The following is a 72089-nucleotide window of genomic DNA, read 5'->3' as shown; positions in this document are numbered from 1 at the left end:
ACTCGGGTGCGAGTAGGTCCTTTGTATCTTTAGCTTTTAGTCAGCATATCAGCATTAGTCGTGAGTCGTTGAGTCGGCCTCTGAGAGTTTCTATAGCTGACGAGAGAGTGATTTGTGCCACGGAGGTTCTCCGGGGATGCGTGCTAGAGATTTTCGGGGTTGAGTTTCCGATTGACCTGATTCCTATTGCGATGGGTGATGTCTGTGTCATTGTGGGCATGGACTGGTTGAGCCGATTCGGCGCCGTCATCGACTGTGAGCGTCAGTTGGTGACTATACGAGACCCTAGTGGGGGAGTTCTTTCGGTGTACGGCGAGGGTACCCGTTCGGGATCAGCTTTTTGTTCGGCTGCTAGGGCGAGGCAGTGTCTACAGCAGGGCTGTAAGGGTTTTGTGGCGTATGTGATGGATACGCAGGAGGTTTCCGAGAGACCGAGATCAGTTGAGGAGGTCCCAGTGGTGCGTGAGTTTCCAGATGTTTTCCCCGAGGAACTACCGGGAGTACCTCCTGTGAGGCAAGTAGAGTTTGGTATCGATCTGGTTCTGGGGGCCGCGCCCATTGCTAAGGTGCCTTATCGTCTTGCACCTCCCGAGATGCAAGAGTTGTCCTCGCAGCTTCAGGAGTTGTTGGGGAAGGGATTCATTCGGCCGAGCAGCTCGCCGTGGGGAGCGCCTATTCTGTTCGTCAAGAAGAAGGATGGTTCACACCGGATGTGCATTGATTACCGGGAGTTGAACAAGTTGACGGTCAAGAACCGTTACCCGTTACCGAGGATCGATGATTTATTCGATCAGTTGCAGGGAGCATCTTGGTTTTCCAAGATCGATCTGAGGTCAGGGTACCATCAAGTGAGAGTGCGGGATGAGGACGTCCAGAAGACAGCGTTTAGGACACGATATGGGCATTATGAGTTTGTGGTGATGCCTTTCGGGCTCACCAATGCCCCGGCTGTGTTCATGGATCTCATGAACAGGGTATGCAGGCCGATGTTGGATCGGTCAGTGATTGTATTTATCGACGACATTCTAGTGTATTCGAGATCTAGAGAGCAGCATGAGGAGCATTTGAGGGAGGTCCTTGAGGTATTGAGATCGGAGAAGCTTTATGCAAAGTTCTCCAAATGTGACTTCTGGTTGCGGGAGGTCCAATTCCTAGGACATGTTGTTAATCAGGAAGGGATATTGGTCGATCCGGCCAAGGTTGAGGCGGTGATGAGTTGGGAGGTGCCGAAGTCACCCTCTGAGATCAGAAGCTTCCTTGGGTTGGCAGGGTATTATCGGAGATTCATTAAGGACTTCTCCAAAGTTGCAGTGCCACTCACTACATTGACCCGAAAGGGGGTTGCATTCTCATGGGGACCCGAGCACCAGACCTCCTTTGAGACACTTCGCCAAAGGTTGTGCGAAGCCCCGGTATTAGCTCTCCCGGAAGGGATGGAGGATTTTGTAGTATATTGCGATGCATCGATTTCGGGGCTGGGTGCAGTGCTGATGCAGAGGGGTCATGTGATAGCGTATGTGTCGAGGCAGCTGAAGCCTCATGAGGCGAGATATCCCACGCATGATTTAGAGTTGGGGGCAGTAGTGTTTGCTCTCAAGATTTGGCGTCACTACTTGTATGGGGTTCGATGTACGATATACACGGACCATAAGAGCTTGAAGTATTTGATGGATCAGCCCAACCTAAATATGCATCAGAGGAGGTGGTTGGATGTGGTCAAGGATTATGATTGTGAGATCATGTACCACCCAGGCAAGGCTAATGTGGTAGCCGATGCATTGAGCCGCAGGGCGGAGAGCACTCCACTGCGAGATGTATGTTTGAGATTGACTGTGATAGCTCTAGTATTGGATGCTATTCGTGGGGCACAGGCCGAGGCTGTGCGACCAGAGATGCAGAAGAGAGAGCGGGTCGTTGGTTTGGTTTCAGAGTTCGTTGCGGATGGACGAGGGCTTATGACGTTTCAGGGTCGGATTTGGGTACCGTTCGTGGGTGGTACGCGTATTACTTTGATGGAAGAGGCTCATCGATCGAAATTCTCGATCCATCCCGGGGCTACGAAGATGTATTTGGATTTGAGGAAAGAGTATTGGTGGCCCTGTATGAAGAGGGACGTCGCATGGTTCGTTGAGAGGTGCCTGACCTGCCGTAGGGTTAAGGCCGAGCACCAGAGACCGCATGGCAAGTTGCAGCCATTGGAGGTTCCCGAGTGGAAGTGGGAACAGATCACTATGGATTTCATCACCAAATTGCCGAGGACTACCAGAGGAGTCGATGCCATTTGGGTGATTGTGGATAGGTTGACGAAGAGTGCACACTTCCTTGCCATCAGTGAGAGTTCTTCAGCGGAGAAGTTGGCGGAGATATATGTGAGAGAAGTGGTATCTCGGCATGGGGTGCCGATCTCGATTGTTTCAGACCGTGATGTGCGCTTCACTTCCAGATTCTGGAAGAAATTCCATGAGGAGCTGGGTACTAAATTGCATTTTAGTACCGCATACCGTCCCCAGACAGACGGCCAGAGCGAGCGAACGATTCAGACGCTGGAGGACATGCTTCGAGCATGTGTGTTAGATTTTGGGGGTAGCTGGGATGCGTATTTACCCTTGGCAGAGTTTTCCTACAACAACAGCCATCATTCGAGCATTGGTATGCCACCCTTTGAGCTGTTGTATGGTAGGAGGTGTCGAACCCCCATTTGCTGGGGAGAGGTGGGACAGAGAGTGATGGGCAGTACAGAGATCGTGCTTCAGACGACAGAGAAGATTCAGCAGGTTAGACAGAGGTTATTGACCGCCCAGAGCCGACAGAAGAGTTATGCAGACAGACGCCGATCCGAGCTTGAGTTTCAAGTCGGCGACTTCGTTCTCCTGAAGGTCTCTCCTTGGAAAGGAGTGATTCGATTCAGGAAGAGGGGCAAGTTAGGACCCCGGTATATTGGGCCATTTCGTGTGATTGCAAGAATAGGCCGGGTAGCCTATCGTTTGGAGTTGCCAGCAGAGTTAGGGCGGATCCACGACACTTTTCATGTGTCGCAATTGAGGAAGTGTATAGCCGATGAGTCGGCAGTGGTTCCATTAGAGGATATTCAGGTGGATGCGAGCCTGAATTATGTCGAGAGACCAGTGGCCATCAGGGATCGGAAAATCAAGGTTCTGAGGAACAAGGAGGTACCTCTGGTGTTGGTTCAGTGGCAACACCGGAAGGGATCGAAAATGACTTGGGAGCCGGAGCGTGAGATGCGGGAGCAGCATCCGGAGCTATTTTCAGAGTGAGACTTCGAGGGCGAAGTCTAGTCCTAGTGGGGGAGAGTTGTAACAGCCCGGAATTCCAGGTATTGTTATATTTATGATTTTGGGTGTTTAAGAGGGGACTCGGCGAGTTGGAGCCTAGACTCGCCGAGTAGGATCGCGGACCTGGTCGCGGGTTCGCGACTGGACTCGACGAGTCCGGATATGGACTCGGCGAGTCTGCGCTGTTTAGCGAAAACCCTAACCGTTTAGGTTTGGGACGTATATGAGGGACCTTATGGCCGTCATTGTTCACCCTAGCCTTCTGAGAGAAACCCTAATTCGATTGTGAGCATTTGGAGCAAGGTAGAAGACCATTGTTGATTTTGGAAGTATTGTTTTGCAAGGAAGAGGAGGCTTGGTTAAGGGAACAACAAGAGAAGCCACGTTCTGAAGATTGGGGACACAGAGAGCACGTTATTCAGGTAATATTTCGAGTGCATTCTCTTATGTTGATGTGTATATGGATTTAGGGTTTATTGAACCCTTTTGTGGCTAGATTGAATGTTACCTTAGTCCCCTAATCGATTGGAACCCTGTATTGGGATCTTTGGAAGTCCAGAATGTCCCATGCCTGAGCATTTCGGGAATCAATGGAGGTTTTGGATTGGAATCCTTATGCCTTAGGTCAAAATGTAAATTATGAGTCATGGGGTGTATTATGAGCACCGAAATGAGGACCTTACGTGATGGATCAGTCTAGGAAGGCCAGACCTATGAATGGTCGGAGCAGTTCTGACCTTAGAAAGCAGTTTGAGCGGTTGCATGGCATGGACTCGCCGAGTCCGATGAACAGACTCGGCGAGTAGCTTGAAGATTAACTGGGACTCGTCGAGTTGTTCTTCAGACTCGGCGAGTTGAGTCGGGGTGGCCCCGCGATTCTTCCAGGAGGAACTCGTCGAGTCAAGGAGGATACTCGACGAGTAGAAAGGGAATCTTAGAGAATTGGTGAGGACGTCTAGACTCGCCGAGTCGCCCTAGCACTCGCCGAGTCCGGTCAAGTTGACCGTTGACCAGAGTTGACCTATGTCTGACTTCTTAGGGATAGTCAAACTTAGAAGATAAAAGTGTTAATAAGAGATATATGATGTTATAGGGAGATTGTAGCTCGGCGGATCGAGCACGAGTGATTTCGGGATTTGCTAGCTTTCGATATTCATGAGGTGAATCTTCTCACTATACTGTACCCGGAAGGGTTTGACTGTGTGACCGAAAGGTCAGATATGATATGTGATATATGTGTGTTATATGTGGTAAGTTATTTGTTATACGTGCTATGTATGTTATGTGGGCCGGAAGGCATTATGTTATGGGCCGGAAGGCGATTATGTTATGGGCCGGAAGGCGATTATGTTATGGGCCGGAAGGCGTTGTGTTGTGGACCGGAAGGTCGGCGTGGGTAGGACCGGAAGGTTTACCCAGCAGGGACGGAAGTCCCCTGAGACACATGGACCGGAAGGTCAGGGCCTGGAAAGGCGTATGTGCGTAAGTTGTATATTGGGGAACTCACTAAGCATTTATGCTTACAGTTGTTATGTATGTGTTTCAGGTACTAGCGAGGACCGTGGGAAGGCGCCGGCGTGATCTGTACACACTGAAGGATGTTTTGTGATCTTGGGATTTAGATGATTTGTATTTTGACATGACACTTGAAATGTTTTTGCCTTGTTTTGAATGAAAATACTATATTTTGAAATGAAAATTTTGTTTGAAAATTTACGGTGTTACAGTGTTTAAGGAAATTGCCTATAAAATGGCGATTGAATGGGTATCCACTCTTACCCACCGCACTCTTGACTAGTGGAGGGTCGTTAGCCGAACGGGTAGGATAGGATGAAACCTTCCATTATAAGTATAATGAAGTATAAAAGTAACTAAATGTTTTCATAAAATTCCTAATCTTAGTTACTTAGGCAAAAGTGAATTGATGCAATTGCATGAAATTACACTTTGTGCCCTTGCAAAGACGTTAGTGGAGCGTGTGTGGTTTACCGGCACACTAATTGGTTCTAAGCAAAGGTAGCAAAGGGTGACTCAATGCTTGTCATAGTTCGGTGGAGCGTGTGTGGTTTACCGGCACATCGAATAGGTGACTGTAACATGTGAGGGCACCATGTAAGTTTGCATGGTTATTCACACCCGCTTTGTGATCCTCGGCATCCCAGTCACAAACAAGAGGGGCATATTGAGATTTAAACATGCCATTGAAATTTCAATGAATCTCAAAGGATCTAGGAGTTTTCATAGATTTAAAACTTAAATTTCTTTTTCGTTTTTCGTGGTGGAAATTAGTGAATCGTCATTCACTTACCTTCAAATGTTCTGCAATTAGGGTTACGGCATCCCTCTCCCGAGTTGTAGAATATTGTGTTGGGTCCTAGCCTTAGTATTTCATTTGGGTGATTTACTAAGGACTCAATCTATCAACTAACTTGAATTTGTTTTTTCTCCCGTTTTGTAGATGTCAAAGTTTGACAACTATGGTCTTCTCAAATCCCGTGGAACAAGCATTCCACGTGAAGATGGTATTCCATGATTCGATCGAGGAACAAGAAATCATGCTTCACTTCCTCCACCTCCTCCAATTGTTCTCCCTAACCCACAAGATCGAAGAATTGAAAGGTTCAACATCACTAAAGCCCTTTTGGAAATGAAACTTGAAGATGGTAAACCCGTGTGTGCACACGTTCTAGGAATGAAATCACACATTGATAGGTTGATAATGATGGGTGTGTCATTCCCGAATGAGTTGGCTGTGAATTGGATTTTGCAGTCACTTCCAGAATCATATAATGAGTTCAAAAGAAAGTATTATATGATGGATCATGACGACAACCTCATTGACCTAACTTACATGCTCATTGCTGCTGAATCAGAAATGATTTGGCGAAGCAATGGAGCGTATTTGTTGGGAGAGTCAACCGACCATACTTCCAAGGACGTTCTAGGAGAACCGACCTGCGTTTGCTGCCAAAAGAAAGGGCGTTGGATACAAGTCTGCCAAAAGAGCCTGAAGAGTCCAAAAGATGGAGAGTCAAAGAGTATGGCTGCGCTTCAGGTAAAATCCACTATCTAACTCAATTAAGTTCCTATTCATTGATTCTTAATACATAATGTGATAAGATTGCATTTGAATGTTTTGCAGGATCGGTGAAAAGAAAGGAAGCTTGGTGAAAAGAGCAAGACGAATCTAATCACAAGGAATGGATCTTGATCGCATGGACTTGAAGATTAGATTTTGAGCTTAGATAGTTATGATAGAGTTGTTAGAAATTTTCCTTTTGAAATACATAGTTTTCAATGGATTTTGCAAGGACAAATGTTTTCCGCTGCTTTATAAATAAAATAAATTTTTGTTTGACTTATTTATTTGTTTGTTTATTTCCTTGCAATGAAATCGTTATGAAAATTGGTGTTTGCATTTTTCTACAACAAATGGATTTGATTCTTATTATGTTATTCATGGAAAGTCAAGAATTTACCAAATAGGGAGAGTTTCTCATCGCCCAAGTTTCAATTGGACAGAAACTTGGAATCATGCAACGTGGATGCACGATGAATGAGAAATTTCGTATTTGGAAATTAGACTAATTCATTGACAAAGTGTCAAGTGAAGGACTAGGAGATCGAGTACACAAAGTTGTGTGTTGATCAGAGTCCACCATAAGAGTAACGAGATATTCGTTGTGATTTACTAAAGGTTTAGTAAATATGATTATACTTATAAGATTAAGTGTAATTCTGAATTGATTGAAAAAGTTTAAATCAATAGTAGAACGAATAACAAGAATCAAGTAGACAGAGAGATAAAAGTTTCTCCATTCTAAAAAGAAGGGAGAGTACCTTTTATGCTTTATGATAGGTCTTAATGATTAAGAACCATATCTCAATTGATCCTCTAAGTGAGTCTTGCTACAATTGTATGTCCAAGAAGAGGAATCAAAGATTGAAGAAATGGTCAAACCAAGAAGTCAAACATACTTCATTCCAAAACAAGTATTAGAGTTAAGATTGTGACAATGAGTGAAAAGTATTAAGAAGGTTTAAAACATTCATTAAATGTGGTAAGTTGTGATGCCTTAGATAAGACAAAGACCAACTAGGACCAATTTATGAAGAGTTTTGATAAAAGCTACACTAACTCTTCAATATTTGTCAAGAAATGTTTTGACAAGAGAATCTTATATGTCAAGGAGTCAGTGGGAATCTTAATGGTCTTGAAAGGTTTCAAGAACAAATCAAATAAACCTTATCGATCATCACTAGCACACGAGTTAAGGTTTACAACCTATCATGATGACATTATTTTGATTCTGTGCCAATCCAATCGAGTTAATTATGCATGAGAGTTCTATGAGTTCTCATTTTGAACGCATAAATGGCAAAGCACCTTAATCGTTGAAAGGTACATTGATAGGAAAGGGTGAGCTGCTTAACTACTTGGAAGACATGGTGGGCAGTCGTGCTACCATAAGGCAATAAATCAAGATTAAGAAAGTTCGGTTCATATGAGTTTGAATTTGTCGTAAACCTTGGTTTTAACAAATTCACATGGATAGGAACACATACACCGTTTAAAATCTAAGTGTCATAAGATTTCCTCCTTCATGAAAATGATTGTGAGGAAATGCTTTCAATAAGAAAGATTTTAAGAAGATAGTGATTGAAAAATTGCATTCTCAAATTCAATTATGGTTACGGTATCCCTTTCCATAATTTGAATTGTGAGGTTTGGAAATTAGTCTTAAGTGTTTAGACACACATATGAACTATCGAAGGCAAAGGTGTATAAGTTCAAGAAGCATTGATAAAGGATTATCAAAGCACTAAGTATTAGAAACATGAACTTAAGAAAATCAATAAGTATTGTTTTCTGGAAGTTAAGATGTTTATGAATACATGTCGAATCTAGTGGGAGCATAAGTGTTATGTTTTATAATAATCATCATGATAGTGGGAGCACAAATGTTATGATTGTATGATTATTAAGGCACGTATTGCAAGTTGGCAACATTAATTATAGAAAACAAGAGTTATACCTTGCAAAGTAGTAAGGGTTGTAAAGTTGTTTTGCTATAATTAAGGGAGAGAATATTATGCTTCATTTCAAATCTAAAGGCTTAGGTTGTGGAATGTTAATATATTTAGTCAAAGGTACATAGTGTGTTCTTAAAATTTCGATTATGATTATGGCATTCCTCTTCGCAATTCGAATTTTGAGAACATAGCAAATAAAACATTATGTGTCGTGTCCCATACGCTTCGGGTATAGGATCGATTGCAAATGCTTTAATGTTTGACCATTCTAAAATTTTCCAAATGTCTAGCGCATTTAGAGGGAAAAGGGACTAGAATCGGTTTTGACTAAAATGATTAAACAACTATCAAAGGACAATCCAAAGTTCGACGAGGATTGGTCGCTTGTGAGTAGTTGGAAGTATACTATTGGAAAATATGGAAATGTTTCCATATTGGATGGACCATATCGACATCATTACGAATAGATAAGATTCTAATAAGAATGAGTTGTCATATGGAAAATATGGAAGCGTGTCCATATTGGGAATTGAATATTGAAAAATCTATGACTAGATTAGAAACTTTTATGCAAAAGGATGTTCAAAGGAATGTACTTTGAGTGAGAGACATCATATCTAAGGAATTGTCTTGTAACAATCTCCAATAGAGGACTTTGTAATATCATTGGCAATAGTCTTTGTGACTTTGGTGAAGTGACATTACGAAAGGATAGTTGCATAGAATGTTAGAATCTAGCATATTCTATAAGTAACAAGAATTTGATATTCTTTAACTTATGAAAAACGGATTTGGAGTTATGAAATGAGAAGGATTGGAAATGTGTTCAATGTGATCTATTTCACAAAGTAAGAACCATAGGTAAATATTGTGTGGATGCTAGGAGCATGGGACAAGTGTTGGAATTCAAGTAAGAAGTTGATTACCCGAAACAACAAATAATGAGTAATCGATATGGTGATAAATAAAAGGTGTTTTATTTATACTCAAAGGTTTGAGGTCATATGGGATTAGTATTATTCTTGTGTTTCACCTTTGCATGTTTTGACTTCCAGAATAATTGAGTTTATTAAGAATAATCGAATTATTCGAACGGGCCACAGTCGTTCATATGTTGGAAGTAGATATGAATGAAGACTGTCGTGAATTGGTGTGTGGATTGTCTAAAGAGCATTAGACATAAGCAAATGTTTGCTGCAACATTCATGAGTGCTTATGAATATGATTTGAGCATTGGATTAAACCCACGCTCACTTGGATCACTCCATGAATTGTATCACGAGTGATTGGTGAGACGATAACATCTTATATTCTTGAAACCGAGATGTGTGAGTTGTATCTTGCGAATCGGTCGCACATTGATAATATGTAAACGCACTAGTAACTTGGTGTTATAAAACATATTATTGTGTGTGATTCGGTGCGTGAGTGCAAGCGAGAATTGTATCAAAGTTTATCCATTCCTTTTATTCAAAGTAGGATAAAGGCAATATCTTTGGGCCCCTCGATGGTTTAGTGATGACAAACGTAAATGCTCGGCCGGGCTAGGGCTAATTTGATTTGTTCAATTAGTCTATCATCATAAATCAGAAATCGAGAAGTAGTACAAAGAGAATGATTTGAAATCATATCTCATACGATATCTAGAATGGAGGAATATATGATCCCTTATCTAAGGACACGCATATCTGATAGGATCAGAGTTGACAGCGGCTTTGGAAAGCTACGATTGCAGATCAGGATCTGAAGTCATACGCAGAATAGTTGTTAGACTTATCCAAGTGGGAGACTGTTGGATTAGTGTCTAAGTCCATAACTATTTTGGTATGTACTTGACCCGATGGTGCATGGTCCTTTTGGGTTGCCTTCACCAAAGCAACTTGATTGGAGAAATAAATAAAGAGAGAGAGATTATTATGATTTATTAATATGTTATAAGAATAATATATTAAAGGAGAAATCATATTTGTTTAATTAATATTGGTCAATAATTAATTAAGAATTAATTTTGTGATCAAGTGTAATTAATTAAACTAGAGGGGCTGAATTGTAGTTATGTGATAGTTACAAAATAAGGTAAGGATTATCTTATATATATATGGTGGACGAATTTGAAGTGATAATCACTTAGAATTCGTCTATGATAAGGATTCAAGGATTATCTTATGGGTTGCTTGGTGGATAAGCAACTAGATAAGGATAATGATTGAAACTCTATCTTTACACCTATATAAACCCTCTAGGGCTTAGGAATTCGTCTAACCCTTCCCAAGAGGTCCTAAGGACGAATTCCTACCTCCCTCCTCTCTCCTTATACCTTCTCCACTTGCTTATGGTGTTTGTAAGCCATTAGAGGAGTGACACTTGTGACTCTCAGCTTTCCAAGGTCAATTCAAGGAGGAATTGGATTGTTATTGCTATATAACAATCAAGGTATGTTCTTAAACCTATTTACATGTGAATTCTGATTTCCATATGCTACAATTAGGGTTTATAGTCTTGGATTCAAAGTATGTACAATAGAGAAACCTAGATCCAAGCTTTAGGGTTTGTATGAGCACATAGGATGTCTTATGACCAAAACTCATCAGTACTGTCCAATACACTCTTGCTAATCATTATGTATTTCTTTATATCTTAAATTCATATTATAATACTATTAAGGTATATATATATATATATATATATATATATATATATATATATATATAGAGAGAGAGAGAGAGAGAGTTAGGGGTCTGCAGAGAAAGTGTAACAGAGACAATGAAATGGATTTCACGTGGACCAAACAAAAACATTATTAAATATGATGTATATGCTATCAATGGTTATACTTTTCATACAAAAGCTCGTGAAGGAAAATTTTACCAAGACAGTGGGGTTAGTGTCGTTGCAACTAACACACACATTAGTAAAGAAGTTGTAACGTATGTCAAAAACACTTATTATGGTGTTTTACAAGAGATATCGGATACTAGATTATCATTTTAAACAAATTCCAATTTTCATGTTTGATTGGGTTGACAATAAACATGGGGTCAAGATGATCCCTTCATATTGGCCTAACATGCACGGCAAGTATTTTATGTGGTAGACCCACTCGATCAAAAAATGTCTATTGTCATCTACACACCTCCTAAAAATTATAGAGATGCATATGAGGATGTCGATGAAAAATTTAGTAATGTAGTTTCTCCTTATAATGATAATATACTACCACGTGTTGACCCACTTGACTTGCAGAAGGAAAATGATGACTTTCGGACTGCCTGCTAGAGTACTGTTATACATACGCTATGTGTTTCTTAATATCCTAATATTTACATATATTTCCTATCAACCTTGATTATACCATGCTTTAAATTTGTAGCAATAATATTATTCCATCTTTTAACATATTATAATCTTTACTTTTGTTTGTAGAAGGTAAAGGCCAAACCTTGATCCTGGTGTTTTGCCGTGAAAGAATTCTAAGTAGTATCTTATTTGAAGGTAATTTCAACCCACAAACATATAACCTCCTTCACCATTATGGTCATTTTAAAGTATTATGTTTTACTCATTTAGTATGTTTAAGGTAAAGATAAAACATTTCGATTTAGGTCTTGACAGATGCATGCAATACTTTGTGTTTGGCTCTCGAGTGTTCAAAAAAGGATATTTACTTCCATAAAAGATAAGAAAATGTTGCTTGAAAGTTTGTTTAAGTATGCATGCTAGTAACTACTGCGTATGGTGTTTTGGCCCCAAATTGACAATATTACCCTCATTATTTTTTGTAGTTTAAAAAATTGGTGCTTAGATATAATTATAAGATTTTAGTATATGTTTCTATCATTTTAATTGTAATGTTTCCAACATGTTGCTGCAAATTCATATTTAATACCATTTATCTACTTAGTCATTCAATTTTCATTGTTTTTTTTTTAATTGTGTGATCAGAAGTCGAAAACTGGCATTTTAAAGTTGAATGTTATTGTTGGTATTTTCTATGAGAAACTGTTTTGGTTTGGATTTTCAGCTCTAAAATGGAATATGATAAGAAAATTGGGAAATTTTACTGCAAAAGGGCAATATGGTCTTTTATTTTTTATGGGGTTCTAGATGCAGAAATTGGTACAAATTGTAGTAACAATTTATGTCCCATTCTAGAGGGTATTTTGGTCGAGTTAAAGGAGCCCTTTAAATGCAACTTTAACCATTTGTTTTGTACATGTTGACATCACTCTAAATGTTATATGACCAAAATAGGTCCCAGAAGTCAAACTGATTTATAACCAAAAATCAGTTTGATGTAGGTAATTCCAACAGTCTTCAAATGAAAATCATTACATTTTTTATTTATTATTTTCTTTTGCAAAAGCTATCCTAAACTCTAATAATAAGTTATGCGGTTTGGGTTTGAGTCAATGGCTCTATATAAGTCAACTGATTGACTATTCAACAAATGGTATTTTGGTGAAGATTATTCTTTAAATTTATACACAAACTAGTACAAAAAGAATGATCATTACATAATTATAGTCACACATTCAATGACTATACCATAATTATACTGATCAGACATTATATTTCTTCTAACTAGATTTACTTATAGACACACATAATAATTGTAAAAATAACTAAATGCAACTTACACTCATAATATTTGTTTTTTTCAAAACCAATTCATCATATTTTGACACACATAATAAAAGGCACATAACCATAAACCACTAAAATTAACTTGTTTCTTGCTTTTACTTAGTCACTGTTAAACGTCACCCTATGGACACACAAATATTTAATGTGGCCATATGTATCTACTCTTAGCTACATTGGATTTTAAATAGCACTATGATACATGAACATATACAATTGTCTTATGTCACCATATATATATGTATTGTCTCTTATATAAAAGTATTATAATTTTAATCTATAAATGTGGTTGATAGTGAAAAATGGCCACAATCTTCGAGTGTGGCTAACAATTATTACATTTGGTATAATTAAACGTGGTTAAAGTTTTAAGTATCTATACATTGGACACATAAACTAATTTAAATGTATCCAAAAACAGTCTCTAATCTTTTTAATAAAAACTGTGACAGACCGTTTTTTGAAATGTGTGACCGTAAGTTATTTATGTACTAGTGTAGATAAATAAGAGTTAATAACCTAGGGGGATAATAAGGTTTCAATTTTTTGTCCATATTAGGGCCTTAAGATATTTTTTGTACATATTATACCAACATGGTTGTTACAACCGTTTAAATGACGTACCTTTAAACGTTAAAGGCAAGACATTTAAACGTTTATAACAACCATGTTGGTATAATATGTACAAAAAAAGAACTTAAGAACTTAATGTAGACAAATTTGAAACCTTTTTATCCTCCTAGGTCATTAACCATTTTAAAGAGATTAGAGATACAACAGTTGTCGGGGATACCCTTTTACTTATCAGAAATACCCCTTTACTTTGACTCTAACTACACCTATCTAAAATTTATATAATGACATAAAAGAGCATTTAAAAAATATGTTTGAAATTTATATAATGACATAAACGACATTTAAAAAAATATGTTATCTATAATTTATTAAGGGATATATTTGAAATTAAAAAAAAAAAAAAAAGAAAAAAAAAGAAACACTCTTAAAAAACTAGTCTAAATAACTTTTTAAAACACTAGCTTATAAGTTACTTTTGGCTTCACTAACATGACAACTTAAAAAATATCGAAAAATATGTTAGCTTATCAGCTAGCTGTGGTGCCCCAAACATGGCCTTAATCATTAATACTTTGATTATTATTAGTTTTTTTTTGTTTTTTTTTGGGTAAAAAGGCAAAAAATTGTTATGTAACATTTCAATTGAAACCGTTGGTTATGGTGAATGGACGATTAAAATGAGAAGATGAAATGATGAAATCATCTAATTAAGTACTAATATAAATTGTAAAAAAAGTTAGATGAAATGATAAAAATATTAATAATGGTATTTAAGTCATTACAAACAACAATGCAACTAGAAGGTGGAACCACAAGACTATCCATGTCAAAAAAACTAAATACTAAAATTATGATTTTTGTAAATTGTAAGGTCCATTTATGTAATTATTCTAAAAACTTCTAAGGGTTAATGACACTGGAGGGTAACAAGGTTTTGTCCATATTAGGTCTCTAAGGTCTTTTTGTATATATTAAACCAACATATTGTTATAATCGTTTAAATGTCATCATTTTAAACAGTAAGAGGGATGACATTTAAACGGTTATAACAATAATGTTAATGGTATATGTGAAAAAAAGAGCTGAATATTTTTGTATTTTGACCATGGCTTTCCTGTTGCGAACAAAATTAAAAATATTATGGCTTTCCTAGATCATTAAGGCGATAAATAATTGTGGTTTTTGTATTTTGACCATATATGTTAATGTAACTATGCAAAAAGTTTCCGCCGTACATTAGAATTTTTCTATATCTATTTTGTCTTTTTGTAGGTCTATTATTCAAATACAGATTTTAGTTGAACAATTGCTTACAGAAAGGTTGATTATTGATGCGGCAAAAAACACATTTTATAATAAATTTGACAGTGAAGAAAAATAGAATAAGATTTGAAAGAGAATTGATAGGGACTTCGAAAATTGACTTAATTCCTGGTACGTTTCTATGAAATTTTAGCCTATATATATTTCCATTCAGGATCTTGAACAGTTCAACATTAAAAATTTATGTTTGAATGATTGATCGATTCATGACATACATTTTGAACAAGGGCGTCTTTTTTGTTTTGAGGATACTATGCGAAAAATAAAAATAGGCCTTAAATAAAATTTTTATATAAGCAAAATTTATTAATACTATAATAAATTGATGGTTTTTGTAAAAACAATCAAAATAATAATAATAATAATAATAATAATAATAATAATAATAATAATAATACAATATACAATCTTACGTAGTTACATCTCTCATAGTATTTTTGTAAACAAAATTGTTACCAACTCTTCATAATCAATACTCTTCAACATATCATTTCAATAGATATTATTGTTAAGTCATTAAGTCCTTATTGTGACACTATGAACTATAATTATGATGTTAACAATCTTTGTTTTTGAGAAACTTATTTTATAGACGCCAATGTTACTAAATAAGACTGAAATGATAATATATGTAATGTTTGGTAAAGCTAAAATGAAAGAGAAAAATAAATATAGCAAACATCAGCTAAACCAAATAATTCATTACTAAGAAAAACTCGATTTTTTTTTTAATTCATGATAAAATTATACCCAACATAATATAATTAAAGCAAAACAAATAAGACTAGGTAGGTGGATGTGGAGTTGAGACCATGGCAACACTTCATCCAAAATTTATCCCAAATAAAAAAGGTGTGAGTTCCAAAAAAAAAACAAGAGTTACTAATATATACAAAAAACTAGAGTGAATAAAAACAAGAGTTATTAATATATATAAAAAACTAGAGTGTAAACCGAACCCTCGTCAAATGGAGATAAAAAAAAAGAAAAAAAAAAAAAAGGTATACGCAACAACTTAGGCTGGCCGAACTAAATACAGTATATTTTATACAAATATTTGACTAAGATTAAATATATCCGATTATTATTGTGGATAACTTGGATAAAAATCAGGCTGTATTTTTTTTCGGTGCTAAGGTCGCACACTTTTACGGAAAAAAAATAGTGTTTGATTTTTCTCCAAAATTGATTTTATCTAGGAATTATCAATGGAGTAATTACTAATTTAGCCAAATTAAAAAAGTCATTAGCAATTTATAGCCAAAAATTAGTAAATGTCCAAATATAGCTTACGAAACCGTAGGTTTCGATATTTGTCTACTGTTTTGTCAAATCGTCTACTGTTTCGTGTTTTGTATAATTTTTTTTTCATTTTTCGGATACAAAACCATATGTTTTTTAAAACCTACGGTTTCCCAAACCGTAGCTACGGTTTTGTGTGAAAAAATACGATTTTTTTTTAAATTTATTGTTTTAGGGGTTTTAACTACAAAAAAAGGGATACCGTAGGTTTTGAGAGGAAACCGTAGGTTTTAAAAAACCTACGATTTTGTATCCTAAAAATGATTTTTTATTTTTTTTAATTTTTTATACAAAACACGAAACAGTAGACGATTTGACGAAACAGTAGTCAATCTACAGTTGACTACTCTTTTGTGGGTTATTTTTGGCTAAGTGGTTTTTTTTAACTATTTTTTGATAAGTAATTAAGGATTTTGGCTAGATTTATATTTTACACAATATCAATTACTCTATCCATAGGCGTGATCATATGTAGGTCATTAATTATCTTACCAACTTTTAGTTACTAGGATGCATAAGCGCCTGAAAAGGCATTGCATATTCAATTGGGAATAGAATCTTGATAGAAATTGTACTTTCTAGTGTGATAAAGTTATGCTAGTCAGTTTTCATCTTGGACATTTTATATCAGCTTACCTTGTATTCATTTATCATAAACATTGCCATTTTATACAAGTAACAAAATATATAAGGATGCTAGAATACTTCAATACATGATCAAAACAAACGATTATGTGGTCTGGAAACATACAACACATCAGTAAATTCTATAGTAATTCTTCACCAAGGGGTACTCTTGGTATTTTACTATATTCAACGCTCCCATGTAGCTCAATCTCTTCACCATGATTCTTCTTGCACTCGAAGTATAAAACTGTGTATGCCTGAAACGTGAACATGGTGATCGAACAGATAAAACCCATTAGAAAAAAAAGTAAGATCGCCTGAGTCAACGCGGGTTGTTTAACCATCATCATCTTCGATAAGAAATGAAAGAAAACATATGATAGAAGATTCAACAGAAGGTTCAGAAGAAACCCTTGTAACTTCATGCCTTTAACAAGCCTCCCAGCTCTTCCTAACGCCTCAATTCCAGAACACTCTTCTAGCACCGAAACCACCATGGATAGAATCCAAACAACTGAAAAATATAGATACATGCTCACAACAAGAATCAAGAGCGCCCATAGTATCAGTTTTGATACAATCTTGTTCCCAGAAGTCACTATGATAAGAACCATTACAAAAAAGAAACTAATGTAGAGAAAGCCAATTCTGAGAAGTGTTACATGAAAAGAAGTGATGAACGTCCTTTTTAATGGTTGTGGCATCCTTAAGATCAGATTTATATGAGATATTTTCTCGTCCTTGTGAGCAGATCCAATTAGCAAAATAATTGCATTTTGGGCAATAAGAGACGTGATGAATAGGCCTACAATGAAAGCTAGTTCGGTGCCTAAGAATATTTTGAACTCTTTCTGCATCGTATTTTGAAGTTGTGCAAAAACTAGGCCTTGTGGATCTTGAGAAGGTAGCATCATAGATTTTGTGACAATATCAAATATCATTGGTTTGACTGTAGAGATGTTCAAGACGAAGAAAAGAGACGCGATGATGATGTAGATCGAGGTTACAATGGCCATAAGTTTGCCATTTTTCGACATAATCACCATCCATTTCTTCAAGAATTCAAGGAACTGAAGAAAAATCTTTTTGGATTCCATCTGCGGTCTAAAGAGTTTTTAGTGACAAAAGATCAGGCGCAAGTCTATCAACTTTATAGAGAGAAAAAGACGCGTTTCAAGATTTAGTAAAAGAAATAACGGGAAACTAACATTTCACAGTTTGTGATGGTTTGATTCAGGAAGGAATTATAACTGCTGAAAAGTTATTCTCTTAATATGAGCCAGTGGCCTTCCTGGAAGGCACGATATTGTCTATTATGCAAAAAAAGTGGAACATATAAAGGTTTTGATATTTAGTCATCGTTTAAATTTCAACTGCATTATTCAATTATATGGGCCAAGGTTTCGGTTAATATCTGAATTTGTCAATCGGGAAATGTTTCAAGAAATGAAAATTGCATCTACGACTTGGCTTTATTAACAATTCAGAATATTATCCTTCACCTAAAATTCAATTCTTTAGGAAGGGTTCATATGAGCCACGCAATAGCTGGAAAAAGAAACTAAACTGACATTTGACAAAGACTACTAGAATATTTGGTTTTAGCTACACATTATTTCCGATGAAAGTGTTTTGGAGGTAAAAGCCGAAGGAAAGTGACAAACAGTTGAGGCAAATCTAGCTCTCCGATGGGTTAGGATATGTATCAATGCGATTTCATAACCAATAGATGCGTCCGAATAATCATCGATTTATACACTTATACACCTTTTAGGTGTTTTGTTTGACTTGATTCTGTCGAGTAAATACAACCAATATATCAAAATCTGATTTTGACGCAACGAAAAAGATGAAATTTCACCTCTACTATCAATAGGTTTAGCCAACGCGTTTATAACACGACCCAAATAGGCCTCGCGTACTGGTATCTGAGCAATTTTTCCTATTGTTTTTACAGAACTCCCTTCTTGTATCATATCCATCGAATTTTCTACAAACTTACAACGAAAGTAGAATCCAACATAATTCCTACAAATTCCTATGGAAGTAGATATCTTAAAGATTCTGTCGGAAAAGTGTTGAAAGTTTCCTACAAAATACCAACGAAATATTAATTAATTTTAAAATTACAATTCTTTAGAATTTCGTTGAAAATGTAATACGAGCAATTTAAAAATTGTTTCCTACCGTTTTTTTTGTTTTTCCCTCCTTTTGTATTGCCTCCCCCATTTTATTATTATTATTATTATTATTATTATTATTATTATTATTATTATAACTAGAATTTATTATTATTATTAACTTAAATATAATTATAATTATTTTATAATATTATTATTGTAAATATAATTATTACTATTATTATTATTGTGATTATTTTCTTATTAGATTTTTTATAATTAAATTTTTAGTATATAAGTATATGTTTTTATTAATATCAGGTTTACTATAATTATATTATTATTATTATTGTTATGCATATATGTGTAGTAGCGCTCATCAAATAGCTTAATCATCGCAGTCTTGAAAGACCCAAACAACTATAGAATTGCACCCCGGAGAGCACTAGTGTAACGCTCGTAGATTCGAGCTACTCAATTTAGAGATAATAGGGGTCGAAAACGACTTTTCGACAAAAGATTATTTAGAATACGTCTCAAGGGTTTCGTATATATAAAGAATGTTGAAATCCGAATTATAACGAAGAAGTTATGGTCCGTCGAAGTTTTATGGCAAAACCGACACGACACCGGGAGACGTAAATAGTGAATTTACGATGGAGGACTTTTTATCCTTAGAAATCTAAACAACATTTGTAGTATATGTTAAACCAAGAACATACAAAAAAAGAACGCCCAAATCTGACTTCGTATGAGGAAGTTATGAATTTTCTAAGATTTGACTTAGCAGTGCACAGCCCGAAACACGAATTTTAGATCGAGCGGTTTTTGGCCTATGCGACCTAAATGAGAATTGAAGATCTCATTAATAGGAACTCAACGTTAAAAAGATAGACGAAAACAAAGTCTGTATGTGGAAGTTATAAATTTTACGCAGACATTTAATAGTATAATCTCCTCGTACTGTTAAATTTAAGATCGGTCGATAATTAGCTGACGGCGTCACAATAAAAGTTGTAGATCTTATTTTTACCTACGCGCGGATATAAATAACGTCAAAAACAGAGGTCGTATGTGAAAGGTACGGATTTTAGAAGTCGGAAGTGTGTTATGCGAAAATGGGTGATGTGGCACAATCTTGGCCATTGCTTTCACCCTATAAATAGAACCTCTCTTACCCTCATTTTCTTCACACCTTTCCTATTATTTCTTCTCTTTACTCTTTATCTCTAGAACCTCTCTCTAGCCCCGAAACCCCCTCCCCCCCCCCCCCCCGGAAAAGCCTAAGGAACCTCCCTAGCACGAGGCGGAAGCCCCGGAGTGCTCGACGGCTCTGAGAAGAAGAGCTTGTTGTAAGTGAGCTATGCCTACGTTATTTTTAATATAGCTTTTATTTAATTATAGTAATGTTATTAAGAACTTATAATAAGTACTTGGACTATTATTATGGGTTATATAAGTATTGTTTAACGTTTATATAATAGTAATAATAGCTAGACTATTAATTAGTCTCGGCGAATAATAGACTAAACTCTAATGGTAATAATACTAGGTTTCGTCGAAGGAAATTATTTTTTAAGAAGCGAAGCGCTGTCTGAGTTCGGAATCACCACCTTTTCAAGTGAGTGCATGGTCTCTTTCATCTTACACATAGATATGAAGTATTTTATATAAATTACGTGCCATGTGTGCATATTATCTGGATACTTGTTGTCTATGCTGGATGAATGATTTTATAAATGTTTTAAATGATTTAACTATATATTTATTTTATATCTACAAATATGTTGGGATAAAACATGGGTAGATGAAATAGTTGATGTGTGATGAAATAGAATGGTGAGAGTTAGGTGATGATAGGAAGGTGATGATAATTAGGTGAGGATAGATAGGTGATGATGAATCGGTGATGTAGGATGAAAGATATTATAACCTTGTCCGGCAATTTGGAGATGTAGTCATCTACCAGAGTATAGATGGCGACCACGGACTATTATAGACAACCCCGTGGAAACACCAGTAGGCTCATAACCTGTAGGTGATGAATTACGAGTTCTGACGATGTTGTAACTACGTATTCATGCGATGATACTCTAGCCCCTTACTATGAATTACGAGTTCAGGCTATGTTGTAACTATGTATTCATGCGATGATGCCCTAACCCTTGTTGGGCAAGTATTGAGGGAGTAATCCCTGAATCAATATTGTCTATGGGATGTAGGCGATGATCCTTAGGGAGAGTCCTTAGGAACAAACATATAAGGAAATGCGATGTAAGGAGATGAGAGGTAAATATGATGTAGGAGATGATGCTTAGGATAAATCCTTAGGGAAGGTACTTAGGAATAAAGAAGATAATGGGGATGAGTAATTGGGTTAATTGTTTGATGATTAAACATAATAATTATATTATTGTGGGTTGAAAACCCTATGTACTCACCAGGTTTCCCAACCTGACCCACTCAGTTTACTTGTATCATAGGTAACGAGGAGAAGTTACATTACACTGAGAGATTAAGGAGATATAGATCACTAGTGTAAATGAATGTAAGTTCTGTTTATGCTTATGTTTCTATATTGACGATGACATCCCAAATGTTTTAAAATGAATAAAAATACATTTATTCGGAAATGCTTTGATAACGAAATTATCATGTTTTTCTGAGAACAAATTCCGCAACGTTTTTATTAAAAGAGATACTCTGATTTTTATAAAGCATAAACAAAATCGGTCTTTTCTACCCATGAAAATGGGGATGTCACAGTTGATATCAGAGCATTAGTTTAAGCGAACAAGGAATTTGTAGGATTTCTAGACTTAAAATTAGAATGCTAAGTAATGACTGTGAGATGTGAGCACTAGCTTATTTAAGGAATTGTGCCTAAAAGTGCTTTTATGTGCTAAATGCTTTGTGCCTGATATGTTGTTGTTTTTTCGGATCTATGGTCTATTGTCGACCGGATCTGGAAACTCTATGTGTTCAGGTTTCTAAACGTTTAATTACGGTATTAGAACTAGCGTATAACTTTTCGGAGAGATAAGGGGATTATACATCAATCATAGATAAAATCTTTCCTATCTTAATTCTCGTCATTACACACCGACCGTATGATTTGGTGTATAGATCAAAATGACAAGAACCCGAAGTGGAGTTGGGAACGCGAATGGAAATAAGAATCAACAACCCCCAATGATTGAACAAATACATGTTCTGTAACTGCACCCGAGCCAATCACCATGGTCGGGGTACAAGCGATGATCCAAATGATGTTGGATCGTCAAATGGAGGAAACAAGGCGTTTACTTCAACAAAATCGAGAGGAACTTACGATGCCTATTGAACAGCCCGAGCTGAATGATGAGCGGTCAGAAGGAGGGAACTACAACGGGACGGTTAGTCAAGACAACCCACCAATAGTTAGACAAAACAATCAGGATGGAGGAAATGACGAACGTGGATGCAAGTACATGGATTTCATGACATCCAAACCCCTGAGTCTTTCTAGAAGCCCATCACCGGTGGAAGTTATGGATTGGATCTCCGAGATGGAGACAATGTTTGAGAGTTGCGAGTGTAGCATCAAACAAAAGACCACCCTTGCGGTCCCCCGGTTAAAGTTTGGAGTACTGAGCTGGTGGAAGCTACTAGCTAACACGATGCCCAAGGGAAAAGCAAGCAAGATGTCTTGGGAAGATTTACTAGTGCAATTAAAGATGAAGTACTAATTTGAGCAGGATCTTCTGCAGATCAACAATGAATTCCAGAATCTGAAGAAGGGGAGGATGAGTGTCACCAAGTATGCTGCAAGTTTTACGAAGAAGATGAAGCTCGTTCCTTATCTAGTTCCAACTGAGCTCTCCAAGGTCAACAAGTTTGCCCACGGATTACCAGCGAACTTTGGTCCAATGGTCAAGCAAGCAACCACTCTGAAAGCCGCCATATGGGCTGCTAAGAATGTGGAGACCCAAATAAGAGAGAAGGGTCTGGAGAGAGCTGAAGTTTGTGAGAAAAAGAAACATGAAGGATCGTCAAGGTCCAACAAGGAGAGAAAATTCCCGAATTCTGGAGGAGGAGGAGGTGAAGGAAGATGGTGTGAGAAGTGAAAGAAGAAGCACTTCGGAAGATGCGATGGAGAAGTGACGTGCTATAAGTGTGTAGGACCGGTCACTATTCCAGATATTGTACATTCGACAAGAAGAGGTGCTACGAATGTGGAAATGATGGGCATATTTCGAAGAACTGTCCAAAGAAGAACGAAGCTGCAAGGGAAAATGCGCTGCTAAAGACAAAAGCAAGAGCATTCCAAATGATCCTTGCCAAAGTAGATGGCAATGCAAGGAATCAGAAGGTCGAGACGGTGATGCAGTGGGAGGTTCTAAAATCTCCCTTGGATATCAGGAGTTTCTTGGGGTTGGCAGCGTACTATTGGAGATTCATTCAGGATTTCTCCAAGATTGACGTACCCCTTACTCGTCTGACGATGAAGGGAGTGGATTTCCAGTGGGGCCCTGACCAACAATCAACATTTAAGACACTTCGGCAAAGATTATGTGAGACCCCGGTTTTTACCCTCCCAAAGGGAATTAAGGATTTCGTGGTATTCTGTGATGCTTTCTTCACTGGTTTGGGGGCGGTCCTCATGCAGAGAGGATGATTGATAGAATATGCTTCGCAGAAGTTGAAGCCGCATGAGATGAGGTATCCCACACATGATCTAGAATTGAGGGCAGTGGTTTTTTCCCTCAAGATTTGGATGCATTATCTTTATGGGGTCAGTTGTACTATCTACACGGATCATAAGAGTTTGAGACATATTATGGATCTGCCGAACCTGAACATAAGGCAACGCCGGTGGCTAGACGTAGTCAAGGATTATGACTGCGAGATCTTTTACCATCCGGGTAAATCGAATATAGTAACCCATGCTTTGAGCCACAAGTCGGTTGGGTCTTCAGATGAGGTATCATGTATGAGGATATCAGTGGATTCTCCATTTTTGGGATTGACTAGGGAGGCTCAGGCCAAGGGTGTCCGGGAAGAGAACTGGAAGATAGAGAGGATCAAGGGTAAGATCGCCATATTTGTGTTGGATAGTCATGGATTGTTGACTCGTTGTGGTCGGGTATGGGTTCCTATGTCTGGTGGGGTCAGGCAGTCGTAAGAATAATATAGATATACCTTAGCCTCAGCCTTAGACGACAATATATGCAACCAAAGTTATTGATTTTATAATCCAAAACAAAGCTAACAATCAAAAACCTCATCTTGGTACGATGAATCATCGTACCAAGATGAGGTTTTTGATTGTTAGCTTTGTTTTGATAGCAACTCTTGGTTTGAATTGGCAAACTGCATATAAACACCTCAAAATCCAAGCTTGTTGACGTCAATAGTTATACCTAAAAAAATAAAAAATAAAAAATATATCAACGACAATAATCATTAATTTAATAGATGCTCTTACATGTGTCGGGAGATAAGAAGGGGTGTCCATGTCTTTTCTATAAACAAAAGAGCAATTGTTAATTCTCTGCCCCATATTTTTGGATGCCATAAAAATTGGAAACTTTGGTCCATGAAGATCATAGCCACAAACCAGATCCCATGTAGATCAAAGCTACAAACAGAAAACGAAATACACTACACAACTCATGGTTTAAGAACAATTGGACATGATATTGAAGCTTACATTATCTTAGCAGAAATTGCATTTTTGACAAAAGAAATTCTTCATGCATACCTCACAACTGATACAATTTTTTTGGACCTAAAGAAAGTAAAAATGTTAAGCCACAAATCATGTATGATTAAATAGGTGGTGTCATTTAAGGCAGAGGGAATTCTAGTTTGTGGAATGATATAGAAAGTTAGAAACTAATCAAAATTCACAATTTGAATTTAAGTCTAAAACATGTCAATGTATCAATATTACAATTTACAACATAGATGAGAAAAATTCTTGTGTGGTTCATTTTTGTTTAGAGAGTAGAACTATGGAAGTGGTGACATTCCGTTCTTGATATACAAAATTAAGAAACTGATCAGTTTCTTGATTTTTGTTCATTTGAATCATAACATTCACCATAGAAACCAAGTAAATTTCTTGGATTAGCAAAAATGTTATAATTTGAATCTAAAGGTTAACAATAGAAGTAGTCATATATACAAAATCATATGTTGTGGTCATAAATGTAAATAGGCTTTTATATATGCAACGTAATATGCGATCAAAAAAAGGAAAACATATGCAGTTCAAACCATAGTTTAAGGAAGAAAGCAGTGAATTGTCTGGCGTGGTTTGAATCAACAAATTACCACTTTTTCTTAAAGTAAATTGACCTCTACGATTGTTGAAATTAGTCGATTAAGGCTTATACATTGAAACGGTTAAGAACTAAATCCTAAAATAAAACTGAAATAAAAAATCAATTTAGGGCTAGAACTTACCACGGCCACAGATAGTATCTATCATTGACTTTATTTTCTAACCTATGTTTAAGGAAACAATGAGTTTCAATTAATCTCCAAGAGAGAAAGACGACTATGTTGTGTTATGTGGCCTCCAAATAGGTTTTTTTTTCTGTAAACGATGTGGTCGAAGGTTTTCTTGAAGAGGAAGCCGGAGTTGTTGTAAATGGGAGACGAGAATAGGTGGATGAATGTAGAAGAGTGGATGAATGCCGATACGACATAATGGAACGTGCGTCGTTATGAGTCGATGTTAATACCCATGGCATTGTTTTTTGTAGATGACGTGGCTTCCAATAAGCCTAGTGAAATTGTTTTAAGAGGTAGGAGATAAACAAGGTCTATATATATATATATATATATATATATATATATATATATATATATATATATATATAGAGAGAGAGAGAGAGAGAGAGAGAAAGAAAAGTGAATATACCCTTAAGGGTATATAAGCTTAGGTACCCAAACGCTCATACTACATCGTTTTGTATAATATATATATATATATATATATATATATATATATATATATATATATATATATATATATATATATATATATATATATATATATTGTAATTGTCCAATATTCTTATAATTCAACTTACAACTTGATTAATTCCAACATTTTTATAAATTTCATATTTATCTTTCTCTTACATAATTTTCATTTTCAACTATAATATATATAGTCTATTAAGTGTTCGGGAAAAAGATGTGATGTTAGAGGGAAGATAGTAGTGGAATTTTGAAAATTTTGAAAGTAAATTAAGTTAGGAGTGAAGTTTAAGAACATTAAAATGAATATATCAAACAAAACGAAGTATTTTGATGGATTTTGGTACCTAAGCTTATATACCCTTAAGGGTATATTCATTTTTTCCATATATATATATATATATATATATATATATATATATATATATATATATATATATATATATATATATAATCCTATAATTTATTTAGGTATATATATATATAATTGGTTCCTATAATTTATTTAGGTAACATGTTGAATATTTTTTACTTATAATTATTAGTTTGTTTTCGGTATCACCCGACACACCCGTACCCATCTGATGCCCGAATACTCGAATTTTAATACAGTTCGGTTATTAGTTATGTTTCTTTTTTTTATTTGGGAAAACCCAATCTATCCGAAAGGCAAAAGCTATACATACCCGATCAATGAAAATATCGATTACATATGAGATTTTTCATAGATGCACATCATATCTCTCCATCTACCTATTTATTATGATTTCGGGAAATACTCCCATCTCAAACCCATAAAGCTTGACTAAAGACGCGAATGAGAGACATTTATTCCTGGATAAGATAATAAACCTCTCTACCTTAGAACATGGGAGTTGGGATTCAGCATTGCTTCGCTTGTAGTTTGCATTGGTTCCGCAGATTTTGAACAATCTGCTGCAAGTCTTGGGTCTGCGGTTGTCGGCCACCTTCACCTTGTTGTTTTGGTTGTTGGCTCCAGTGTTGCTGTTGCTTCAGGGCTTCGCTGTACACCTCCTTCATCGCCTCGCACTGGCATTCTTCCTCAACCTTTTGAAGTTCGTTGCAGCATTGTTCCAGGCCTTGTCCCTGATCACCATCCTTATCGCATATAAAACAGATGGGAAGGTTACAGCACCTGCATGCCCCCTCAAACCAAATAACAGTTATCAATAAAATTTGGTAAGATATTAAAAATTCCAATTTTTGCCTTCGGATAGCTAGAGGGAGATCAAATCTAAAATGGAGAAGCACTTGTTTTTATAAGTCATTAAATTGTTCTCTTTTCCATCTGTACGTAAGGCGATGTGGGATACATATATTTGGGTCCTCCTCTTTCTTTATATAGATCACAAGGGCCTTAATTATTTTCACTTACTGTGTTGTCAATTTTTATAAATAAAAGAGATTTAGTTACTAATATTTTTCTTTGCATGTTTATGTATTTCATAAATATAGATGCTAAATAAGGAATATAATATAGTTTTTTTTTTCAACTTTTGACTTAATTAATATATAATTGCTCAAAATCCGGTCTAAAAAACCACTAATCGACACACCAATTTCCCTCCTGCTGAGTGCTGATGACGTGACTTAGACACTGATTGAATCTTTGTCCCCGGAGCTGTTGGCTGCACTGCTGCTTCGAGACCGAGACTGAGCTTCCCTCCTCGGGGATGGTATTGCTGTTGTGGGCGGAAGCAAAGGCTACAAGGGCCGTGAAGGCGAGTGCTATGAGCTTTGCCATTAATGTGAAATGGTTGTGTGAATTGGTGGTTGTGGTGTTTAATTGTTGGGTATTTATATATGGTGCATGTGTGCATGTGAGCGCACACGTGCTGATGTTGTTGTAACAGGTGGTGCATGTTGGGCAACACGTACGAGTTTTTACATCTAAAATGTAAACAAGTGGAAGTGCGTTCTCTTAGTTCTAACGCCCACACTAATGAAACGTTCTTCCAACGGCATTCTCTTTCGGTTGACTCCGTTTAAGACTGTTAACTTGTGACAGATTAGCGACGGATGTTACCATGACAACAATGAGAACGGATTACCGACGGAATTAACCTTGACTAGGTTTCAACACTATTGCCGATTAATCACTTTTTACGTTCTTTGACTTTAGTTTACCACATCACCAGCGGATTACCGATGAACACAGAACATATTTATTGACAGTAGATTCCGTCACATATATGTCCATAGAGTGTCATTTTTTAACCACTTTTTTCCATCATAATAAATTTAAAAGAAAAATAACTTCTATATTTCTTAAACTCAAAGCCAATTACATCAATCCTTATATAGGATACATAATAAAACATAAAGACTATAATTCTTGTATAACAAAGAAACGATATAGGGAATAGGGAAACTAATAATAAGGAAACTATAACAATCCAACACATCATTAAAATGAAAATTTTTGTTAAAAATATTAAAAATTAAGGAAAATATCTATTTTTGTCATATATATATATATATATATATATATATATATATATATATATATATATATATATATATATATATATATATATATATATATATATATATATATATATATATATATTACTATATTATTATACAAACCTTACTATTTTTAAAAATAGACTTAAGACGTCCAAGTGTTTAAACTAAATTTACAACAAATTATTAATATAATATTATTATAATTTAAATTGTCCAAATAATAATGCAATAAGTACAAGCATCTAATGTATAACAAATCAAATAACCTTATCCATCTTTTAAACCCGTGAAACCTTATCTTTCCTAATATATTCCCCAAATTTTAGCTTACGACTCATTCAAATTCCACATATTCTAGCTAAAGCAACTCATTCAAATCGACTTGTCGGATGGAACAAACCATGTTTCTCTCTTTCAATCTGCTACAGGGGAAAGACACACACATACATACACATTTAATGAAACAACCCTAAACTGATTTTGTGGTTTTTCTATGCTCTGATCCGTAACCCAAATGATCCTCCACTAATTGTCAAAATTGCTTCCTCCAAATGCTCTCCAGTTCCATGGCCATCATCTACAACTGAAATCGGTATCTCATAAAACCATTTCGAATTTTCATCCGATATTAAGACGAACCGTTGAACCTGTAAGCAGTTTCCATCGAATTTTGATTTTCTTTTACTTCAAAGAGACATTGGTACTTCCAATTTGCAGGTTCGATTTTTCATATATTGATTTCTGATATATTTTTTTCTAGTTCCCCATCTGCTTCTACAAATGAGTTGTGTAAATCTTTGGTTATTAATTTCCCGAGTCCTATCTATGTTTAGTTGAAGAAATGTTTTTTTGAATAATATATTAGATATGTCAGTTTAATCAATTTTTTGTTTATCATTTTTCAACTCGATTTTGAATGTTTTATCATGTTATGTGACTTATAGGTATGAAGAGCAGTGGACAACATTGCCTACTCTTACAAACCTTAAAACGCCACCACCACCACTCGTTATCTCCGCATTCGAAGGTGCTACCAAATTTGAGCTTCCAGTTTCACATTTCTTAAAAAGCGCATTTGCTTACGTTTTTTTCAGAACTAGTTAAAAGATGTCCCCATCTCCCTTCTTTCGCACTTATGCGTCGTAAATGATTTTTTGATTTTGTTGCAGATCTGTTTCATCATCACATTCCATCATATTTACAGAGCATTTCGAGTTTTCATCTTCAAATAATGAAGAAGTGTTCAACAGGTAAGCATGTACCATCTATTATTGTTTTTCTTTTCATTTCAAGTGGATTTTTGTTTTTGATATTGCAGGTGCAACTTGTTGTATTTTGATTTCCCAGGTTCGTTGACCCCATTGTAGCAGTGAGAAAGCATCAACAAAAGAGTTGCATGTTATAACAGATAAGATTAGCGAAATAATGAAAATTTATTAGAGTTCTAATTATATTCCAGGTTTTTAAATGGGTGGATTTTGGGTTTTTTCATTGTGTGCAAAAAATTGTAGACTTTGACATGATTTCTGCAAAGTAAAACCATTTGACCCATTCAGGCTCAAACAGGTCAAATTTGGAATCTTGGTTCTTTCTTTTTGTTACTCGTGTAATCAACTCTATTTAATCGAATTACTATGTTGCCCCTTACTATTCCTCTATATGGTTTTGACTATCGTTTATCCCCATTTCTCTTTGACAGGATGCCCAAAGTGTAATGAATGATTTGAATGGTGGGCATTTTAAGTTTCTTACCTTAGTTCCTTATATCTTTATTAAAAGAAATCTATTCATTTACAACCATTTATGTAGTTTTTTTATCTTTCTTATAGGAAAGTGGTTTGCGAGTAGGCATATCGGATACAACCAACCAACAAAGGTTGTTGGTTCAAATTACACACATATGTTAGATACAAAAAGTGTTTTCAAATCGACAAGTGGAACATCAGGTAGAAATTCCTACACAAAAATTTAGGATTTTGCTAGAGAAAATTTATATGTAGACTCTGGTTAAGAAAAGAGAATTAAAGACCCCCCCCCCCCCCCCCCGGGCCCAGGCTTCATAGATTGGTTCAATTGCTACTGGTGGACAATATGAAAAAAACAGTGAACTGTTTTTAGGTTAACCTTAACCTAAACTGAAAAACCTAGATAACGTTGTTTTTGGTTAATGGAATTTAGTTTATTGAATCTACAATTAAAAGTTATCACTTTATTAACTTATATTCTTAATGAAATATCCCTATTGCGTTCCTTCAAAATATGTTAGGAACCATTATATGCCAAGGATAGAGTATTAATTTAGTGACGAATTTGAAGATTACTGATGCAATGTTGTTGTTGCGATAGGTTGGATCAAAAGCAGAGTAGATGGTATTGTAAACGATGGATCAAAGATGGTGATGGTTGTTTCTTGTGCAAAGGTTAGTTCCTTTTTACATTTTAAGAATAGCTTTTGATAATGCCCCTACTAACATACCTTTTGACCTGTATATGATCTATGATGACATTTTAGAATCAATGTTTCTTGCATATACATAGCCACACATGAAAGTATGTGTATATGGAAAATAGTAAATGGAAATTAAAAATGGAAAAACTGGAAATTTATATTTTTCAATGGTAAGAACCTAAATTGTTGCATCTTCATATCAAACTCAAGAAGTAAGTAGCACTCAACAGTTCGTATTGATGTAGATCGGTTTGAAATAATTAAGCTTTCATTAAAAAAAAGAAGGCCACAAATGTAATCTATATGCTTTTTTCGCATCTATTTTTCGTTTGATTTATCAGGTTATGAGTTGAATTGTGTAATTTTTGATTGGTTTTTTGTTTTTTAATTTCTAAAATGAAGAAGAAAAATCAAGATATGCATATGTGTTTTTTGTTTTCAGTCTTTCATTTGATTTATATGAAAGTAGGATGCTATTATAAACAAATTGATGAAAATATATTGTTATTTTTGCATTTAATTCTTAATTTTGTTGAAAATGAGTTTCCTCTAGTTCATAATTGATTTCACATTTGAAAAAAAGAAATAACAATGAATCCACCACCTACGGTTTGATACTATAACCTTGAAAGTTTTAATAAAATAATCTCTTTTCAACCTTATATTAGATAATTCGATATATAAACTTATATTTTATGACATGATCTTTTTCCAAACTAGCAAGTCAACCAGGTCTGAAGGCATGGAGAAGAAAATATATGGTGGAAACGAAATCTGTGATTCATCTAGGTGGTAGATGTTGGAAAATGTGTTTGTTGATCCAAGAGGCTATGGAATAGGATATGATGGAAGCTATATGTGTTTATATTTTGATGCAAATAACAATGTGCATTCAACCCCATTCCAAACTTTAACATTTTGAGAAATAGTATTAAGCACATTAAATAAATTAAGTTAATTAATGCAATAAACATTAATGTTCCTTGATTTTTCAAAGTTTTTCGATTTTTCAATTGTCGTAGATCAAAAGGATCAAGCATAAGAGTAATGTGGTATATGATATTTTTTAATTGCTTTAAGTTGCAGCAAAATGCATTATATGTTGATAAAGCATCGTACGTCTTGACATTTTGGTTGATTAATACTCATATATTTAACCAATAGGTTATCAAACTCAAATCGTTATACACACACACACACACACACACATATATATATATATATATATATATATATATATATATATATATATATATATATATATATATATATATATAATGGAAATAAATAAGTTGGTTTATTCCATCAACCTCTAAAAAGTAAATCGATTGATTATTCATTAACTTTGTTATATACACACAAATAATAGAAACAATAAATCGGTTTAATACACTAAACAAATTATTTATTTTATATAATAAAAAAATCTTTTAAATTTTAGATAATGACATCAACGTTAATTGCAATATCTTTAAAAGCTTAAATAATAAATCTCAATAGAAATAACAATCCTTTGTTATGATAATAGATAAAAAATATATTCATAAAATGATAATGTCGAATATAGCTTAATGACTTTATGTTAAAATTAAAATAAGTTGTTATGTTGCGTTAAAAATATAATTATATTATTGTTTTGTGTTAAAAATATAGCTATATTACAAATATATATTAATGGTAAATAATATTTTTCAGTTAATTATATGATCTTTAGAGTAAGACATCTTTCAAAAAAATATTCATCGTCTTTTATCACTATGTATTCTCCGTTTTGAAAAGAATGAGTGAGCTCTCATGGACTTGGATTATTGAAATTGATTTTACAAAATTGCATTTATATTCGATTATGGTTTGCTTTTCAACTTCAAAGACATTAACTGACAATCACTTATCTCTACACTTCAAATTACTGTAAACTAATCCTTGAAATAAAACCAAATGACAAAACACAACTATTCATCGCCCCTCTCTGAAGAAACAAACTATTCACCAAAGTTAATTAATCACCGTTTGGAAACTATTCATCACAGCCGCTTTGCACCGGTAACGACTAGTATATATATATATATATATATATATATATATATATATATATATATATATATATATATATATATATATATATATATATATATATATATATATATATTAAACCTATAATAAAACACAACTAAGTGAGCATTATAATAGAAAGTGTAAAACACAATATAATCTAGTGTCCAATACATTACAAAAGAAATGTGAAATATAATTACCAAGTATTTTATAAACATAAACATTATGAACTATTTGGTGGATTACTGGGTGAATTGTTGGATGGATTGTTTTGGTTGAAAAAGGTTGTCATGTGTGGTTCAAGCATGACTTCCTTTGTTGCATATCAAATTGTAAGTCTGTGTGGATTTCTCTTATGCTAGCAACTGCCTTATGCAACCGTTGTACTAGAAAATGGCAAGACAAACATATATAGTTCGTAAATCTACTTACTTCATTATGGGACCTTTCACTATTAGAAAAAAAGCATTTAAGGACGCACAAACAATGACACACAGTGATAGAGGACGCGCATTTGTGCGTGCCCTAAAAACTAATGTCAGTTTTCCAAAATTTTAAGGATAGAGGACACGCATTTATGCGTTCCCTAAAATTAGTGTCAGAAAAGAAAAAAAATGTGGAGGGCGTCTTTCATAAAATGTGTGTCATGTAAATGTGTCGCTTTATAATTTTTAAGTGAAACACATGTTTTAGGCGAGAAATGAAATTGATGAAAATTACCCCCACATATTGGATCCCAAAAATTAAACCCCCCACCTCTTCGACTTAGCAAGAAAAAGCCCTAGGGCCTTCATCTTCATTTCACACAAGAAAACCAAGAATGGAATACACACCGGCAACCAACATCGGCGAAGACGCTCACCAGGAAATGGTCGCAGCATTCTCAGAAATTACTTCTGCTACCAAAGAAGAAGCCTCCTTCTTCCTCGAATCGCACAACTTCGATCTCTATTCCGCCGTCTCCACCTTCTTCGAAATCATTGTCGCTGTAGAAGAGGCTCATGTGTCTGCCTTACCTAGCCGAAACCCTAACCGGCCTTCTGATACACATTCCCCTTCATTTTCTCCGTCGTCTTCTCTGTCTTGCTCCCGATCAGCCTCCCCACCTCCTGCTATTGGTTTACAAAATCCTTACAATATACGATCTAGGAACACCGCGACGGATAAGAAGTCATCAGGTAGTCGGTCTACTGGACGCATACAAACTTTCTCTAATCTGAATCGACAGGGCGATGACTCCGAAAGTGACTCCTATGTGGGTATGTCTTTGCTTCTCACCTTATGCTACATCTTTTCTAGGTCAATTGGCTTACTTTATTTGTATTATTAATCTACTTTTACTTTTTTGTGAATGAAGTAAAGTTCAAAAAGGCATCTTTGTTGGTATCTCAGGGTCTTACAAACAAGCTCAGCACATGTGATACATGCCATGAGGATTCTCATAGTTTCCCTAGTCACTTTAGTTACCTGCCACTTGTGCTGCCAGTTTATAATGTTGGATATATGTCTCATGTTGTGGACATTTTGAAGTGCATATGCAAGGTATTGTAGCTGCAATTTATGTTTTCTTTTCCCCTTCCCCTTCTCTTTCCCATTTACATGGTTTTTCCTTTTCAGTCTTGTTCCTGCATATTGTTGGTGGAGACAGAACGTGTAAACTTCTTAAAGAGGATCAGAAATCCAAATTTGGACCATTTGAGGAAGAATGGAATTTATAAGCAAGTAGTTAAAAGATAGAAAAGGGCATGTTTTAAACATGTTTTCATGCAACAGTTGCCCTTAACGTTGTGTGGGGTTACAGATCAATAATGCAAAATTAAACCAAATAATTTCACTTTCTCTTCAAGATAAAATGGTTCTCTTGAAGTTCACCTCGTTAATGCTCAATATCTTTGCCTTATGGACAAAAGTGGTAAGAATAGCATGTTCATTCCGTGTCAATTTTTTGGACCTGCTATTCCACATGCATATAGATTTTGTTGGTAGGTTCTAGTAACAAAATACAGTTACATTTACATATCCAGAAGCTCATCATCAGCAATTAAGTATCTATTTTTGTTCTATATATTTATGTTACTTTCTAGTTCTTATCATGCTGAGTTTAGTGGATTAGAAAGAGAATTATTTATGGTGAGGGAATCAGTATTGTATGGTCCTGATTTTGGTCAATCTGAGCTTGCTGCCATTGTTATCAAGAACTCAAGTAAAAAAAAGTATGGAGGTTTAGGGAGGTCAAAAATCACAGTGGTTGTTCTTCCTGGAGATATTCATACATTAGAACATTAGAACATTCATCAATTATCTCTTCCAGATAATTGCTTATTCTTTCTCTAAGCAAAGTAGATAAATATATCAATCTGATACCAATCTTTCTCTAAGAAAAACTGATACCAATCTTTCTCTAAGCAAAGCAGATAAAGATAGCATTCAAGCAGTGAAGGCAAGAATAGTTAAATGTTATATGATTATGAACAGGGGAAAATGCATAATTTTTCCTACTGAGTCAACCATATTCAATGTCATAGCAGGTACTTTATGTGAAATTCTTTTAGGATACTTCATTTTTCATATTGGTTCTATTTATGGCTTTTTCAATAGCATTGGATAGCCAATCCTTCACACACATCAAAAACAACTGCATTAACATGGTTTATTAGTTGGGTAACCCTAAGTAGTGATCCATCTGAAAAACAGATCACCTTTTATAGGTATTTTTTGGATTGCAATCATTCGTCAGATCACCATTTATAGGGGTTTAAACTTTCTTCATCTTTGGGGGTTTATACTGTGAGGTAGCATTCAATACAAGTGAAGGTCTTCATATAGCGACTCTGTATTTTTTAAGGAATGTTATTAATAGAGGCCTTCTTAGGATATGACCGATCAACAGGTTACGAATGCATAATTTGCTTCAAGAGTTTGGGAGAGATGTTTATTAAATCAATTGAATTAAGAAAATATAACATGATATAAATACTCCCAAGTTTCTATCTATTTTAATACCATTTTGTATAAAATTTTCCATATACTTTGTGAGACTTAATTTTTTTTCTTACATTTCCTTTATCTGTATGACAAGGAGGAATCTTCAAGGTCTCTTTCTAGAAATGAAAATGCTTGAGAAAGAGAGGGTGCATGGTTTTCTGAATTCCAAATAGCTACATTTAGTAAGATGGGTAACCCCCTTTGTGTGTTTATTTAAATTTTCTTGAAGAATTAACATGGTTTATTAGTTATGTCTAATGTGAACACGTTTATTGGCTGTTTGAAAGGGAGGTGACTCTTGGATTTGGGAATGGAGGTAGTAACAATAAAAGTTGTCATTGGAAACTGATCATATATTTTTTTTATTCAGTGTGAAGTTTAGTTGTTGGCATATTTGTGATTGTTGGGGTGATCTCAGGCCTAATCTTTATAGGAAAGGATGTCATCATATAGGAGAAGCAGAATGATTTGAGAATTTACTAAAGATATTAACATACCTTTGTTGGGTGTAAAAAGCTTGTTATCTTGGGTGAAATGATAGAGATCTTATCATATGAAATCCTAATTTTCGTTCCCTAATCATTATGTCCTAGATCAGTAAGTGTCTGAATGTCTAAATAACAGAACTTGAAACCCGGATGATGTTGGTCTGTTAGTTATCAACAGGATGATAAGATCTCAGAATTTGAGTAAAGTTTGGTGTGAGTCACTATCCCCCCAAATGATTACTAGTAATTATTTCATTTCTGTTTCTGGCTAAATGTCTATTTTCTTGTTGTTTTGTTGCTTTGTTTCTAAATCATGCAACTTTTCTTGTTTCAAGGGTAAAAAATCAGCACTTGTGGTCATGTGTGCGAGCTCAGGTAAGCATTGTGCGCATTCCTCTCTGATAATATTTGTAAAGGAAATTGTTGAAGTTTCAATGGGAACAAGAGAGTAGTTGGAAAGTGGTCCTTTTGTCCTGATAAGCCAAACTATACTACTACTTTTTTTTAGGTATGAAGTAGGTGTGGGAACCCATTTTTATACGAACGGTGAGTGCGGAAGTAAGATATCTCGAGATTAATCGTGTTTTTGGAAGTATGAACACGAAGAACATATTATGAGTTCATAAAAAGACTAAGAACAAAGAGAGAATAATATTGATATTCATGAAGAAGATGGTGGGAGAGAAACTCTCCCTGGGTGGGAGAACCCACCACTTTCTCTCTCTAGATTAAATTGTGAAAAAAGTAATCTCTAATCTAAGAAAAAGTGAGCTAGCTTTTTTGAATAAATGACCAACTCTCCCTTTATATAGGAGGGAGAGTATTTATACCTAAAATACAATAAAGGGAAAATACAACCTAATAAACACTCATTATTTGTGGAGCATTTACATGCACCAACAGTAGGACAGAGCCAGGAACCTATTAAAGGTGATCAAACCCCTTGAGAATCGTGAATTTGAAATACCTTTTAATAAAGGAAAATGGGTTCAAATGCTTGGTAGAATTCGTTTGACTAATGAACCACATGATGTTCATGCCTTGCAACATGTATTTTCTCATCAAGGGTCGTTAAATGTGAGAAACAACAAGCACTCTCATACTTCTCAAAACTCAAAATGTGGAGTAAAATTACTTCTCTGCCCTTATTTCATAAAATTAATCATATGTCAACAAAACCCATAAAGATTCACATCCAAACACCCTTAGTTGCTGACTGATTCCCCTATGATTTGAACATAATGGATATTATCTTTAGCTTTATATGATGTTATTCTTATGCATACTATTTTGATTTTGATTTTTGATTTTGAAGCAGAAATAATAGCAGATTCTGAAAAAGGACTGACCGAAGCAAGAAAGTTAGAAGATTCGTTAGGCTTTCGTTCTTAAACTGTTTGCTTGCTTTTGCTAGTATGAAGAGGGGTATTTCTGTCTTTTTTCCCTAATAAGAATTAATTTTAAAAGTAGAATGAAAGTGACAATTGATTTTGTGTTGTGTTTTCAGGGTTGATGTAAGTGAATAGCTCTGGAGTTAGAAGAGGAAAAGAAAGCTCAAGCTGAAAGAGATAAGATGCTGCAAATGCCAGTGTTGCATTCTTCATTTCAATTGTTAGTATGAAACACAGAGTAGATTAGATGAATGCAAATTTATATATTGTAAAAAATAGAATTGTATGACATTAAATTTTATGAAATGGATTGTATTTTTTGTATATGGTATTTTATTTATATTATGAGACAATAAATGCAAATTTAGTTTAAAAATTAATAAACATATAAATATATTTTTTAAACATTTAAATTTATGATATGCAAAAATGTGTTTCATCTTCATTTATGGCATGGCCTTTCTTGACAGGGCTTTTAATGATACGCATTGCGTGTCATAAATGTGCATCGTTAATGCATGTCGTCTATAGAGGACGCACAAAAGTTTGTCGTCTCTCGTTATGACAGGGCCTTCCTTGACGTGCATTTGTGCGTCGTCTGAGCGTTTTATGACACGCATTGCGCATCGTAAAAGACTGTTTTTCTAGTAGTGTTTGTACTACAAAAAGGCAAGACAAACATATATAATTAGTAAATCTACTTAACATGTAAACCATTGTAGCAATGTACTCCACTTTATTATAAAAACATGCTTTAATTTAATCTAATAACAACATACTATATTTTTTTGACCATTATAGCAGTGTATTCATAATAACAACATACTTTGAGTTTTTTATCCATTATAAAAATATACTCTACCATATATTATAAGAACATGTTATCAATTCAATATTTAATAATAACATATTATACTTTTTGTCATTTATAGTAATGTACTCAAAATAACAACATACTTTCAGTTTTCCTTTTCCCATTATAGTAATGTAATTTACTCTATTGTAAGAAATTGTTACTAATTTAATCCATAAAAGAATTATACATCCTACTGTTGTGCAAAATGTAAGTTGGCAGCCACTAAAGAATGAGACCCCGTAAATAAAAACCGAGAATCAGTGGCTCCTATCCCATACATACGATCCTTGCGGGTCCCTCCTTATCACTACAATTGTATATGGTTCCCCACATCAATATCATGAATATGTTATGTGCAATTTGTATAGATATGATAAATATAAGTTACATGTTCATCATGCGTTGACTTTGAGTAAAACTTAAAATTGGAATGCTCTTCCTAGTAATACAGCTCCTTCGATTCAACATCAATATATGTTTACATGAACACGTCTAACCAGAAGGGCTCTTTACCCATCATTTATTTCTATTTAAACAAAACATTATAATTGATGTAGTTAGTGTTAAAAGAAAACTAGAATACTAAAATCTATAATTATAATTACTGTTGACATCGATGGTTGGCATTCCATATGCTCCATTGCATATCAAGGTTGGCGTTTCATATGTTCCCTTGCATATGTCTCATTATCACCCTATTAGAATTGATGGGTTTTTTTCTTTGCACTTTCAGCACTTTTCCTCTCTCTCTCTCTACATATATATATATATATATATATATATATATATATATATATATATATATATATATATATATATATATATATATATATATATATATATATATGGGTTTAAGTTCTATGGAAAACAAAAAAAAAACCCCTAAAATTCATAAAAATATATAAAAAAAATACTTAGAGATCACAAATCTTTTTTGTTTTTGACTTTATATTCTTAAAAATCGCAATCTTTTATATAATTTCGCTGAATACTTTTTTTTGAAAAAAAAAAACAAAAAATAAAAAATAAAAAATAAAAATTTGATTTTATTAATTTTTTTCAGCGAATATAGAAAAAATGTTGCGACTTTTAAGAATACAAAGTCAAAAAAAAATTGTGATATCAAAGTATTTTTTTATGCATTTTTATGATTTTTAAGGTTTTTTTGTTTTTCCTATAACACACACAAACACACATACATACATACATATATATATATATATATATATATATATATATATATATATATATATATATATATATATATACTCCTAATAAATCATTTTTTTCTACATGTCTTCTTTTCCTTTATTTTGACACATGACAATTTTTTCATTTTACAATTTTTGAATATTCTATTTTTTATTTGTCATTTTATTGTACTTTTTCATTTTATTAAATTCAAGTTCCACATTTAATGTGTAATTTAATATATATGTAAGGTATTTATTAGAAATGGTTTATATATGTAATATATTCAATGTATTAAAGCCTCATTAATTTTAATAATTAAAATTTTTTCTTATTTTTATTATAATTTTAAACTTTTCAAATTGTTAAAATTTGATTTTTTTTACGAGAAATTAAATATTCTCCTACTTTTTATTCCTATAAATCTTCCTACCCAATTAAATGATGACATGTGTCACATTTAATGCTCATTTAATGATATTTTAGTTTTTTTTAGAACAACAAATCTACACTACCCCTAAACTACTCCGAATACCACCTATGTCTGCAATGAGACTTGAACCATCAACCTCTAGGCAGGAGGACAACACCCGGTACAGCCGGGCTAGAAGTCCTTTGGTGATATTTTAGTATACTAAAATGACACATGTTATCATTTAATTTGGTAGGATAATTTGTAGGAACAAAAGTAGGAGGATATTTAATTTCTCTTTTTTATATGAATCCATGTAATACAAGGGTTTCACACCTAATGCTCTAATAAATGAAAGTTTTTTTGCCACATGTCACACTCTCATTCAATTTGTCAAATGTCATCTTATGTTTATTTTGAATTAATTTCTTTTCCACATATCATTTTATGGTTTTTTCTATTTTAATAAATTTCACATAATATTTTAATGTAATAATTACAATAAATGTAGTAATAAATAAATGTCAATTTCATTAATGGACTTATCTTTTTATTTCAAAATAATCAAATTAAAGTTCATTAGTTATTTTTTACATGTTGAAATATAAAAAACAAAAAGTATGAATTTTGATATATTTATTAATTTTTTCTATAAAAAAATAGACCTTAACTTTTCAACAAACAAAGAAAATGAAGTAGGATTTTTTGAAAAAAAAAAACATTTTTATATATCAATATGGATCTCTATAGGAAGAAGACGAAAAATCATAATGGTATATTCGGTTTATTTTTTTTATAAAAAACATGGCCTAAAAAGATTAAACTAAAAAATAGTGAGTATTGTTATAATCTGGTGCATGTGCGCCATTGTAAAAGTCTACAACACTTCCTTTTGTCGGTGATCGCTTTAAATTTCGACGTTTTGAATTGGTTCATTGGTTTTTTGATTACTAATGGTTCTCTATTGAATATATATATATATATATATATATATATATATATATATATATATATATATATATATATATATATATATATATATATATATATATATATATGCTCAGGTTTATTTGAGACCATGCTAATTTTATGAGACCGTGAGACCAAATCTAAAAATAATTTTAAAATGCAAAATAAAATGAAAAATCCAAAAATTCATTTTTAATGATTATTTTCGAAACTTTATTTAACTAAAAAAATTTTAAAAAAATTACCGTTCTTTTTTTTTTTTGAAAAATACGTAAAATATTCTAATAGAATATTACACTGTACATTTCTAATTTGATTTTTAGAATGTTTAGAATATTTTACTAGATTTGCCAGATATGTAGAATATTCTAAATATTCTACTAAAATATGTAAAAAAAAATGTATTTTTTTATATTTTTTTTGTATTTTTTTTTTGGAAAATATATATTCCGAAAATAATATTGGAAAAAAATTTTCGAAAATTTTCAATTATATTGCATTTTAAAAATGTTTTTGTTTTATCTACTAAATGAGTGGCTAGAATTGTGTCTCACGGTCTCACAAAATTAGGTCGTCTCGCATGAAATATATATATATATATATATATATATATATATATATATATATATATATATATATATATATATATATAGAGAGAGAGAGAGAGAGAGAGAAAAAAAAAGAGTTAGGTTCATATATAAATTCAATTATTATGTGAATGTATGACCTAGGGGTGAGCATTTTGGCCGAACCGGACTGGACTGGTCATGGGGAATATTGTTGACCGTAGACTAGATAGGATGAGTCATATACGTGTCCGTGTTCGGGTCCAGGTCCGGGTTTTCCGGTTCTTGGACCCGTTTAGACCGGTACAACTTTAATTGCATAGAATACAAGTCGTTAAAATAAGTTTTTAGGTTTGATGGAACTCGTTAAAACGAATATTTTACTGGGTTTGATACGATACAACTTGTAAAAATGATTACGTTCTGTTTCATGCATAACTAATCTACCTTGATGTTATATTATTATAACTTGCAAAATTAATTTTCTAAATAAAAGCAACTAACATATAAATTAAGTTCACAAAGATCCCTTTCATATGATTTATTTTTCAAAGATACATAAATTCAGAATTATATTCTAAAATAATAGTTAAAAAACTAAAATATTTCAACTTTGATAGCTTAACTTTGAAGGATTGTAACTCACTAAATGTAATACCTAAAATCAACAAAATTATAGTCTAAATTCATCTACAAATTGTAAACTAAATATTGGAAAAAACTGCAGGTCAATCCGACTTCAAATGAATGAGTTATGATTGTTTAAAAAATTTCACAGATCACAAAATTTTAAAAATCTTGCTGAAAAGCTGAAATTTTTCAGCTTTGATAGCTTAACTTTGAAAGACTGTAAGTCATTGAATATAATACCAAAGTCAACAAAATTATATTTTAAATTCATCTACAAACTATAAATTAAACGTTGGAAAAAACTGCATATCAATACGACTTATAACAAATGAGTTATGGTTTTTTTAAAAATTTCACAGATTACAAAATTTTAAAAATGTTGCTGAAAAGCTGTTTTCAGCTTTAATGGTTCAACTTTGAAAGATTGTAACTCATTGAATATAATACCAAAATCAACAAAAGTATAGTCTAAATTAATCAACAAACTGTATATTAAACATTGGAAAAAAAACGCGTATCAATCCGACTTAAAACGAATGAGTTATGTTGTTTAAAAATTTTCACAGATTATAATTTTTTTTTAAATCGGGTCCAACCGGTTCTAAACCCAGGAAAAACCATACCGGTTTTGATGGATTCCTAGAATCGAGAACCGCCCCGGGGGTCCAAAAAAATGGTCCGGTCCGGTCCACCGGTTCAAATGTTCACCCCTACCTTAAGGGTTGCTATTAAATCGGCGCTTCACGTCATTCCATTCTTCTTCAGCTGACACCATCGGTAGCAATAAGTTGACGGTGTCCATGGCTTGCAACAGATTCTTTCAACGAGTTTGATACCCTCATTGATTGGAATCTTTAATTAACAGAGTCATGGTGCATGGGTGGTGGTGATGGTGGATGATTTTTGTTTTTCAAGAGTGAAGACACCAGCATCTCGTAAGCAGGGGCGTAGCCACTTATTACCAAGATGGGTCCTAGGACCCACCTAATTTTTTAATTTTATATAGTATTTTTATTGAAAAAAAATAAGAACTACCTTGAAAAAAAATAGGACCTACTTAATACTATTTGACAAAATAAGAGAAAAAATAATAATAATAGAGGACTTATACTTAAATTTCAAAGCAAATGGTTAATACTTTCAAAACTTATCATACACCGGAAATAAAAAGAGAGTTGAAGTTATTTGATGTTACAAAAATAAATTATGAAGTACTTTTGGTTGGACAAAATGGTTGTTACAAATGAATTCTTTAAAATGAAAAGAGACTCGGTCGATCAAAGTTGCTTTTTTTTGTGAAAATCAAGTTGTAGGGTTAAGTAGACCGGTTTTCCTAGTTTTTAGCTCTTCTATCGGTTTGACCCGACCCGATTTGTCACATATAGCGTTGACTCTTTGGTTTTTTCGCTTTCACTTAACTAAGAACCACATGTTCTAGATTCGTCACTACTCGGAAGAACCACAATTGGTTGCTTGGCTATTAGTCCATGATATGAATACAAAGATGTTTTCAAAGATGATTATGATCATTACATATGTTGCATCGGTTAGAGAAATCAACGAATAGCCTTTCAAATAAAGTGGAAGATTACTTCCTCCGGTATTTAACTTCGTTTGTTATCTTTTCTAGTTTTAAGTAGATTGCTTTCCTTTATAATATTAGTCAATCTATATGTTTTCGATATCAGTTCCCTATGAGAAAACCAAAAGCTATTATTATACTTTGAATCTCATCATTATCGCAAATTTGGTCATTGCCAATTTGCTCATAAATGAGAACAGATGAATTAACAAGTCAAATTTATGAACTCCGATGTTCCTCAGGTGAAACCCATTTTGCAATTGATTTGAAGAATGTAAATCTCAAATTAAACTACATTCATTGAATATATCAAAAACTATCTATCTATTGAATCTGTAACAGATTATATCACACCTAATTACATGAAAAATACAACACAATTATTAAAGCAACTAGATTTAATTTCATTGAGATGCACCAAGAAACTTGAATCCTTGAGATCTAACAACACAGAGTTAAAATGGAGGAAACCCCAAAAAACAAGTGCACAACGATTTGATTTGACCTTACCAATTCGAACTGCTGCCAACATTTCTACCTAGCTACGCCGATTGCCCATAAAAATTTAGTTTCTTCGTCACTGATCATGGAATCGGAGGGCCCAACGTCGTCTAATCGGACCCGGGTCCTGCAAATTGGGCAATTGGGTACTTTCGTTAACCATTTATCGACACATCTCGCATGGAAGACATGGTCACACACCGGAAGTACACGGCAGATCTCTCCTTCGTTGAAATATTCCAAGCAAATCGAACAATCGTCGGAGGCCGCGGCTGTGGATTTGTCCGCGGCAGGGTATTGGAAGGGTGGGATGTGGTTCTGTATGTCGTGGAGAGAGAAGGAGGAGGAAGTGCGAGGTGGAGGTGAGCGGAGGCGGAGGCGTTGACGGCGGCGGTGGAGAAATGAACCGGCGAGGAGGAGGAGGATGGCGGCAAGACCAAGGAAGAGGAGGAATAGAGATAGAATAAGGAACATGACAATGACTTTAAGGAATATGGAAAGGAGTTTAGGGCTGGGTTTGGGTGGCGATGGCGATGGGGTGTTGCTGTTGGCATGGTCATGGCGGTGGTGGGTTTCAAGATTGTGGTGGCGATTGGGGTTTGGCATGTCAATTGTGGATTACAGGAGGCGGAGATCGATATAGGGGTGGAGTTTTTTAGAGGAAAAGAAAAGGATAAGGGTGGGTTGTTTGTATATTTAGAGAGAGAAAGTGGTGATGGTTTGAGGAGAGAGAGCGGCGGAGTAGGGGGCGGAGGTGGGGAATTATTGAGGAGGGCTTGAATTCCGGGGGCATATTCGTGTTGGTTTTTATGGGTGTAATTTGTGAAGGGGAATAATGCTCCGTAAAACGAAATTTTTTGCCTCTCGGTGCCTTGCAATAAAATTATTATTGCTAATGAATGCAATAATTAATAAAAGAGGGGATAATCAAAATAACCCTCGTTCAATTATAAAATTACGCATTTACTCCCTATTTTTTAAAATTAACTCGGACCGTACTTCATACCGTTACAAGTTGCATGTTACGTCCTTCGCAGACATAAAATGACTATCTTGCCCTTTTCTTTTTCTTTTTCACTTATTTTTCAATTGTTTTGAATTTATCAAATTTTATTTAGTATAACTCTTAGAAAATAACTTCTTCTAAAATTAGTTCCAAGTTCCAACCCCCAACCATCGACCACCTCCGACCACTGGTCATCTCTGGCAACCAACCACCTCTGGCCATCAGCCATCTCTAGCCACCAATCACCTTTGTCAAACACCACCATTCACCACCAAAATAAAAACAGAAATTGGAAATTAAACCCGAAAATCAAACCTAAATCTAATCCTACATCTGAAAGAGATTTGAAAAATAAATCTTCTCCCCCAAATTCCTGTTAACAAATCCCATATATCTTTTCAGAAAGGAGAGTTGATGGTTGTGGTTGGTATCTCAAAGACCAAATCCTTCTCCGACCAGACCTCGCCTCACCCCCTCTGTCTTCTTCTTCTTCTTTAACCCTAGGTGACCTTAGATCTGAGGGTGTAATTTATTTCAAGAAAGATGGAAGGCAGCAGTGGGTGTGATTTAATTCTCTGGAACCACCACCCAGAAGTGCAATTTAATCCACAATGTGCAAATCCATAGTGTGCAGATCTACGAACTGAGAAGCAAGATGAATTATTTCACGAATGTAGATCTGCAAACCCTAAATTGCACGAGATCACGGGCCACAGGTGGTGATAATCGAACGGAGAAGACAATGGTGATGTCGGGGATGGTGTTTAGCGAACTTACAAATCAAAGATGATCCAGTAACCCCCGGCGATGGTGTTGTACACGTAGAGTGAAGTGTTGGGCTTCTCTATCTCGGTATCTCCAACGATGGTGGTGGTGGCGACGACAATCCTCTCTCTCTCTTTCTCTCTCTCTCTCTCTCTCTCTCTCCATAGCCCCGATAATATAAGAATAAAGATGAACTGATCAAGATGAAGGTTGTGGGTGGAGGTAGAGGTTAAGAGTGTACCGGTGGTGGACCCTATTTTTGTTTTTCTTTTAAATTGTCAATAATAAACAAACTAAAAGATAAATCAAAAAAGAAATGAAAAGGGTAACATAGTCATTTTATGTCCATCAAGGACGGTTCGAGTGAGAAAAAAATATTATAGGGACGGTCCGAGTTAATTTTGAAAATAAGGACTAAATGCGTAATTTTACACTTGGACGAGGGACGAATCGTGTAATTTACTCAAATAAATATTAGTGTAAAGTGTAAATTTGTTCATAGGGTTTATAAATAATTGTGAATTCGATCTAAAATAATTTCAAGTTTTATTACTGGTACAAGTCAATATATATATATACATATATATATATATATATATATATATATTATATATATATATATATATATATATATATATATTATAGATTTGATCCTTAAAAAATTGATCTTTTTATTCTTTAAACAATTCATTTTTTTTATTTTTTTAGGTGTTGTTTGTTTCTTTCCACATGATATACTTGGCCACTTTTGTCTGTGTCGTGCAGACATCATGCATATATTGTTACTAAAAAATTGTCTTTTAGAAGAACGAAATATGTATGCATGTCGCTTTTTTGGAGTATAATGGGCACAAGTCTTCTAACATCTGCATGCCTTTTCGGCCAAAAAAATATATGCATATCTTTCACTTCTCTTCTCCATCGATTCATCTCCTATCTTCCTCTAAAAATTCCCTAACCCTCTCTTGCATCTCCAACGTCCAATGTAATAGACGTCGTCGGTGACCAAGGTAACAGTTGAGTTGTCGCTAACCATGACATCATCACGTTATCCTAAGCCCTAAAAGAAAAAATGATGCTCTCTCCTTTCCCCCCTCCATTGTTGATTTGCTTCATCACCATTCACCACCTCTTCACATCTTCATCGAACCACTCCAGCAAACGACCACCATCTCCTCTATGTCGTCATCAACTAAATCTCCTATCCTTCAATGAACTACCATATGTAAACTTCCTCAATCTTTTTTTTTAAATTATTCAATATTTGTGCATTTGTTCTTGAAATCTAATGAAAATTTTGAGTCTTATTGAATCAAATGATTTTCCCCGATGGGGTTGTGGAAATTTGTTTATGAAACTGGTTATAGTTTGTGTAAATGCTTGTAAATGGGATGTAATTTTAAATCTAATATGGCTCTATATGCTTGAAAATGGTATGTTGCAACTGATTCTAATTTATGCAAATATTAAGGTTTGTGAAATAGCATATAATCATCTCTTTGAAAAACCAATGAATGCTAGTAATTATATTGGTTTGTTTGAAATAAAACCAACAAATGCTAGTAATTATATTGGTTTGTGTGGCTTGTATGATTCTTGTGGCGTCTGGAGTGATGCCTTCAAACGGAACAAATGAATGCTAGTACTAATGATTTCATTTATAGGGTGAGGCTTTAAAATGAACCAATGAATGCTAGTACTCATGAGTTTATTTATCATTACTCTGATGTTAATTTTTTTCATTGCAGTTTGGATCTTATATAATGATTGCAATGACACTACATATAAGGGTGCTGCTAATAAGACACCCTTAGACACCTTATAATCATTTTTATAAAAAGTCAACCTATAATCAACTACTTGTAATCAACTTTTTCGGAAAACAATGTAATTTCAACCAATAAAAATATTTCAAACATTAATTAGGGTTGTCTAAATGGTAAAATAGAGTGTCTTTTTAGCCAAACCCTTCTTATAAATACATGCATCATTTCCCTACCCATTCTTCATCAATAATGAGTGTAGCCCTCATCAAATGGTTCATCTGTTTGTTGTAGTATTCATTTAACAAAAAACATTCACTATAATTGATGTGATTCTTTCTCTACCTGTGTGTATGGATTGACTTAAATAGTTCTAGTTAAATGAATGGTTTTATTGTACACATGCTTGGTTTATTTTCATATATAATACATATAACCTTACTAGAGTGAATTCGGATAGGATGGGCATTGATATAGGCTCTGTCAGATGTCATGTTTGTGACCTTGATGTGGAGACAGTCAATCATATTTTATTTACGTGTAGCATGGACGTGGATTTATGGAACCTACGACTTGGAGGGATTTGAATATTCCAGTCTTTAATTTTATATCAGATTAGGTTGCTTGGATTGCCAAGTCCGTCTTGTTGATAATGTTAAGAGATGTTTGGATGCATCTTGTTTGAGCATGTTTTGGTTAATATGGTCCTTTCGTAATAGGCACCTTTTTTGCAATCGTAAACCTATCAAGTGCTTTTTTGGATTAAAGTTAGAAATCATAAGTTTTGTGTTAATTGGTTAGATCGGGTGAAATGTCCTTTTTAAACTCCTTTTATGTACTTTTCTAGCTTTTTCTAGCTTTTTAATGTTAACGTCGTCGTTCTAAAAAAACTAACAAGCAATATATTTTGGTTTCGATTATGTATGGATTTAAAAATATATGTTAAGGCAATAGGTTTTAGGTTCTACGACCATTTTACCTCATAAAAACATACATCACATTAGTTTGTTGTTATTAAAAGGACCACACCCTACCCCCACATTATTTCTCTCTCTCTCTCTGTCTATATATATATATATATATATATATATATATATATATATATATATATATATATATATATATATATATATATATATATATATATATATATATATATATATATATATATATATATATATATATATATATATATATATATATTCCCTGAACATGAAAAGCCCATTAGGAATCACTGTCTGGTTCATCTTCTCTGCCATGGCTCCATTTCATCTTCCATTGTTTATCACTTTCTTGTTAACCCGGATTTATCAAACACATGAAACCAAATTTAAAAGTAAAAATTCATTCTTGAAAACCCGCATCCGTAAAACACATATTCCAGAAACACGAATTCATAAAACATGAATTCGTAAAACCCAAATTTGTCGTCGTGCATCAAACTTGTATTCAGATTCATGAAACATGTTCATAGACGTATTAAACCTAGATTCATAAAATTGATTTAGTTCATTGTCAAATACAAAACAATGATAAATGAGAATGGAGAATTGGCGGCATGGTTGTTAGAGAAATTATTAGTCAATTTAAACCACTTCTCAATGGGAAGTTTTACAAGCATATGTTACGAGGATTGTTCGGCCTTGGAAGATGTAGGCACTGGTAATAGGTTGGAACTGAGGCATCGTAGATTTTATATTGATGGTGTAGGCATCGACCTTATTTAAGAACCATAATCTCATAATACAAACAGAGAAAGGGAGAGAGAGAAACAAAGAGGTTGAGAGACCAAATAAATAATGAGTGAATGACATATATACAAAGAAGAAAAATATAAGAGAGGGTACATGGGTGTGTAGGGGTAGTGGGCCCCTCTTTTATTTTAAATTGTTAAAATAAATATAAAATGAAAAAAAAAATTAAATGGACAAAATAAGTCCTTTCAAGTTTGTTAGACACTAAATCTATGGGAAAAAAAATCTTGTGTTAAACCGGTTATACAAGTTGAAAACTCTTTTGATTGAATCCATAAATTTTCACAAAATGATAAGAACCAAATTTCTTCACTCTAAATACTAGAAAACAAGTCTCTAAAAAAATAAAAAAACAAATAATAAATAAATAAATAACCATCTTACAATATATTATAAAATTCTTGCAAATTTTATGAAAATGACATAGTTGATACTAAATGTAAATGTAAGTTTATGAACAATTGTTGTTAGGTACATATCTATTCTAATAAATGATGATTCTTTTTGCTACTTGTCACAATCTCATTTAATTTGTCAAATGTTATTTCGTGTTTATTTTGATTAATTTATTTTACATGTCATTTTATAAGTTTTTTTATTTTTTTAAATTCTACAAAATATTTTAATGTAACAATTGCAATAAATCTATTCTAATAAATGGTGATTTTTTTTGCTACTTGTCACAATCTCATTTAATTTTCCAAATGTTATTTTGTGTTTATTTTGATTAATTTTTTGTACATTTCATTTTATAAGTTTTTCTATTTTTTTAAATTCTACAAAATATTTTAATATAACAATTGCAATAAATCTATTATAATAAATGAAGGTTTTTTGCCACATGTCCTCTTCTCTTTCATTTAGACACATGACATTTTCTAAAAATTTTTAATTTTCTATTTTCCACTTGTCATTTTATTGCATTTTTTATTTTATTAAACTAAATTTCCACATTTAATATATAAGGTAATATATATATATATATATATATATATATATATATATATATATATATATATATATATATATATATATATATGTAAGGTATTTATTAGAAAGGGTTTATATATGTAATTTATTCAATACATTAAAGCCTCATTAATTTTAATAATTCAAAAAATTTCTTATTTTTCTTATAAATTCAAAATTTTCAAATTGTTAAAATTTAATATTTAATATTTTTTTTAAAAAAACTCATGTAATACATGGGTCTCACACCTAGTATAGTAATAAATTGATATTAATGTCATTAATAAACTTTCCATTTAATTTAAAAATTCTCAAAATTAAAGCCCATTAGTTTTTTTGTATATTTATTTAAATTATGTGTTTAAATTTAAAAGATAAAAAACATTTCCCGTATAATAATTTATTATTTTTCTTATTTTTTTATAAAATCAAAGTTGTCAAATATTTAGACCTTTATATTTGATTTTTTTTAAAGTTAATCCACGTAATACATAGGTTTCACAACTAATTTATATTAAAGGTATGTTTTTGGAAATGGTATATATAAGTTGTAAATTATAGTTTTTATTTATATAGAATATTTGAGAAAAATAGTTTTAAACATTTAAAATATATAAAATTATATAAATGCGTTAAGGGTCAATGTAGATAAATAGATACATGGCTGTTTTTAGATAACATACTAATTTTGTAATAACAGGCGAAAAAAAATATTTTTTACATCATAATTTATAATTTTTTTAAGAATGCGTTTATATATATATATATATATATATATATATATATATATATATATATATATATATATATATATATATATATATATATATATATATATATATATATATATATATATATATATATATATTAGTTTTTATCAATATTCTTTTTCTTTTATATACTATTTGTTTTCGTTCAAGTGGAGTTGCGAGGAATTAAATTATTTACATATTGGCTTTTAAATTACCAAAACTATACTATTACGTATAACTAGATTATGATCCGCGTTAAACGCGGGGAACGTATAAAGAAAATATAATTGTATATAGATATTGCAAAATAATTATAAAAAAAATCAAGGTTATTGGTATTATTGAAATGTGTAGAAAATATATTGAAGTTGGTATATATATATATATATATATATATATATATATATATATATATATATATATATAGTTGTTGAAGGACCTCTTCGTAGACAATATTTTTTATTTTATTAGTTGAACGATATTGCTCGTCACAAAGTACCTTCAAACCTTTTTTACTCGTGACATCGAAAACAACTATATATAGCTAACCATGCGTGAAAACGGGTCTACGCAAGTATAATCCAACATTGACAATGTACTATCAAAATACATTGTTATTTCATGGTTGTATTGCAAAAGAGAATTGTTTATTTCAAAAAATAGCAATTTATTTATGTTTATTCGAAAGGAACCACATAAACCCCCACAATATTAAATATAAAGAAACTCTAACAAATAAATATAAAAATAGTTATGTTTGATCGATTTAGATATTGCGCGTGACTCAGTGAAAATGTCAAAATACATAATTGGTACACAACATGTTATTATGAGACGAATTAAACAATTTAAACATATGATGATTTCTTTTTTTATTTTATGGTAATGATAAAATAATGGAAAAATGAATTCTTACTTCAACACGTATGCGGACATTTGAGTAAGGTCTATGGTCTTAACTGTTGAGGGATGACATCAGGGAGTTCGTGAGCAGATCCAGCTGTAAGACGCTGGAAGATATGATTTTTCGGGCTAGAGAAAGGGAAATTGATTTGGAGCAAATCCGGAAGAGGAAGTCGGATGAGGTTTAGGTAACTGCGGGTTCGGGCAAAAGGCCCAAGGGATCGGATTCGAGATCGAAGGATTATCAGGACCGCAGTCGGTGCGAGAAGTGTGGCAGGGCGCACGGGGGCGCGTGTAGGAGTGGTAGCGGTGGTGAGTCTGGCTGTTTCAAGTGCGGTCGGACTGGTCATTTCAGAAGGGATTGTACTGTTACCACCTCACAGGGATCAGACCTGTTATGTTTTCATTGCAACCAGCGGGGCCACAAGAAGGCTCAATGCCCCTGTTTGTTTTCAGCAGGACGGGTGATGGCGCCCGCCCCTGCAACTTTGAGGATCACGGATGGCCGTCAGGGCCGGGTAGAGGCACCTGTGGTAGGGAGCAGGGCTTTTTAGATAACGAACTTGGAGACGCGAGCAACGCCGGATGTTGCAGGTATGCAATTTCCCATTTTCAGTTCTTTTATTTGTGCATGATTTTATTGTTATGGTTCTGCATCATTATCGATAAAAGTATTTTATTTTGATTGGTTGATTGTGATCGAGTTATATGCCATCTGCATACCTTGGATATTTGTATGGTAGTCAAGGGATGTGCTCTATTGAAGAAGGTTTCGAAGGATGCAGTGACTGTAGCATGCTTGGGAGAGATTTGGTACGTCTCGCTAAGTTCGGAGTGGTACAACGATTGTGATGGATTGGCTAAATCCCTAGCTATGGCGGGCTTGGGTTCCTCAGTAGATGGGTTATGGGATGGTAGCAAAGATCGGTATCTCTTTTGAGTATTGAGCAGCAAGGGGTAAGCAAGATCGAAGTGGGGGGAATCCTCCGGGTGTGCCTAGAGAGGAGCACGCAGACCCAGAATGAGTACGTAACCTCCGAGAAGGAAAAGAAGTAGTTCAGCGTTTGATGGATTGAGGATTTTAGGGTGGGAGTTTGAGAAACTCCCCATCAGCTAGTGCGTGTGTCGGTAATCGTTAGTTATGGTTGAGAATTCAGGTTGTGGATCGCCCGTAGGACTCGGGGGAGTCGGAATGAGGATCTTGAGGGCTAATGGCACATGGGTGCCTTCGTTCTACTAGTCAGCATTGGATGGTGATGTAAGACTATGGGTAAGCCGTAGCATTCCTTAGTAGTTTTGTTAGCGGAGTTGGGGCGAGGCCCTTATCTCCTAGTGATCAGATAGGGATCAGGAATGGGTAGTGGACGAGAATGATATGGAGTTTGCCTGTATAGCCCTAGAGAGGTGAGACCTTGGGAGAGGCCGCTCCAGGATATAGTTGGGTGAGACCCGTGGGCGAGGCCCGTATGAGATTAGCGGTGTAGATGAGACCTGGGAGCAGGGTTGCTCAGTAGTATGGTTGGGTGAGACCCGTGGGCGAGGCCCGAGCGAGAGTGATTAGACTAGTGGGAATAGAAGGATAGATGCGGGTGGGACCCGTGGGCGAGGCCCGTGAGTTTTAGCAGCACAGGTGGGACCTGGTAGGGACCTTAGTGTCAAGATTAGGGGATCGAGAATCCCAGGTTTGTAGTGCCTGAATGGTAAAGTAGATTGAGAAGTTATAGGTGATCGAAGTTCTTTGGAAGTCGTTGGGAGCGACTAGTGGTGGTGTTGGGACTAGCTACCGGTGGGAGCCGATAATCCAGTCATTGATAGGTTGGTAGGGACCAGGGTGGTCTCAATTCATCAAGAAGTCAGATGAGGAATAGCAGAATTGCCAGTCAGTGGCAGTGCGAGTATGCAGCGTATGGTGGAATTCAGTTAGCTGATCATGTGGTGCTCGACACCAAATTGTAGTAGAAAGAAATGCCCAGTGGATACTGGCGATAATGACCCGTACTGGAAGTAGCGGGAGTAATAGAATCGGTGAAGACAGGGTCTTCGCAGTGGCAGAGGGAATAGTTGGTTATGGAGCATTGCCTTCGGAAGGCAAGGAAATCACACAAGGAAGGAAGTGGAGAACCCCTATGGGTTCAGTGCAGTACTCAGTGAGTACCAGAAGGATTGTCGTTTGAGTAAGTTCTGGTTCTAAGTTGTTCAGGGTCAGGTTTGACCCTAGGTTTAACCGCGATGTTTATGTTAGTCAGAATGACCAGGTGGAAGACCAGCGCAGGTAGGCGGCTAGTGTTGGGATAATAGGTGGGTATTGGAGGTGGATCGCAGGCGGTGGACTATGGCAAACTTCGAGGACGAAGTTTAATTTAAGTGGGGGAGAGTTGTAACCCCCAAAGTTTTAAAGGCCAAGAAAGGAAAGAAAACCCTAAGTTTAGGGGTCGACTCGGCGAGTCCAAGGAGGGACTCGGCGAGTCCGAGCGGGATCCGAGTCGAGGAGTAAGTGACCGACTCGGCGAGTCGGCGAGTCTGGTCTGTGCGAGGAAAACCCTAAATCCGGGGCTTGGAGCCTATTTAATCGCCTCATTCTTCTTCATAGGGCTCCTTTACTGCCTCTCACACCCAGAACGCCGCACCCTAAGCCTCCATTGTGCTCATTCAAGCTTTTAGCCATTTTTTTGAGTGATTGAGAAGAAGAAGAAGAAGTGGGAATCTTTGAAGCATCAAGGAGTGGCCTTGGATCCGAAGTTTGGGGAACATTTCAGAGCATTTGAAGGTATTAATTCGTTTCTCTCCTTTAGATCTTCCTTGGTTATGAGTTTTGGGGCTTTTAAGCCATGTCTAAGATCAATTTCGAGCTTGGGGTCCAGATCTGAGGTTGCTACCTCAGATCCATGCTTGTTTTGGTTTAGAATCCCGTAAAGTATCAGCCATTGGGTGGATTTTGGAGCCTCTTGGTCTTAAACCCTAGTTTATGGTGGATTGTGCCTAGATCTCCTTCTCTACACGTAAAGTTTGCAACTTTACATGGGGAATAGGCTTGGGAAGGGTAGATCTACAGTTTGGAGTCCATGCATGACTCGAAAGTCCTCTGCATGTAAGTAGATCCGAATGGACTCGGCGAGTCCTTCGAGTGGACTCGGCGAGTAGCTTGAAGATGAGGAGGAAATCGACGAGTGGGATGAACAGCTCGTCGAGTCGAATGAAGATGGGCATGAACTCGGCGAGTTGGATGAACAACTCGGCGAGTAGGATGAAGATTGCCTTATGCTCAGCAAGTCTGTTCTTAGACTCGGCGAGTCAGGTCGGGTAGTCCCAAACCATTCGAGTTAAGACTCGAGTCAACGAGTCGAGCAAGGACTCGGTGAGTTGGACAGGACAGGATTCGGGAATCAGTAGACTCGGCGAGTCAAGGGCTGACTCGGCAAGTCAAGTCGTGATTGAAAGGACTTTGAGCATGGGGACTCGGCAAGTCAGTAAGTGGACTCGGCGAGTAGGGTTGACTTGGAAGGTTGACTTTGACAGGACTTTGACTTTGGCAAGAGTTGACTTGGTTGACCTTTGAAGGTCAGTTAGACTAAGTGATATGTTGATATTGGTAGCTCGGGGAGCTAGTGGAGCAGCAGTTCGGAGTTAGTGGTCAGGTAGCGGTCAAAGGGATTAGCAGCAGCAGTTCAGCAGTATCAGGTGAGTTTCCCTTTGTGTGAATGGGTCTACGGCCACAATGCCGGCCCATGTAGACATGAGTAGAAGACCCGGGGGTTAGCCCTAGACATCGTATGCTAGTATGTTGTTCAGGACGAGGTCCAATGTTAGCGGGCGGGTGCTCAAGGAATGGTTTATGTGATAGTTTATACTTGTTGTCTGTGTGATACTTGTATGTGCCTGGTAGGGAGGTGAGTGTGGGCGAGATCCCGTATCTCACCAATAGCAGAGTGTGGATGGTGTTCCACATCTCAGTAGCATTAGAGCAGGGGCGAGGCCCAAGTAAGGAAAGGAGTGAGTGTGGGCTGGGCCTGTATCTCACTACCAGTAGGAGCATGGACGGGGTTTCGTGACTTATCAGTAGCAGGTCAAGGGCGGGGCCCAGAGATAGGCGAGGCCTTAGGACAAGATCCATTAGTATGTGTTTAGCTTATGTGAGATGTTTATGTGCTATTATATGTTAGTGGACGAGGCCCTGTGACAGGTGAGGCCTTCGTGAAACAGATATGTATCTGAGCGGGGCTCGAAGCTAGGCGGGGCCTGGAGCGGCGGTGCCGTTGTAGCGGGCGAGGCCCGAGGTAGGGGTGAGGCCCAGTATGTGCAGTATGTGGTTATGCATGGTATGTGGTAGGGTGGGGAACTCACTAAGCTTCATGCTTACGGTTTTCAGTTTTGGTTTCAGGTACCTCCGGTAGCGGATGATGGAGCTCGGGATGATCGCATGGCACACACCATAGCTTAGACAGCCTGGGAATGTTTGCTCTGATAACGAATATGTATTTTGGAAACTAACACTTTGTTTATGTTTGAAAACGATGAATTTGCTTAACGTAATGTTTTATTAAATGAAATTTTTAGTCTTAAATTTTGGGACGTTACAAGTTGGTATTAGAGCCTTGGTTTGAGGGATTCGGACATGCTCTCGAGCGTGTCTGAACTCAAACTAAGGGATTGGTATAGAAGTTTTCAAAATGAAAAGACAGTTTTGTAAAAAGAGAGTTTTGGGAAAGAAAACAGTTTTAGAAAGGCAAAAATAATTCAGAAAGAAAAGAACTTTGAAAAGAGAAAAAGGGTGTGGTGCATGCAATCAACCGAGCTCAAGTAAGTACCCTAAAATACCCATACAAGTTTATGTTATGATTATCAGTTGATAGAACAGTATGCTAGATTAGGACTAATGATCTAGGAATGATGCCTTATGTGCCTATTATATGTGTTTGAGCTGCATGATAGTGCTGATTAGACAGTAGTAGGATAGCCTGTTTAGGTTATGCCTGAGTTTATGAGTTTGTGTTGCATGCTAGTTCAGATTCTTGCTATGTGGATATGATTGCTTAAGTATGATGTGGTTAGATTTTCCCCTTGTCCGAATGCTGCTTGCTATGTGCATTGTGGGATTTTGAGTGATGGGAGTTAGCCATTAGGTGGATACGTCACGTCACATGTGATCAGGGTTGAATAATCTCAGAGTGCTGGATTTGGCCCTATTGCGCAGCTCTTGTTTGAGTCCAACTGTTGTAGGGACGAGTCTTTTACTTGAAGGATTATCTGAGCCTCGTCACATGTGATGGTATCCAGGTGATGGCTAATTGGCATCACAAGGAGACCTTCAGCAGCTGAGGACTGTTTGAGTTGAGTCAGAGGTTTCCCTAGGGTAAGCCTAGGATGAGATAGTGCTTGGAGCAGTAGTAGTGGATAAGGGACCTGGTGGAGTCAAAGCAATTCCTGAGGAAAGTACGGATAGATGTGGAAGGTAGTATGGGCCCGTACTACTGAAAGCATAGGATCCGTACTTGATTCGGGAAGGGCCAAGACAAGACCGGGAACCTAGTAGGGGGTGTGTTTGGTCTCGCAACAGTGATGAGTTTTCTGATAGTGGTTGTGTTATATGTTTCAGCATGGTGACGTTGCGAGAGAGACCAGCAGGCGGATCAGGCACCGGAGAGGGATCAGGCTCGGGTTCAGGGGCCGAGCAGCTCGAGGAGCGGATGAGAGAGTTGATATCAGCTGAGGTTACGCGCTGTATCCTAGCTCAGACTCCTGTGATCTTTGGCACGGTCAAGGAGGGTATACTGGAGATCTTGGATGAGAGGCTGGGAGCCTTCCGTACCGAGATGATGGCGTTGTTGGGAGCGCGTACCTTGACATTTCGAGAGTTTAGGGCTTGCGGGGCACCAGATTATCATGGGGCTAGGGACCCCATTGCTAGCAGCAGATGGTTGGCTGATGTTGCCAATGCTTTTCGTACGAGCAAGTGTCCCGAGGGGGACAAGGTTAGGCTCGCCTCCTGTCTTCTGAAGGACAGAGCGAGGGATTGGTGGGAGGATATTGGTCATGTTTTGGGGGATGATGTCGCGTTGGACGCGATGACTTGGAGCGATTACTCGACCAGGTTCAGGGCGGAGTTTTTGCCGATTATTGAGGTGCAGCAGCTGGCACGAGAGTTTCAGGATTTGGCGCAGACTAATGAGACTATGGCGGAGATCACCGCCAAGTTCAGGGAGAGGGCTCTTCTTGTGCCGCAGTATGTCGCAGATGAGGAGATGAAGAAGGCTCGGTACCATGAGATGTTGAGGGATGACATCAGGGAGTTCGTGAGCAGATCCAGCTATAAGACGCTGGAAGATATGATTTCTCGGGCTAGAGAAAGGGAAATTGACTTGGAGCAAATCCGGAAGAGGAAGCCGGATGAGGTTTAGGTAGCTGCGGGTTCGGGCAAAAGGCCCAAGGGATCGGATTCGAGATCGAAGGATTATCAGGACCGCAGTCGGTGCGGGAAGTGTGGCAGGGCGCACGGGGGCGCGTGTAGGAGTGGTAGCGGTGGTGAGTCTGGCTGTTTCAAGTGCGGTCGGACTGGTCATTTCAGAAGGGATTGTACTGTTACCACCTCACAGGGATCAGACCTGTTATGTTTTCATTGCAACCAGCGGGGCCACAAGAAGGCTCAATGCCCCTGTTTGTTTTCAGCAGGACGGGTGATGGCGCCCGCCCCTGCAACTTTGAGGATCACGGATGGCCGTCAGGGCCGGGTAGAGGCACCTGTGGTAGGGAGCAGGGCTTTTTAGATAACGAACTTGGAGACGCGAGCAACGCCGGATGTTGCAGGTATGCAATTTCCCATTTTCAGTTCTTTTATTTGTGCATGATTTTATTGTTATGGTTCTGCATCATTATCGATAAAAGTATTTTATTTTGATTGGTTGATTGTGATCGAGTTATATGCCATCTGCATACCTTGGATATTTGTATGGTAGTCAAGGGATGTGCTCTATTGAAGAAGGTTTCGAAGGATGCAGTGACTGTAGCATGCTTGGGAGAGATTTGGTACGTCTCGCTAAGTTCGGAGTGGTACAACGATTGTGATGGATTGGCTAAATCCCTAGCTATGGCGGGCTTGGGTTCCTCAGTAGATGGGTTATGGGATGGTAGCAAAGATCGGTATCTCTTTTGAGTATTGAGCAGCAAGGGGTAAGCAAGATCGAAGTGGGGGAGAATCCTCCGGGTGTGCCTAGAGAGGAGCACGCAGACCCAGAATGAGTACGTAACCTCCGAGAAGGAAAAGAAGTAGTTCAGCGTTTGATGGATTGAGGATTTTAGGGTTGGAGTTTGAGAAACTCCCCATCAGCTAGTGCGTATGTCGGTAATCATTAGTTATGGTTGAGAATTCAGGTTGTGGATCGCCCGTAGGACTCGGGGGAGTCGGAATGAGGATCTTGAGGGCTAATGGCACATGGGTGCCTTCGTTCTACTAGTCAGCATTGGATGGTGATGTAAGACTACGGGTAAGCCGTAGCATTCCTTAGTAGTTTTGTTAGCGGAGTTGGGGCGAGGCCCTTATCTCCTAGTGATCAGATAGGGATCAAGAATGGGTAGTGGATGAGAATGATATGGAGTTTGCCTGCATAGCCCTAGAGAGGTGAGACCTTGGGAGAGGCCGCTCCAGGATATAGTTGGGTGAGACCCGTGGGCGAGGCCCGTATGAGATTAGCAGTGTAGATGAGACCTGGGAGCAGAGTTGCTCAGTAGTATGGTTGGGTGAGACCCGTGGGCGAGGCCCGAGCGAGAGTGATTAGACTAATGGGAATAGAAGGATAGATGCGAGTGGGACCCGTGGGCGAGGCCCGTGAGTTTTAGCAGCACAGGTGGGACTTGGTAGGGACCTTAGTGTCAAGATTAGGGGATCGAGAATCCCAGGTTTGTAGTGCCTGAATGGTAGAGTAGATTGAGAAGTTATAGGTGATCGAAGTTCTTTGGAAGTCGTTGGGAGCGACTAGTGGTGGTGTTGGGACTAGCTACCGGTGGGAGCCGATAATCCAGTCATTGATAGGTTGGTAGGGACCAGGGTGGTCTCAATTCATCAAGAAGTCAGACGAGGAATAGCAGAATTGCCAGTCAGTGGCAGTGCGAGTATGCAGCGTATGGTGGAATTCAGTTAGCTGATCATGTGGTGCTCGACACCAAATTGTAGTAGAAAGAAATGCCCAGTGGATACTGGCGATAATGACCCGTACTGGAAGTAGCGGGAGTAACAGAATCGGTGAAGACAGGGTCTTCGCAGTGGCAGAGGGAATAGTTGGTTATGGAGCATTGCCTTCGGAAGGCAAGGAAATCACACAAGGAAGGAAGTGGAGAACCCCTATAGGTTCAGTGCAGTACTCAGTGAGTACCAGAAGGATTGTCGTTTGAGTAAGTTCTGGTTCTAAGTTGTTCAGGGTCAGGTTTGACCCTAGGTTTAACCGCGATGTTTATGTTAGTCAGAATGACCAGGTGGAAGACCAGCGCAGGTAGGCGGCTGGTGTTGGGATAATAGGTGGGTATTGGAGGTGGATCGCAGGCGGTGGACTATGGCAAACTTCGAGGACGAAGTTTAATTTAAGTGGGGGAGAGTTGTAACCCCCAAAGTTTTAAAGGCCAAGAAAGGAAAGAAAACCCTAAGTTTAGGGGTCGACTCGGCGAGTCCAAGGAGGGACTCGGCGAGTCCGAGCGGGATCCGAGTCGAGGAGTAAGTGACCGACTCGGCGAGTCGGCGAGTCTGGTCTGTGCGAGGAAAACCCTAAATCCGGGGCTTGGAGCCTATTTAATCGCCTCATTCTTCTTCATAGGGCTCCTTTACTGCCTCTCACACCCAGAACGCCGCACCCTAAGCCTCCATTGTGCTCATTCAAGCTTTTAGCCATTTTTTTGAGTGATTGAGAAGAAGAAGAAGAAGTGGGAATCTTTGAAGCATCAAGGAGTGGCCTTGGATCCGAAGTTTGGGGAACATTTCAGAGCATTTGAAGGTATTAATTCGTTTCTCTCCTTTAGATCTTCCTTGGTTATGAGTTTTGGGGCTTTTAAGCCATGTCTAAGATCAATTTCGAGCTTGGGGTCCAGATCTGAGGTTGCTACCTCAGATCCATGCTTGTTTTGGTTTAGAATCCCGTAAAGTATCAGCCATTGGGTGGATTTTGGAGCCTCTTGGTCTTAAACCCTAGTTTATGGTGGATTGTGCCTAGATCTCCTTCTCTACACGTAAAGTTTGCAACTTTACATGGGGAATAGGCTTGGGAAGGGTAGATCTACAGTTTGGAGTCCATGCATGACTCGAAAGTCCTCTGCATGTAAGTAGATCCGAATGGACTCGGCGAGTCCTTCGAGTGGACTCGGCGAGTAGCTTGAAGATGAGGAGGAAATCGACGAGTGGGATGAACAGCTCGTCGAGTCGAATGAAGATGGGCATGAACTCGGCGAGTTGGATGAACAACTCGGCGAGTAGGATGAAGATTGCCTTATGCTCAGCAAGTCTGTTCTTAGACTCGGCGAGTCAGGTCGGGTAGTCCCAAACCATTCGAGTTAAGACTCGAGTCAACGAGTCGAGCAAGGACTCGGTGAGTTGGACAGGACAGGATTCGGGAATCAGTAGACTCGGCGAGTCAAGGGCTGACTCGGCAAGTCAAGTCGTGATTGAAAGGACTTTGAGCATGGGGACTCGGCAAGTCAGTAAGTGGACTCGGCGAGTAGGGTTGACTTGGAAGGTTGACTTTGACAGGACTTTGACTTTGGCAAGAGTTGACTTGGTTGACCTTTGAAGGTCAGTTAGACTAAGTGATATGTTGATATTGGTAGCTCGGGGAGCTAGTGGAGCAGCAGTTCGGAGTTAGTGGTCAGGTAGCGGTCAAAGGGATTAGCAGCAGCAGTTCAGCAGTATCAGGTGAGTTTCCCTTTGTGTGAATGGGTCTACGGCCACAATGCCGGCCCATGTAGACATGAGTAGAAGACCCGGGGGTTAGCCCTAGACATCGTATGCTAGTATGTTGTTCAGGACGAGGTCCAATGTTAGCGGGCGGGTGCTCAAGGAATGGTTTATGTGATAGTTTATACTTGTTGTCTGTGTGATACTTGTATGTGCCTGGTAGGGAGGTGAGTGTGGGCGAGATCCCGTATCTCACCAATAGCAGAGTGTGGATGGTGTTCCACATCTCAGTAGCATTAGAGCAGGGGCGAGGCCCAAGTAAGGAAAGGAGTGAGTGTGGGCTGGGCCTGTATCTCACTACCAGTAGGAGCATGGACGGGGTTTCGTGACTTATCAGTAGCAGGTCAAGGGCGGGGCCCAGAGATAGGCGAGGCCTTAGGACAAGATCCATTAGTATGTGTTTAGCTTATGTGAGATGTTTATGTGCTATTATATGTTAGTGGGCGAGGCCCTGTGACAGGCGAGGCCTTCGTGAAACAGATCTGTATCCGAGCGGGGCTCGAAGCCAGGCGGGGCCTGGAGCGGCGGGGCCGTTGTAGCGGGCGAGGCCCGAGGTAGGGGCGAGGCCCAGGATAGCAGGCGCGGCCCAGTATGTGCAGTATGTGGTTATGCATGGTATGTGGTAGGGTGGGGAACTCACTAAGCTTCGTGCTTACGGTTTTCAGTTTTGGTTTCAGGTACCTCCGGTAGCGGATGATGGAGCTCGGGATGATCGCATGGTACACACCATAGCTTAGACAGCCTGGGAATGTTTGCTCTGATAACGAATATGTATTTTGGAAACTAACACTTTGTTTATGTTTGAAAACGATGAATTTGCTTAACGTAATGTTTTATTAAATGAAATTTTTAGTCTTAAATTTTGGGATGTTACACCGACTCTCTATAATGTATAATTAAAAATCAAGACACTATAATCATAATTTATTGATGTTAGTTAAAATATAATTTATTTGGGGATAAGGTTAGTTTTTGTTTATTTATTTGGGAAATATAATATGTATTTTGCATTGCAAGTGCTTATCTATTAAATTTAACATTTGTTACTTTAGAATTTTATTTTGGCTTGACATAGCCATAATCATCCCATATTTAATACCTTGTACCTTTATTACATGCTTACTTACATTCATTAAATCAATATTTAACATTTTTTTAAAAACAAATATAGACAAGAAACCATTGAGTTACTATTAAACTCAATGGATATGCTAAAAGATACATGAGACTTGTGTTTTGTGAGATCAATAATACCAAACTAGACCACTTTTTGCAAAATAATTTAAGAACCGAAGAAAACCTGATTGCCCAAATATATAATATCATTATCTAAGTCAGAACCTATTATATGCTGACAAAATTGAAAATTTTAGCCAAAACTTTGTTACATGTCATCAAAGATGAAAAAAGATCCTTTAAAGTTAGATGAGGGTATTAATTTAAAAAATCGTCTTTCACTTTTTGTTGGATGTATTTTTGTGACAGGAACAATTATCAGTCCTAACATAATCTGTAAAAACCACCATAGCCAAATCATAGACCGCTTAATCAACAAAATAAAATACCACAGTAGTATATGGTAATCCACTTAGAACATCTTTTTCTAAAAGATCAAGAAATTGACAATTTATTAGAATCTTATCATGCTCATAAAAGTCATAACAAAGTGAAATAGATTGAATCGATAGTTTACAATAATAATAATAATAAAATGAAGCCCTATCAGCGATAGAAAAACTTAAGGACGAGACAAAAAAAACACGTCACACTACGAAGTTGCAAACATCAAAAACACATGATGCTAAAAACCTAGAAAAAAAAAACAAAATTTATACCTAGTTGTAAGATGAGCGTAGAGAACTTGTGTCAGATTCTTTGACACATTTCGTCAAACACCTAAGGTGCATGTTTTAATAACCCATATTTTGAATGTAACATGACAAAAAAATCAAATGTTACAGGAAAGTATATGAAATAAACTAAATTAACATGTATTTAGATTATGCATTTATTTTGAACAATGTTCCTTCAACAATATATTTATTGTTGTTTCATACCTGCATACAAAGTTTAATAAAAAATGTTAATTGTAATTATTCAATTTGATTCTAACATATAAAAACGACCACATAGAAAATTTAAGAATCAAATAAAAAATGTGTCTATAATACCGTAAATCTTATATTTAAGGAAATAAGATCATTCTTAATTTAGATTCTAACTTCTTAGCCTACTTTTGATATAGTTCATGTATTAATATGTAGGCAAGAATGTTGATATTAAGTGTTGTATATTGTTGTTACCGATAAAAAACTAAGTTGTAGTTTAAATTAAAAGTTCTTTTTCATGGTAAGTATGTTGCTATAATGTGTAAAAAAATAACATAGCCATTGCAATTTATAGATGTTGTTGAGGATCGAGTACAAGTTATTAGGTTAAGAATTTAATATGAAAAGTTATACATTGTTGTTTTGTTTGATTTAATGATGTAATATGTTAAGCCAAAAAAGCCTTATGCGATGTTTTATGAGATTTCAAAAGTAGAAACATAATTTTCTTAGTCATAGAAAACAATCTTTGAAAGGTTGTATTTACTCTATAGAAATATATACAAATTAGAATAATTATAATTTAACCTTTTTTGGATTAAATTGTTTATAAAATCCATCACCTTAATAGTGATCAAAAAATAAATTAAAAGACATTTACAACACGAAAAAATCACAACAGGTTACTGTGACATCCCCAAAATCTCGGCCAGAAAAGACCGATTTTTCATTTATGTTTTTAAAATAATTTCAGAGTAAATCCTTTTGATTTGAAAGAGTTGCGAAATTTGTTCCCAAAAACAAAATGTGATAAAACAATGTTTACCAAAGCATTTCATAAAAGAAATGTATTTTCATTATATAATCAAAACTCAGGATGTCATGTTCCGATACAGACCATAAAGCATAAACGATAACATTACAAGTCATTCAACAAATATATACATATACAGACTTGTAAACAAAACAACTTGATGGTTCATCCATCTTATGCCCTTGCGCCACTTCCTGTAATACAAATAAAACTGAGTGGGTCAGGCTTGGGAGCCTGGTGAGCATCTAGGGTTTTCAACCCACAATAAATAATCATATTTAATTCCACCAACCAACAATAACCCAATTACCCATTCCCGTTATTCTCACTTTACATTCCTAAGACAACTGACATAAGGGACCTAGTCTAAGAATATTTCATCGGGGCGACAACACATGCTTCGGGGGTTCCTCAGTAATATAAGTCAAATAAGGCAACCATGATGGGGATGGAGTACAACGAATGAACACCCAAGTTCATTAACACCTACAAGTGGCGAGCCTGCTAGTGTTCCACATGACTGTCTAGAAAAGTCTGTGGTCGTCATCTAAACTCCGCTAGATGACTGAATCAAAACAACGAGGCCTCTCATCTATTTATTACATACCAACTATCTACCCATGTTCTACCCAACATATTAGTAGATAAAAATATACATTTTTATACATAGTTTTAAAAAAAAACCTGTATAGCATGCTTTAATCAATACATATTCCACATAACAGATGAGGCACAACACATAACACGTATTTCATAGAAAACAAATCAGATCCATGAGATAGAAGAGAGTGAATATACATTCACACATATAACACAAAATATACACATAACACGTGTTTCGTATAAAATACTTTATAATTATGCGTTAGAAGAAAGTAACCACACACTCACGCATATAAACAACAATATACTTAATACACTCAAACCATACTTGTATTATTATCGTGTTTATGAAAGGTAGTATACACTCACCTGATCAGAAGATGATCGGACAACACTACGGCTTGTAGAAGTAGTAATCCTCAGCAGATCTGAAAGATCTCTACAAAAATCGAACTTCTCGCGGGCAGAGCTTCGGCTCGGGAATCGCACTTCTCGGGATCCTGGGAGCGTGAAACTTCCTTCTTAATGTGGATATGAGATCCGGGGTGTCGGGATGGCTTCGGGGGTTTACGCGCAGAGCTTCGGCACAAAAAGGAGAAGAAATGAGCAAAAATACCCGGAACCCTCGCATCCTATTTATAGGAGGCTGAGGCCTCACAGTACGCTGGGCGTACTGCCTTACGTGGGGCGTAGGCCTCCGAATACGTCACTGCATACGTCATCCGAAGAACTCGAGTGCGAGGTGCGTCATGCTTCGCGGTACGCTGGGCGTACTTCGGATCAGATCGATGACTCCTTCGGATATACATCCGAATTAAAGATTAAATTTAAACACAAAGTATTTAATAAACTTCGGAAATTGATATCTTCTTCATACGAACTCCGTTTTCGACGTTCTTTATATCCACGCGTAGGTGAGACTACGATCTACAACTCTCGTTTAGACTCCGTCGGCTAATTTTGACTTTATTTTTATTATTTATTTTTAGTAGGCCGGGACAGAAAAACTTCGTTATAAATTCATAACTTCTTCATTTGACGTCCGTTCTCGCCTAACTTTTCATCGTTTCGATACCAACAACGAGATCTTCGATTCTCGTTTAGATCGATTCGACTAAAAACCGCTCGATCTCAAATCGAGTATTTCGGGCTGCATACCGCTAAGTCGAAACCTCAGAAAATCATAACTTCCTCATACGAAGTCAGATTTTGACGTTCTTTATATATTCGTAAACCTCGTTTCAACTACTACAACATTATCCAAAGATATCAAGTTTATTTTACACTTAAATTTTGACGCTTATTTTATTCTTAATTAATCAAACCACATAATTAAGCAATTAAGCACAAAACATATAATACTCAAATAATACACTTCTATTATTTCATAATGGGTTACAAAGGTTAACCTAGACTATTACATCAACAAAAATGTCTAGCCTGGAAACGCGGGCGTTACAGTTACTGTTAAAAATGTTATAACAATGTACTTTACACGTATATTTCTAAAAATGGTTTAATATGAAGTTATTATATTCGACAATAAAGTCAGAAACAGTAACCAAGTTGAGATAGTCTAACAAACAAAAATAGTAACAACAACCAATTTGATCCATTTAACATAGTCCATGCTAAATTAATGATTTAGCATTCGGATAAAAAATGGAAGTATCATGCTAATAAATCATTTTAGTATACGTGTCATATCAATATCTATTATTGAATTTCTTTTCCGGCTCAATGTTTTTCTAGTTTCCTAAGTCGAATTACTCTTTTGCCCTTATGTTTCCTTACTTAAAGGCTTCTTGCATCTAATTTGTAATCAAATTAAAATAAATCACGTAAATTTAGGAGTTTATTGATACCTTAAAAGGTAAATTCGAATCTTCCTTCTTTATTCTATCACAAATAAAATTACCTTTTTGCCCTAAACCTTAAAATAATCATACTTAACATTTTAAAAAAATCATCTAAATTAATGATTTACCATTCGGATAAAAATATAGATATATCATGCTAAACGAATACACAAAAAATTGATTGCCATGAATAGGAAAATGAGTAGGGTGCATTTGTCATTCTATTAAAGTATTTTGCTATATTATGTTTTAACTGGTTTTCATCAAAGTACATTATTTTTTTCTGGATTAAAGGTACGTAATAGCTTTTCCTATTTATTTGAAACGTTTCATAAAAGTTGTTAATCGAGTTCATGTAAGTTGTGACAAAGAAAATCGAAATATATGAATACATATATTTGATACAGGAACAAAAAAATATAAAAAAAAATATATAAAAAAGCAAAAGAAGGTACCGACCTTCTAGTGCAGAACAACGAAGATTTGAAGCAGAGAATGATGATCAAAGTTATAAGCAATAAGAATGATGTTGTAAGAGAAGCTTTGAAAAAAAACAATGATTGAAAATAAGTGTGAGTCGCAGATTCAATGATGAATCGTACACGTATGTGATAACTTGAATTTGATTTTTTGGTATTAATGGTTTCTAATAAAAATGGATTTTTTATTAATGATTTGCTAATATAAACGGATTTATATTAATGGTTGATATTTAATGCCTTGATTGAAATGATTTTTAGTAATATGTTTTTAAAGTTGACCATTTTAAAATCTTTATAACTGGAAATTCAAGATTTAAAATATGGAAAGTTTATATTAGAATTAAATACATTCCATTTCAATGGATATAAGTTAATTTGTTTGAAAATTGGAAAGCTTTTATTGGAATTAAATACATTCCATTTAGGAAGAGGATGTCAACAATTTGATCTAAGGGTGGAAAACATATGATTGAAATACAATCAATGAACCAAATTGTTTAAGAGGATGTCACAATATTTTTGTTTTAATATATATTAAAAATAACATAATTATTGATATGCTTATTTAATGAGTTTTTTAAAAAGAAAAAAGCTAAACATGTTTGAATTTTGAAGCCAAAAACTATAATTAAGGGAGTTAAATTATTAACAATATTAATTAGGGTTAATAATGACATATATTCTCAAAAGATGTCGTCAATGAGATACTTACTTCATTTTGTAAAGATTTGTGTGAAGCTAAAACAGAGATGTCATAATTGAAGATGCAAGGAAGAGGCACCATGCAAATTCTAAGAATACATGAGCAAATAGGAACCACCTTATGGTGCTACATTCTGTTATAAACACACAAAACATCAATTGAACACAACCATTGACATGAGGACGAAGAGGATTAGGGAATTATAGTTTAAGAGAAAAAAAATAGAGGAGTAAAATGGGCGGCTATTCGTGTTTCTGGCCAGATTTAAGGAGAAACTGATACTTCATATATAAATAGAATAATATACTTCAATTGATAGTATAATTGTTGGTTTTAAAAATTCTATAATTAAATGTAATTATGCTCGAATTGTGAAATATATTTTAGAAAGTATGAATAGATTCTATAATTAAAGATTTCATAATTAAATGTAATTGTGTTTGAAAATTAATTGCTAAATTTAAAGATTCTATAATTAAATGTTTGAATTCTATTTTGAGAAGATGATGTCATCAATTTGATCTAAGGGTGGAAATCATTAGATTGAGATACAATCAAGGGCCCTGATTGCTTCATTGGTGAATTAAGGGTTTTCTTTTAATAATATTTAGAGATTAAACATAGTTCTACTATAAAGTGATCACTTGGATATTTACTAAGGGTACTATGGTTGTTGGGAGTTCGAAATATCTACATTCCCTTTAACTTTATAAATGTTTCCTATAGTGTTTTAGAATCTGAAATTTGGTCTCTAATTTTAAAAAACTTTATAAAAGGTTCTTGTGATTTTCAATTTTTATCGTGGTAGTTGGTTCTCCACATATATATAAAAAGACTTATGTACCATATATATATATATATATATATATATATATATATATATATATATATATATATTCAAAAAATCTAAAATTTTATCAAAAAAATAAAATCCCATGGTGACATTAAAGAATGAGATGGTGATTCAAGAGCAACAACTACTTAACCATAATGCCCATGTTGGTTCGATTGCTAACAATTTCAGTTGGTTAAGTTATTCTTGAAACAATGATATACTCTCTCTGTCCCAAAATAATTGTCCACGGACAAAAAAACATATAAATTAAAAAAACATTAATTATCATTAACTTTGTTAAATGAAATGTCAGTCTTATCTTTTTGTTGCATTTAATTCCATTGTAGTTGCATTTAATTTCATGGTAATTTAAGTAATAATGAGGGTATTATGGTAAAAGATATATTTATTTTTAGAAGTAGAATATTATTTTGGGACAAAAAAAAATATGGACTATTAATATGAGACTGAGGGAGTAGTTATGTAAAGAAGAACAAAGATCTAAATGGTATCAAAAGCAATAATACTTCAAAACCCTGACTAAAGATGAGTATATTCTTATCGTCTCAGTTGAAGACTGCATCACTAGCAAAGTTGACATCTCCCTCACCCCTACTCCTAGCTAATCAGCGTTTTCATCTCTCTCGACCCTATGCTCTCTTGTATCGCTCTATTCGTTGTCCTCTTTAACTTGAATCGATAAATGGTTCTCCCTACACTCTGAATCGGGAAAGAACAAAAGGATAGAAAAAACTACAGGTTTGATTGTCCCCCGTCACACTCTGAATCATTATTGTTGTTGCGTTAATGTTTCTGCAATTAGAGTAAAAGTTTAAGAGGAATCACGAAATCATTTGGTAATTTCTTGAAGTTTAAGAGGAATCACAAAATCATCGCCTCTGATATAGGATTTGACGTTTAGGTTTAGATGTAGATTCTTGCTTTTGATTGTTAGAAGATCACAATCAAAGGAAATTTATATATTTTAGCAATTTAAGAAAAGAAAAAAGAAACACAAAGAAACAAACATTGATCTAAGCCACATAGTATTAGTGGTATGGCTCCTCGATGTATAAATATGGTGTTTGTCTCCTCCATCAAGCAGATCCTAAGCCCTAAAGGAGGTGGCAAATTCAGAAAGTTGTGGTGGATTTCATATTCAGCTCCATCGAGACGTGGTGGAGGAGACGATGTGATTGGGGGTGCTCAGTTACCTCGTGTTGCTGGTTCACCGGTGTCGGTAGACCTATTCTACCCCAAGATGCATATTTGATAAGGAGGTCCTCGGATTTGCAAGTAGAGGAAAAAGAAGATAGAGTTTGATGAAAGTGACGATGAGAGAGAGGCGGGAGGGGAGATAAAAAAAAAGGTTTCGGTGGAGGGTTGGTGTGAGATCCATTGTATATTAATTATTAAATTATATATATATATATATATATATATATATATATATATATATATATATATATATATATATATATATATATATATATATATATATATATATATATATATATATATTGTTTTTAAATGATTTTGTTTAAAGAAAAATATAAAAATAAAATAAGATTTATATAAATGTCATTTTATTTAGGTGAGGAAAAACTACACAAACTTCATGAAGTTTTTTAATGTTACAGACTATATCTAGATTTTAGAAAACCAAATGACCATTTATGAAGTGGTGTTTTTTATAAGGATGGTCATAAAAGTGGGTCATGGTTTTAAAATTTTGACTTAAATTTTTTATTTTTGTCTTGATCTTGACCCAAGTCCATCTAGCTTTCTTTTTACAATTTTGACTTATAATTTTTATTTTTTTACGAATTTAGTCCAATTAAATTATTTTATAAGTTTTTCCTTTTTTTTTCCTGTTTTAGCTAGATGTTTTTTTTTTTTGTAAAAATCTACTTTTTTATATTTTTTACAAAATTTTGACAACCTTTTTTACAATAAAACTCCTTTTCTCGCAACTTTTTCTACTATGTTTTTAGAAAAAATAGCTTTGTCTTACAAATCCACTTTTTTTTTTACAGCATTTTTATGATTTTACAAGGTTTTTTTTTACAATAAAACCCCTTTTAAAAAACGCAATAAATTTTGAACAACTGTTTTTATATTTCTATTAACAAACCATGAATGTATCCTTTTGTGTGATTAAAGTTTGGGAAAATGATACAGTCCCAGCGATGTTTTGTATTTTTGTCCATTTAGTTCCCTTAAGCTATTTTCGTGAGTGACATGTCATTTTAGATCCTCTATCTCTACTAGTCAATTTCATGTTCCATGTGACTTTTTGTTAATTAAAAAAATTAAATTAAATCCACCTCCTCTCTCTCTCTCTCTCTCACATAAATCACTATAATCGTCTTTTTTTCTTTGAACAACATCATGACTTCTTTCTCATCTTCCTTCACGTGCAATTCCATCAGAAAATTTCTTTTTGAAATCC

General features: G+C 35.4%; 3 protein-coding genes across 3 annotated transcripts; all 3 read right to left on the bottom strand.

Moving 5' to 3' along the window:
• Window positions 1-16934: 16934 nt before the first annotated feature.
• On the bottom strand, window positions 16935-18105 carry LOC111894826 (uncharacterized). Its single transcript, XM_042897140.2, has one exon. It carries the CDS (start codon window positions 17891-17893, stop codon window positions 16937-16939), a length of 957 nt encoding a protein of 318 aa, XP_042753074.1. The 5' UTR covers window positions 17894-18105; the 3' UTR covers window positions 16935-16936.
• An 8442-nt stretch (window positions 18106-26547) lies between these two features.
• On the bottom strand, window positions 26548-27692 carry LOC111894795 (2S seed storage protein). The gene is made up of 2 exons (XM_023890891.2): window positions 27466-27692; window positions 26548-27044 (listed from the first exon to the last, which is right to left on the bottom strand). The coding sequence occupies exons 1-2, from the start codon at window positions 27651-27653 to the stop codon at window positions 26771-26773; spliced, it is 462 nt and encodes a 153-aa protein (XP_023746659.1). The 5' UTR covers window positions 27654-27692; the 3' UTR covers window positions 26548-26770.
• Window positions 27693-44486: 16794 nt separating this feature from the next.
• LOC111894804 (RING-H2 finger protein ATL56) lies at window positions 44487-44927 on the bottom strand. The gene has a single exon (XM_023890903.3). The coding sequence runs from the start codon at window positions 44925-44927 to the stop codon at window positions 44487-44489; it is 441 nt and encodes a 146-aa protein (XP_023746671.2).
• Window positions 44928-72089: the final 27162 nt, after the last annotated feature.

Source organism: Lactuca sativa, chromosome 8, assembly GCF_002870075.4.
Source record: "Lactuca sativa cultivar Salinas chromosome 8, Lsat_Salinas_v11, whole genome shotgun sequence".
Taxonomy (NCBI): Eukaryota; Viridiplantae; Streptophyta; class Magnoliopsida; order Asterales; family Asteraceae; genus Lactuca; species Lactuca sativa.
The sequence above is the reverse complement of the archived record's forward strand: the minus strand, read 5'-3'. Positions and strand labels throughout refer to the sequence as shown.

What these genes read in the sequence shown, in the direction of transcription:
- LOC111894804 (XM_023890903.3), bottom strand. Translation starts at nt 44,927, where the DNA reads ATGTTCCTTATTCTATCTCTATTCCTCCTCTTCCTTGGTCTTGCCGCC.
- LOC111894826 (XM_042897140.2), bottom strand. Translation starts at nt 17,893, where the DNA reads ATGGAATCCAAAAAGATTTTTCTTCAGTTCCTTGAATTCTTGAAGAAA.
- LOC111894795 (XM_023890891.2), bottom strand. Translation starts at nt 27,653, where the DNA reads ATGGCAAAGCTCATAGCACTCGCCTTCACGGCCCTTGTAGCCTTTGCT. An exon ending in ACTCAGCAGGAGGGAAATTG is followed by an intron (nt 27,045 to 27,465) that starts GTGTGTCGATTA and finishes GGGGGCATGCAG; the next exon opens with GTGCTGTAACCTTCCCATCT.